Source organism: Patella vulgata, chromosome 8 (genome assembly GCF_932274485.2).
Source record: "Patella vulgata chromosome 8, xgPatVulg1.2, whole genome shotgun sequence".
NCBI classification, from domain to species: Eukaryota; Metazoa; Mollusca; class Gastropoda; family Patellidae; genus Patella; species Patella vulgata.
In genome coordinates this window covers 12,647,842-12,719,930 of record NC_065886.2, presented here as the reverse complement: position 1 = coordinate 12,719,930, position 72,089 = coordinate 12,647,842, and the positions used below count along the sequence as shown (strand labels likewise).

Sequence of the window (72,089 nt, the reverse complement as noted above, 5' to 3'; positions counted from 1 at the left end):
CGATTTCCTCCTACTGCTAAAGACCCCTACACGCAAGCGAATTATTTAAATAAAATTGAACCATGTGTTAGTCCCGAAATGATCTGGTATGTGTCGAGTGGACGTTAAACCCCATTTCTCTGTCTCTCTCTAAAACAGTGGTTTTCAACCTTTTTTTGCCAATGGCACACCTTGGAACACATGAATAAATATCGGCACACCTGGCTAAATATATATGAAAAATATTTGAATTTTGCAAAATAAAAACATGATAAGTCAGACGACATACAACTGTAGACACAGACAAGTCATAGACACATGGGAATCACGTGGCTTAGTGGGTAAGACGCTAGCTCGCTAGCCTGGAGGTCGGGTGTTCGATCCCTGCATTGGCCGAGAAAGTTCATTCAGATTTTCCGGTGTGGTTCTCCCTTTTCAGTGATGCAAGACGGATGGGCTGACAAGGAAAGCTGTCTAGTCGTTCGGATGGGACGAAAAACCGAGGTCCCGTGTACACATTGGCGTACACGTAAAAGATCCCTTGGCAGTTGGAATTCGATATAAGAGTGTGCCGCTGTCCGGGCAAAATTTCCCTCATAGCACACTGTATGGCGTATGCCCGTCTTCATTGGACCAGAACAGTAGGACGTTAAACTCCATTTCATTTCATAGACACATAGAAAGCAGTGCGAACAAAATGTCAAACGAACGGACTTGCGAACCTCAACGAATTCCCCATGTGAGCGCCGAAGTAGCGAGTCCATTGGGGACCTCGCCAAGAAAATTTTGAAAAATAGACTGTCGGAAATGCTCTACAACATGCAAGTTTATGACTGAGTGGGGATGTGGGATTTATTCACCGTAGAAGGTATTGATTACCGAAACGTATCACAAATACTTTTTTTTTATTTTCTAAAACTATTTGGGGGGGGGGGGGGGCAAACAGAGGGCAGACCAGATAGATAGAAAGACTCAAAACTAAATAAAGAAAAACACAGCTATGCACACCAGTGAATCCGCAATTGGGATCACGTGGTTTTCTTATTATTAGTGTGGCGTTCAAAATTTCGCGGCACACTTAGGAAGTTCTCGCGGCACACCGGTGTGCCGCTGCACACTGGTTGAGAATCACTGCTCTAAAACAACACGTTGACATCATTCCACCGTTATATATCACGATGATCCTGGTCACCAATGAAAATAGAGAAGACAACAGTGTATGTTGTTATGTAATTATGAATCAATAGATTAAGTAGATATGCATGTAGTGAAGTAAACCCAGTGTTGATTCGTTCATTAATCGAGTGTTGATTCATTCATCAATAAACATTGTTTCCATTCAAAATTTTACTGCGCGTGAATAAACCTCTATGTTCGCTTTTATGCATACGTAATATCGCTCGAGAACTAAACACTTCTTCACAAGTAGCGTGTTTCAAATGGCTTTTATGGTGGCCGTTTGTTTTTTAGATTTTTGTTTTGATATTGTGTACAGATGATATTTGTGTACCTAGTTCCCAAGGCAGTTTTATCTAAAATACAATCAACATTATAATTGATGGTTTGGAAGTTTTTATGATATGATTGAGGGCGATATTAGAATCTGTTTATTCTTACACAATATCAGATTCAAGAGATTCATACGGTTCATCTGAATTGTGGATAGATTCAAAAGCCTGGCCCCGAGTTCACAAAACATTCTCAGGCTTAAAGTAGCTAAGTCTCTAACTCAATATCATCCAAAATCTTCGACATTGAGAGAGAGAGAGAGAGAGAAATGGGGTTTAACGTCCACTCGACACAAACTAGGCCATTTCGGACTTACATATGGTTTAATTTTATTTCAATAATTCGCTTGCGCGTAGGGGTCTTTTAGCAGTGGGGGGAAACCGGAGGACCCGGAGAAAACCCACGAGGTTGAACAGGCGACCCTACTCCTTGTCACGTACAACCGGGGATTCGAAACCACGCCAGTTGACTCAATGACAGGCTTTATGATACAGCGCGCACGTGCTAACCATTCGGCCATCCACCCCCCCCCCCTTCGACATTGAAAACACGATTTATTTGTCGGTTTAAATCAAAATAAGAGACTCGAAAAACGAGGCTAGGCATATTCCACAACTTATGTCAAACGGTGACGCTATATTCTTATCTGGAGAGCATGCCCAATAAATACTATCGGCCTAGACTGGAATAACCAGACGCTAGAGATTGAAATTCGATTGAGAATACTGGCGTATGTCACCGAACCTAACTGATTAGAAATTACAGTAAAAACAGAAACGATTGAATGTAAATCAATTTATATACATTACATTATTATATGCGTTGCGACCCATTTGTCTCAATTTCTAGGTCCCAAATATTAGCGACTTAGCTCCTTTAAGTTAAGAATTTACTCAAAATTGTTCGCCTTATTTTAACTAAACTATAGCTCTTTATAAAACTTTTGTTGTTTTATTGTATCAAATACATCAATAAGAAACTATGTGCAAAGTTTTGTGTTTGTGCAGCAAAGATATTTCTCATAAACAGTGACTGAAAGTTGAGTAAATTCTTAACTTAAGTCTGAGAATGCTTTGTAAACTTGGGGCCTGGCGTCGCTAGCGCACGAGTGATCATAAATACAATAGAGTACAAGAAGCCCATTCTCCCTGAACAGTTGGAATTCGGGAGAGTTCATTAGGATACGGAATTTAGGCTAAATGTCTACAGTTAGTTCCGCTTGAGAATCGTCAAAAGTATGGCTAGATCTATTTCTTTAGGCCAACTCAAGATTTCGTCAAGGTCGCTGAGACGTAAATAAAGTTAGGACACTGGATTGATGGCGAGATTTTGGTTACGGGTAGGGTAAGAATTAGGGCTAGGTCCAGGGTTAGGGTCTGGGTTGGGATTAGCGCTAGCCCTGTTTACATTTCGGCACCTTTGACCAAACTTGAAGTTGGTCTTATCATATAGATCAAACCCACAAAGTATAGTTAGATCTAATTAGTAAGGTCACCTCGAGATTTCGTCACGGTCACGAGATGTAAACCGATCTAGCGCTAATCCTGACTCTAACCCTAGACCTATCCGTAACCCTTACCCTAACCCTACCCCACAATCCTGGCCAACAATCACGTGCCCTAGCTCTTGTTTACATCTCGTTACCTTGACGAAATCTGGAGGTTGCCTTAATATGTAGATCTGACCCACAAAGTATAGCTGACCGACATTAATTCGACGATTTTTTTCGAAAACACTTTATTTAGTCTTTATGTGTATGAAAGATGTGTTCAAAGTAAACCATTCTCTGTGCGCAGAATGGTTCATTAACCCGCTTGGTGCATCGTGAGATAAGCGACAATTTGCCAAAATTTCGAATTACAAGTGTCACTGGTTCTTTCACTTCCATACTAATGTGTACACCGAATCTAGGTTGTTCATGATACTCCTCGCCTGGTCCTCCATCCTCCTCCACCCACCGGGGTGTGTGTGTGTGTGGGGGGGGGGGAGGACCTTCTCGGCGAACACGCATAACCCGGGATCTTCTGGATAGCGAGCCAGCACCCATTGATCAACGTACTATTACCATGTATACATTAAGTTTTTTTCTAACATAATTTTATATTACGTTTCTGGGTTATAAACGGATTTTTACGAGGTTTCTTTGATTTTTAGGATGATTACGTCCATTATAATATATGCGATGACAATCTGTCTTACTTGAAAACTATTGGTCTTCACGAGAGAGAGAGAGAGAGAAAGAGAGAGAGAGAGACTAGGCCTCTTCGTGACTAACATTTGCTACGATTTAATTTCAATAATTCGTAAGGGTCTTTAGCAGTGGGAGGAAACTAGATGACACGGAGAAAATCCACGAGGTTATGGAGGCGATCCTACTCTTTGTCGCGTCCATGTGTAGGATCGAAACATCGCCAGTTGATTCAATGGCAGATCATATGATCTTAACCCAGTGTTGAGATGTAAGCAGTGTGGGGGTCAACACAGTAAAACAAATGAAATGGGTTTAAAGTCCTACTGTATGGCACAGACTGGGCTAAGGAAGGCGAACATACGCCATACAGAGTGATATGAGAGAAAGTTTGCCTGGACAAGACAGTGGCATTATGCCCTAATCTTATTTCGAATTCCAACTGTCAAGGGTCATTTTACTGCTCTCCGGTCACTTTCCAGGCCCTCCGTCCAGTACCACTGACAAAGGAGGAACCACGTCGGGGAATCCCGGGGGAATCCCGAGAGACTTTCTCGGCCAATACCAAGAACGAACACGGGTCCTTCCGGTTGTTAAACCACGTTTTACTCATTGAGACAAACATGAAACCAAAATTAGTAATCATGTCCAAACAAACATTTAATCGCAATGAGCCATTCTCAGTATTAAAATAACACATCAAATTAACTAATTCACCTTGACCTCTCGTCTTCATTATCCCGATTCGTGCAGAAAAGCAAAAAATTAAGACCCCATTTTATTTGACCTAATCAAAGAGACTTAGCTGCTTATTGAAACTACTATTCATAAAAAATGTAAGCTCAGGTAAATTTGTTGATTCTGTACAGATTACTTAACAACTCCCCAGAGACTCGCTAACTAATGACTTAAGACGTTAATACCACTAATGAGCATTCTTTATGTTAATCAACACTCGCATTATTTATATGACCATTATAACCGATCACTGACCGATCCTTCGTCATCGATAGATCCGCGCTAAGCTCGGGATATTGTTCTGAGTTGACAATCAGTTAGAAAAACTCCGCGTGAAGAAACGTAATCGGATTTTGAGATCTTTTGTCCAATAACAATCACTTTAACATTAGCCATTGGTTTTACACTTGTTTAGATTTGTTGCTTAGAAACAAAATGGCGCTCACTCTGCGACACTAGCAGACGATTTCCGATAAATGACTAGACGTGAGAAATACTTTCGGTTTGAAACATGCAGGATCGTGACTTGGGATAACATTTTTGGTGAACTTTTGATTTGTTTTTTTTTTCGGAAAGGAGAATTTTCCTAACATCAGTGTTTGACTAAAAAGATGAAATATTTTGGAATCGTGTGTATATTATTGTCTGCTATAGGCCTCACGGTAAGACTGTGTTTATTTGTTTGATTTGCATACTTTAAAAGTAGTGTTTCTGTCAGTAATAATTAAATTTGTTACATGCATTGAAAGGGTAACGAAAATGATATTAGAAAAAAAACGTGTCCCCCTCCCCCCCCCATCCCAGGACCTTTTATTTAAAGATGGAGACATGGTTCAGAAAGTCCCGAGGCTGATATGTTTACACAAGTAAGCATGTTTTATTAATTTCAAGAGAGAGACATTGCACGTGAAGGCTATAGAAACGACTGGAGAAATCGAAATTATTTGACTCGAGTAGATGAAAAGTTGTAAAACGAAATTGCTAATTCATTTATTCAATACAACCCAACACCGAAATGGATATTATTTCTTTAATTTATTTTTGTGAAAGTTATGCTTATTTTATAAAAATAATGTTATTAGGGAGTATTTATTTTATGTTGAATATTACGAACTCTGCTTTCTTGTATAAATACTCGATATTATCAATGGCCTTCATATTTTAATCCTCGCTGTCTATTACATCTTAAATTACAATAGGACGATCTACGTCGTGTATTTTGTCATTTGATAACCTTCAGTGGGCCCTCTTTTGTTGTTAGTCGTTACGGTGATTAACAAGAATTTGTATTTGTAGTATGAGTTTAAAGTCTTAGTACCGTAAGTTTACGTCATGTTTGCGATTTAGCCAGGTACGCGACGTAAGAGTTATGAATTCTCATCATTGCAAATATTATGCCGAGTTGAATTTTAGATTGTAGGACAATTTTAACTTTTCATTATATTTTCATCAGATTAAACTTCTGACACCATCTCCAAATGGAATAGTAACTTGCATTCAATACTTCCCAAATGTTGATCCGTCTGTTTAGGTGGCATGTATGTATTTTCGAATGTCGAATATTCAATATCATGAACAAATATATATTTTGGCCAGCGCTAATCATCTTATTCGGATCGACTCGACTCCACCAACCGACACCAAACGGGGCATACATGTTCCTTGGACAATTGCGCGTTTACTGACGGACTTCGATTGTTGAAGGCTGCGAAGACGTCATGGTCAGTTCCTGGTCCATAGTTTTGCAACGTAGCACATTAAATAAAATAAACAATTAATGACATCAAGGTTGAACTTTATAACTACTAGAGAAATGAAATGACACGGGGTTTAATATCCCACTGTTCTGCTCCGACTGTGATAATAAAGACGGACATACACCAGACAGTTTTCTATGAGGGCAATTTTGCCCGGACAGCGGTACTATGGCCTACACATGCACCGAATTCCAACGCCAATGTGTACACGGTACCTCGGATTTTCGGCACGCTGGAAAATTCCGATAAAATTTCTCGCCCAACGAAGGGATCGAACATGGACGGAACTCAAGGTTATCGAGCCAATGTCCTACCCGCTGAGCCACTATGGCTCCAAAAGAGAATCATGGTTAAAACGTCGCTCCTAATAAAACCAGTAATTGCATTTCATTGTTATGTTTAATGAAAGGCTATATCGCTATTCGGTGTAAGCACTTCGAGGATCTGAAATAAAGACAGTTCACGATCAATAGGCCATATCTGGGAAACACATACATCCAATCCACCCTCTCTCTCTATCCCTCTCTCTCTCATGCGATATATCGTTTCACATGTGCTTTTTATTTTAAATATTCCTATTTACACCTTTATATTATACCTGTATATCTCCGTTACACCTGAATAACTAGTTGATATACAAGACAATATATCTATATAGTGTATGTATTGTCATGAACTAAGTGTGGTATATTGAACAATAGACCATACCTGTTGTTGTATATAGTAGGAGTATATTAATATCATACCTTTAGTTTATAATTAACTTATATTAACTATAGAGTAACATACCACGATATACACACACACGTATTATTATCGCTGTGAAACGAATACGCATATTTTAAAAGTCTAACCTTTTTTTCATAAACATGATTTTTTTATTTTACAAAGATTTTTAAAACCTATACATTTTGAATTTCGAAATGAAAATATTTTTTGACAGTTTAAAGATAATTTTTTCATTAATACTAAATTAATGTAACGACGTCTATTTTAGTAGGGCGGGATCTCACCTGGTAAGGTATTGCATTTAGCCGTTCAGTTGGTAAAATACGTTTTATTTCAAACCGGTCCTGTAAATATTTCATACCCCCTAGACTGCGATAGGTGGAAACCAACTGTGACACCCAACTAGTAAGTAGGGGCCTAGTACATGGGATGGGGCTAATGGAGACGGACATACGCCATGCAATGTCCACTGAGGGATATGTTGCTCAGGTAGCGGCGTTTCCGCTCACTATTCACCGAATTCCAACTGCCAAGGGTTCCTTTATGTGCACGCCAATTTTTAGATGAGACTTATTTTTTGGTGCTGTTGGTTGATCTGACAACTTTTTTCATTCATCCCTCCTTCGCGTGCAGGCTCTCCATTTTCCTTTTTAGTCTTAGGTTTGTATGTGGGTTAGGGTTAGGGTTAGGGTTAGTACTCATTCTCACACACCACCAGGATCACACCATTGTTTATTCAAAGAGATTTTCCATCATCATCTTTGTGAAAAAGGTACCGCCTAAAAAAGTAGTCAGATCAGCCAACAATGCCACCCCCACCCGGACCATCCGTTTAGTAAGCGGCCTAGCTAGTATTCGTACCTTCAAGTCACTCGTGTATATCATATTGGACTGTTCACTTAATATAAATTCTGTCACTGATCAGTAAATACCAATCAGATTATCCAAACAATAGAAATATCTCCCAGTATATTTTCATTATAAATATAATTCTGTTTTTATTAACAAAAATAATATCAGAGACTCACTACTGTTGACCAATGGACGTGGTTTATTTTTAACTTTCTTTCATAAGTCGATGGCCATTATTAACAGATACCATTTTGATACGGAACTATCGCGCGAGAATTAAATGCCAGCTGTATTTTGATCACGGATGCTATCAACAACCATTTCGCCCAGTAATTCAGGACAGAATTTGGCTATTCTCAAAATTGGTCCAAATTATATTAAAAAGCATTCATCAAAATATAACATGAACAAATGCCATGTTTATGGATTTAAGAAGTTCTACTTTTGTGACACAATAACGTACAAAATATTTCCAAAATGGTGGCCTCCGCGAAACCCTTACGCGTGTATTATTGAAATGAAAAAAAAATGTAGATAATATGCGAATTATTGAAATAAAATTGAACCATGTGTTAGTCCCGAAATGACCTAGTTTGTGTCGAGTGGACGTTAAACCCCATCTCTCTCTCTCTCTCTCTCTCTCTCTCTCTCTCTCTCTCTCAATAAAGTCGTGGGTATCGGTGTACAACAATCAACCGTCTAGTCTGATCTATTCGATTCAATTTGATCTGTTTATTAGAATTAAAATGATTAATCTCTCTGATGTATTGAAAAACTGTAATTATAAAATATTACACAATAATACCATCTAACTCATTGTTCTCGTCAGTTTATCATACATCATACCTATAATAACTCTTGGTGTAGCTGAAATAATCTACTTAAGCTTTTCTTTGTCCTACAAATCGATAACAAAACCAATCGGTTCGATCTATTACCGATCATTTCAAACCTATTATATATTGTATTGATTTAGTAGTAAAGTAATTAGTGATAAGTTTGATCTTGTTCTGTCTCGAGGATTGTTATTGTTAATAATTATGTAAGAATTTGCTATAATGCAGCTCACTTATTGATCAAATAGATCGTTCACAGTAAAAGTGGTGTTATTATTTTACCAAATCAATCGAATGTCGTTTTTGTTGGGAGTAAAAACCTACTATATATTATGTTGGCCAGGAAAGTTCCTCGGGATTTTCGTCCTGGTTCTGTCAGTGATGCAGGACGGAGGGCCTGGCAAGGGGCAATGTACAGTCGTTCGAATGAGATAGAAAACCAAGGTTCCGTGTACACCACATTGGCGTTCACGTAAAAGAAAATTGACAATTGGAATTTGAAACAAGATTAGGATGTAGTGCCGCTGTAAGGGCATATTTTCCCTCATAGCATAATGAATTTCCGGTGAAAACTGAGAGAACATGTCCACCTAGATCACGGATCACCCGATAATTAAACCAAAAGCACACGGATTAATAATAAGTGCATGCTTGTTTCTGAATGCCAGTTGGAGAGACAGTACATGATAAAACGATATAATTGTTTGAACGTTTAAGATGTTTACACTCCGCAGTCACCATCAATATATCACCATATTGACTCAATAATCATATCAATAAGAAAAATATTATATATTGTTCTAGCCTCCGACTCAATATAATATTATAGACTATCTATTATTTAACATGTTTGTCTTGTTACGCTGACTCCAGCTTTAAACGGTTCGCTAATCAATACGGTGTATTAAGCGACGTTTACACCATACGTCCAATAGTCGGATGCAACGGACGCATTTGACCAATTCATTCTACAAATTGTCGGAAGACTGCTCGTTGTATGAATAGAGTCAGTTCTGTTCTCATCCGATGGACTAATGCAACAACTAATATTCTTCTTCTCGGTGTTTAACGTCCGCTTCCACCGAAGTTGATATCGCAGACAAGTCTTATTTTTATATCTTAGCGCACGCGCAGGGTCTTTCCTGTGGGAGGAAACCGGAGTACCCGAGTAAACCCACGAAGTTAAGAAGGCGCCCTTATCTCCAAGCCACAACCAGGGATCGAAACCACAACCGCAAGCCAGAGGTGACCGGCCAGCTAGAGGTCTAAGCGCGGCACTCTAGACCTCTAAGCCCCCACTCCCCCCTCAACAGCTAATCCGACATATTCCATTTAAATAGTCGGGTGGCCAAGCAAAACTGGATTAGTAATATCGTGTAAACGCCTCTTTACTAATATTGAAACGCTCAACTAAATTTCATAGGTAATTAAAATAATTAAAAACTTATATATGCCCATTGAAAACGATAACCCAGAAAAAAGGAAAAGAACAAAAAAAAAACGCCTATAAAATAACGAAAATTTTGAAAAAAGAAAGAAACGCCTATTAAAACGAAAGCACAAAAACGTTTGAAAATGTATCAGAAAAAAGAATCGCATGTTATAAATGAACTAATGAACTAAAAAACCTCGCCAGTTCGAAATAGAATGTTTTTTTGTCTCTTCAAGACATATTTGGTAATGTCTATTTTTATCGTTTCGTGCGCGAAGCGGGGTAGTATATACTTGACTGTTCTTCAATTTTCAACCGTTAATGGGTCTAAATGTGTACGCCTGTGTAATGACAAGACATGGGAAATTCATCATTATCATTATCATCTTAACATACCATTTATATCGCTGGATTACATGACACTAATGTACCTGCTCTACACATCCGCTGGATGTTCAATATTATTATATAATAACTGTAAATTAATGATATGTGATAACCTAGGTAACATGCAAGGATAAATACTGTTATTTAACAATAGCTTGTCATAGTACACAGCTTTTAGTGATGTAATCATAATATGTGATAGACTCGATTATTACCCAATTACCTTTCTATATAACATCCGTACAGCCTATATTAAGATACCGGATAATCAATATAGGCCTACACGTAGTGATATTACGTCAGAAATACGTTTTATATAATAAATTAATAATGAGGGGCTGAACAGTAGGACGTTAAACCCCACTTCTTTTTCATTATATAATAATGTCCCATGATTAAGGATTAACAGTTTCATTTTATACATACTTAGATTTACCTACTGATGGTACACCACAATGGAACGATAATATCTTATTTATATTATACACTAAATATTTGAATAGCGTTTCTATAGTAGGTCGACTTAAAATCTTTCCGGTGACAGTGTGGCAAATTGATAGACGAATTTGCCTGTTTCTAAATCCCTTTTAGTCTTGCATACACGTTGAGGTACAAGTAAAAGAACCCTTAACTGATGGATTTCGAAAAGTTCCATCATATCACATAAGGCGTATGTCCGTCTTCATCCTATTTCATTCCAGCACGGATCGTAAGTTTAAATGTGCATCCCCCTCCCCTACACACGTCGGGAGAAAATGTTTGAAATATTGGCTATAGAGTATAGCTTGGTGTACAAATTTAGAATGTGGCAATCTAACCAATTCATAAAATTCAAGACTAAAAAGGGCCTTCAAACTACACGAGAATAGGGGACCCCCGAACCTACCATCTTCACAGGCTTCTTCTTAGTCCATCCCTGAAAATGAGATAAACTTATAGCACTCTTCCAGCTACGTTCATTATAGGCCGATGTACCTGACATCTAGGATACAATTTGATGGAAACAAACACGCTCGGAATCACTCCAGACTGGCAGTAGGTTTCCGACAATTAGATATACTTTTAAATGTAAATGCAAAAAAAAAAAGAAAAAAAATTGTTTATGGAATTCGTGTAGAACATTACGTACTTTGAAAATCGATGTCCTTCCGCGCAGTAATCCCCCTCTTGTTAAGTGGTGAATATTTCATAACCTGTATTGTTTGTTTATTCTAGTTGAATTAAAATTGCCATTTAGACTAGAATGGAAGCTTAATACAAGCCTATACATGTAATCAATAACTTATCAGAGCATCTCCTAATTCTAGCCAAATACATCGATAAAAGAGAATATTTAATAGACAGCTGGTGAATTGTTAACATATCTCACGTAATTCAGTTTTTTTTATTAATTAGTGTGTTTTAAACAGTGAGAATATGTCTAGATATATTCATACACAAATTGTTAACTCACGCTGTAGGAATTCCCCAAATTAGAGACTGTTCTAAATGACGAGAACTTATTTATTAAAGATAAAACACCACCAAAATTGTAAACTCATGCTGTATCAATTGCAAGCAATAAACAACAAAAGGGTGTATCTAAGAATTTCTAAAGATTAAGAAATAGAACCTTTTGCATTTCAAAATTTCCACAAATCAAGATACAACATTTGGACACATGATACCCAGAACAATTCTAATTGGCGTAGAGATACACAGCTTAGACAGAAATGTGCATATTAATTGGGAGAGTTTAAAAATGCAAAAAAGTTTATTTGACTAATTTCCCGAGACAAACCCTTTTGACACTTCACCGACGAAACGCATCGTAAGCGGCCATTGTGAATTGTGCCTGGACACTAGCATTTCCGAATTCCAACCGTTATGGGCTGGTTTATGCACCATTCACCATATCTAACTTCTGTTTCTTTAAACTATCATCAGTAATTGGGATGGGTTCTGTTCAGAAGGTAATCATCCGTCTATGTGTGTGGAATCAAGCTAATAAATTAATGACTAATTTACCGAGATCCGTGAAATGACGAGAATATATTATTTAACAGTTTGATTGTTGATCGTTCCATGTTTACACAAATCAAACGCATGCAACAATGAATTAGATTAAAACCTGTTTTTTTATTGCAATTTGTTTATTTTTACTTACAGAATAGTCAAGATTTAGTGCTACAATGTCCGACGGGTGAGTCTTTAAAACCATATTAAAATAAAGTTCATATTTTACGTAAAAGAACCATTTCATATTTCTTTTCCAACCTCGTGGGTTTTCTCCGGGTCCTCCTGTTTCCTCCCACTGCTAAAGACCCCTACGCGCACGCGAATTATTGAAATAAAATTGAACCATATGTTAGTCCCGAAATGACCTAGTTTGTGTCAAGTGGACGTTAAACCACATCTAAAATTCCAACTGTCAATGGTTCTTCTACGCGAATGCCAGTGTGTAACCAGATCTCGGTTTTTCGAACCATCCGAAAGACTATATTATTTTATAACTTTAATTTATCGATAGACGTACAGAAGAATAATATAACTTATTATTTTGTATGTAAGACCACAGGCGTCTGTAATATGTTGGAAAATCATACAAAACTAACATTAAGCTTTGGCTATATAAGTATAATGTCTAAAGTCTATTACGTTTATGTACGTAAGCGAGATTATCAAATAACCTGCCTGAAACCGGTTCATTGGCAAATAACTCGCTTGTAGCCTGTTTTTTTAGATCCACCAACCGGACCTAAATCCAGTGTCTAAATACATTCTAAATTCCCAAGTATATTAACCGGACATCCCCTTACATACCTATATCTTCCAAAAAACTTCACATGACTTCAAAAAGATTAGAACAAACGTTTCATTAAAGAATTCAGCACATTAAAGAATTATCTATTTTTATGGACTTAAATATAACATAGAAACTGACCCTTTAAATCACCACTACCCCATGACTCCTATGAGCTTCATGTCAGTTGGTACACTGAATGTGGTCATTGATTTAAATACTGCATCGTGGTTAAGTGACAAACTCAATAGGATATTAAACCGAAGTTGTAGATTGTATCGCGTTGTATTTTATTATTCGTTTTATTTACCTAATAGATTTAATATGTCTGTTCTTAGTATGAGATATTTTTATTGTGTAGTATTAATGTAGGAAGGAACTGTCTACAATATGTATTAAGCTATGTGTGTTTCCCGGTAATAACTATCGACCTGTATTATTTAGAATGGCATTTAGTAATTGAACTGGATATACACATTAAATTAGCCCGATAAAGAGCAGACAATTGTAATCAGAATTATCACCTGTATATTATTGTTTAATTACAGGTTGGAGTAAAATATTAGCTAATTGTTACTTACCTGTATCTAAATTAAAAACCACGTGGTCTTTAGCTACAACATACTGTAACAGGTAAGATATTTATCAGTAGTCAATTTAATACAAAAAAAGTTATTCCCTATTTAACTTCCAAAATATTTTATATAAGTGGTATCTGATCTTCTAGACACCCAATTCACAATCATGACATTAATTGTTAGATGATCTTCCAAAATACGTAGGACCTGATATACCGTGTTCTAGAATTGGTATCTCCAGTTCCGGAAGTGATATCTCCAGTTCTAGGGGTGATGTGTGATCTAGAATTGGCATCACTTGTTCTAGAAGTGACGTCATTTGTTCTAGAAGTGGCATCACTACTTCTAGATGTGATATCACCTATTACATGGGTCTTGGCACTAGGTATTATATCGGGTATTCTAGAGGTAGTAACAGGTGTTCAGGAAGTGGTATAAGTTGTTATATACGATGTGTTGGGGGCGGTAATAGTGTTTCTAAAATTGTTTCTAGAAGTTTTCAAAATTGGTATTTGGTGTTCTAGAAGTGATATCAGGTGTTCTAGAAACATGTATACATCATGTCGTTGTTAACCTATATCATATAATATATTTCAGATATGGAGGAAAACTAGCCGAACCCTCGGGATATGATTTAACAAGCCTTGTTAGCTCCCTCATTGTTAATAAAACAGAATCCTACTGGATTGGTATGTTGCTTTGTTTTATTTGATATGAAAATGAGTTCAACGTGCTTCGTTTCTGCAACGACATGGCTAATGAAGACGGGTATGAGCCATACAGTGCTGTTTGGGGGACATTTTGTCCAGGCGGCGGCATTGCGGCGTACTCTTATATCGAATTCCAACTGTCAGAGGTTCATTTACGTGAACACCAATGTGTAGACGTTGATTCTTGTCACTGACAAGGGGGAACCAAGCCGGAAAATTTTGATGAACTTTCTTGTCCCACACCGGGGTCGAACACGGGAGCTCAATGTTATCGAGTCAACGTCTTAATCACCGAGCCACCGCGGTTCCCCATTAAAATATAAATCTGGTCACGATTTTGATTATATACAGTGTTAATTTGATTGGATTGGAAGATTTTTTAAAATTTCTTTAGGATTTAGTCAAACCGGGATACCAGACTCGAGTCCCGAGCAAGGTTTTTGGAGCGATGGAAGTCAAACGTTTGTGGATGTTGGTTGGTGGGATAACTTTCAACCGGATCGTCGAGGTGGAGATTGCACCGCATTAAGACCCACAAATACAGATTGGAGATGGTATATGACACACTGTTTAGAGTTACGTCCCTTTATTTGCCAAGCAGCACCCTGTCCGTCAGGTAATATATTATGTAATAAACATGACGCGTTTATTCCTTACTCAGTCGTTCGGATGGTATATGAATTTATCAATAACTGCTTCTCGTCTTTAATCAATGGTTCATCGGCTAGGCCAACTCAGCCAAACCTAGAAACGGTGTAGATAAATTGTACGGCATTGGACGTTTTGTCGGTAACTATAGAGCCGATTTAGAAATTAGGAAAAGAATAGGTTGAATCAATATCCACAAAAAACAAGTTAAGATGCATGGTCACTTTAAACCTCACGATATAATGACATAGATCAAATTCGCATCTTTTTTATCAATGGCGGAATACAGATACTTCAAATCACATTAAATCAAATGTTATATTTTTTTTTAAAAAACAGTTATCATAATAAACGCTAAACATATTCTATATTCCAGATACGTTTCGTTGTTCAAATGGCAAGTGTATTGGCACCCAATTTGTTTGTAATGGTGCGGATGACTGTTCAGATGGACTGGACGAACGGGAGTGCGGTAATTATATTATTTCTCATAACCTTGATAATCAAATCTACTAAGGACAGAGATTGTTCAACGTGTGTAGATAATTAATTCTGTTAATGAAGCGTTCATGAAAACTGGATGGACGTATCAATGTTCATGCAATTCAAACACATTGGTATTTAGTTTGTGACATTTCTTATCGCGTTTCTGTCACATTTACTTGGTCGTCAGTGACTCGCGGTGAAAATGATCGTTTGCGCCATTAACCCGTCGGTCATGTCAGGTATTTTAATTGTCACTTTTTATTGTATAAAAGGGGGTAAATTTGTTAAATATTCTGAACATGCTAAACTATGGCCACGTTTTGAAAGCACTGCTTGTTCAGTCTTTGCAAACAAATATGAACGATCTGGCGGAATTGGAATTAAGACCATCGATAATTAATAACAAATTTGTCGCTGACAATGGGATTGTCTCCCCTGACTATACAACGCTGAACATCGAACTATCTTCCTTGTCAACTCGACAATAGGCATCGAATTATCCCCCCTATTGACGCGACGCTCGTCATCGAATTATCTCCCCTGTCTACACGACGCTGACCATAGAATTAACCCCCCTGTATATCCGAGCTGGCTGTAGAATTAACTCCCCTGTATAGAGGACGATATGTATACAACATCTTACTTTGCTTCTATAGTTTTAGTTTGTGTAAACCAGCACATATAGCTAAATTAAATATTATACTTACAGGAAACGGATGTAACACAGCTTTAACCGGAAGTCAAGGGGAGATAATCCATCCTAACAATCAGTCTGTATATTTACCACGTACTACCTGTCAGTGGCATATAGAAGGTGACTTTGGAACACACCTACAATTACAGGTGAGTTCAATAATAGAGCACTTTCTTATTTCAAAAAATATAAATTACGCTTTGATATCCTAGGGTCTGGTCACCTCAATTATTGCTTGTATTACACACCGGGGTTAGTGTTAGCGTGAGGGGCAGCTATTGGGAAGATTCAGTGGGCTGATTCTGAAATCCTACAGAATAAGAATCTGACACTCATACTAAGGATATGACACCCCCAATTTTGTTTTCTATTAACATTTTGCGTAGTAATTTTATATATAATTAAACACACTATTTTAATTTACTTTAGATTACCAAGCTAGATTTAGAAGATGGTATAGATTATTTAGAGGTTTGGGTTGGTGGTATGACAATCTCGACTAGTAGACTACACTCCCGTTTATCCGGACGGAATCTAAACAATCTTCAGCCAATCATAAGCAGTAATAATATTGCCATCGTTCGATTGGTCACTGATTCATCCACCCAGTTTTCTGGTTTCACGTTGCTATGGCGATCAGGTATAATCAAGTTTTCTTCAGTTTACATTTCTAAATGACTCCTTTTCTGTTGACTGCATAAAACAGAACAATTTTAATAGTCAAATTTGTTTCCACTGCTAGTTTAAGACTTTTGTCGAAAATATAACAATGATTTATTTGAATAAAGACAATCAAATCAGATATGGGAGTTTTACCGGATCATGCAGATCACATGACGTTATTTCCGGACTTTAATACAATGCATATATGGAATTTAAACTAAAGTTGGTGAATTTTTCCTTCAGATTTTCGATGTTCGGTGGCACCTCTTTCTGGGTTTAAGCCCGATGATCAAGCGACAACTATCCCGTCTGCAAGTTTTAATATGGCTTCGTGTCAGACTGAATGCAGCAACCTTGTAAACTGTGTGGCCTCCATCTTTGACTCCTTTCGATGCACTCTTTTGTCTCAGTTACCCAGTCTTATTCCTGCTACTGGTTCTACTATTTACTTCAAAACGTGTCCTCAGGAAATCGGTTATCCAAGTAAGATTAGAATTTTTTGTTTATCTGGAAACGGCAACATTTTAAAACCAGACCACGAAAAAAATCTTTAAACTACTTGTATATGATTTTATTTATTTATCATGGAGGTTGGGTGGTCGAATGGTTTAACGCGCGTATTAAGGGATGTCATGGAGTCAAGTGGCGTGGTTTCGATTCCCCGCCTGTACGTGACCAAGAGTAGGGTGGATATCCAACCTCGTGGGTTTTCTCCGGTTCTTCCTACTGCTAAAAGACCCCTACGCACAAGTGAATGAATGAAATAAAATTGAACCATATGTTAGTCCCGAAATAACCTAGATTGTGTAGAGTGGATGTTAAACCCCATTTCTTTTCGCCCTCTCTTATCTATTTATCAACTGTAAAACTTATTGTTTAATGGTTTAGTTCAGCATTTGCCACCTTGCAACTGTAAATACTAAACTATTAAAATATTTGATCACTTTTTAATTTTTTTAAAAAAAAATGTCTTCCAGTTTTATCCAGTCTTCCACTAGGGCAATCTCCACTACAAGCGGTTGGAACATCCAAACAGCTGAAATCTCCTTTGTATCCTGTTTATTCCGTAGATGACCTTGTGACCTCCTGGGTAATCACGTCTACCGGTTCTAAAGTGATAACATTAGAGGTAAATGTTTTAAGACATGCTCATTACTACAGAATTTAATTAGAGACCAATTGGGTGCTCTTGTGTTTTAGATGATAAGATTTGTCATTGATTCAAGTGACGTGGTCTCGATCCCAGGCTTGTTCAATAAAGCCATTCCACATGTTTATCCCGAAATTACATGGCTAGGATTCAGTGGTCATCAAACCCCATTTTCTAAAATTCCAGGGTTCCTATAAAATCAAACCATATTAACCTCATGTTAAGAAACATTATATGTTTTTTTTTATCTAATGATGTATTTTAGGTTGTAGATTTAGATATATCTGTATCAGGGGAGATAACTATACATGACGGTGACAGTCCTGCGTCACCCACTTTATTAAAACTACGTCATGATAGTCGAGACAAACAGATTATATCAACCAGCAACAACCTGTATATCTACTATAATACTGGTACAACAGATACAATTAACAGAAGAGGCTTTCTCTTTACTTATAGAGAAGGTAGGTAAAAAACATAAAATCAACCTACCGGTATATGATCATATCTAATCTCCGAAACCTTGTTATCCGTTCAGAATTTACAGAGACGTCAATGCTTTGAATTAGAAATTTCGATGCCGATAACAACTTTTCAAGGAAATGGGGTTTAACGTCCTACTGTTCTGCTCCTACTTGGCTAATGAAGACAGGCATACACCATACAGTGTGCTACGAGGGGAATTTTTCCCGGGCAGCGGTACTATGGCCTACTCTTATATCAAATTCCAACTGCCAAGGGATCTTTTACGTACAAGCCTATGTGTACACAGAACTCGGATTTTTCGTCCCACGGCTATACGCTTACTTTTCCAGGGAGTGTGAATTTGATATTTTAGAAATAAATATTATGTAATTTATGACCTACCTTACTATTACAAATATCGAAATATATGAACTAATATCCATGTATCAATTTTTGTTATTCCATTTCAGGTTGTGATTTTACGATCAGATCGAATCAAGGGGAGGTCATTTCACCTGGTTATGCACGTGGTCTATATCCCAATATCTTGCAATGTTCCTGGACAATTTACTCACTTACAGGAAATTCACTCACTCTCAACTTTGACCCCGTTTTTCGTTTGGAACAGGACAAAGATATCGTAAAGGTATGGGGTGAATAATAATATAATATATTTTATGCTGTAACACCTGTTGACAAAATATGAGATAAAGTAACCATTAAATCAATGCGCGTATATTATTAGTAAGTTATCCATATTGTGTGATAATTTGTACCTGACAATGTCTGTGACTGGTAAGGGGGATTGGATGGCCGAATGGTTAGGGTGTGCGCGCTGTATCATAAAGTCTGTCATTGAGTCAACTGGCGTGGTTTCGATTACCCGGTTTTACGTGACAAGGAGTAGGGTCGCCTGTCCAACCTCGCAGGTTTTCTCCGGGTCCTCCGGTTTTCTTCCCACTGCTAAAGACCCCTACGCGCTAGCGAATTATGGAAATAAAATTGAATCATATGTTAGTCCCGAAATGACATGGACTCTGTTTTATTTGATTGCATTAGATATCACGTCTTCTTTTAAAGAAACAACGGATAAATACCCCCCCCCCCCCCGAAAACACAGCACTAGGAAAATTCAATTATTTCCATTAACTGGAGCTCTCGATCCAGCTGTTTTACATTGCTTATCTCCTGAAAAGTAAATGTTTATTCGACGGCTTTTGATTCTGTTTTAAATGACGTCATAACACATGGAGAGTTTGAAATACACTTTAATAATAGGTATACAAAAGTAACGGACCGTCTGACGCTGCCCACACTGGAAATGGTTTTAGTGGCATCACAGCTCCAGGAACTATTGTTTCTCCTAGTGGAAGATTGTATATACAGTTTACTACTAGTGCTTTAGGACAAGATAAAGGATTTAAAGCTAGTTTCTCTGCAGGTGAGTTTTATATTATTATTAACCTTGGTTAAGAACAATATTTGAAAGATTTATGTTTTGCAATCGAAGATGTTTCTTCCGGGATGCGTGCGCATTATATCATAAGGTCTGTCATTGAGTCAACTGGCGTGGTTTCGATTCCCAGATTGTACGTGACAAGGAGTAGGGTCACCTGTCCAAACTCGTGGGTTTTCTCGGGGTCCTCCGGTTTCCTCCCATTTCTAAAGAACCCTACGAGCAAGGGAATTATTATAATAAACTTAAACCATATGTTAGTCCCTAGTTTGTGTCGAGTGGACGTTATCATAATGTAATTGTAATGTTTACAATTGTTTACGTTTTATATAATTTCAGGATGTAATGGTTTAAGTGATCCTACTATCAAAGTTGAACCGTATTATTCTACATACAGCTATAACGAGGTCATCACAGTTACCTGTATAACTAATCAAGTCTTCTATAACAAAATATACACTGGACAATCGAGCATTTCGTTACTTTGTACAAATGGTGGTTCTTGGAATAAAGAAATACCAACCTGTTCTCGTAAGTAACCAATCTGGGATCGGTAACCCTGTTTACATCACGTGACCTTGACGAAATCTGCAGGTGGCCTTAATATTTAGATCTGAGGCCATAGTCAGTGACATACTCACCTAGCAACCGTGGCAGCTCTCATGATTTGGAATTTATACCATATTATATCATGTTATTATATATATATTAAATTCTGTTTCTGTTCATGGGGAACCACGATGGCTAAGTGGGTTAGACACTGGCTTGCTAGCCTGGAAGTTCATCGGGAATTTTCCAACGTTTTTTTCCTCTTATCAGTGGTGCATGACGAAGGGCCAGCTGTCTTTTCGTTCGGATGGGACGAAAAACCGAGGTCCCTTGTATACATTGGCGTGCACGTAAAACAACCCTTGGCAAATGGAATTCGATATAAGAGTAGGTCATAGTGCCGCTGTCCGGGCAAAATGTCCCTCATAGCACACCGTATGCCCGTCTTAATTAGCCCAGCCGTAGCAAAACAGTAGGACGTTAAACCCCCATTTTTTGCCTGTTCCTGGTTTGTTATGTCCGTTATCCTGTATTGTTTAGCCAATTACACAAATGATTTTATTATTTTACCCACAGGCGTGCCGTGTGGAGCTGTTCCTTCTGTTACCAATGGATACCTGATATCTAGCACTGGACCATATTCTGGTTCCACAGCAACGTATGCTTGTAACTATGGTTACAATATGACCCGGGATGCCACCATTACTTGTAAGAGTTCCGGTTTGTGGGATAATGGTCCATCTTGTTATGGTAAATATACATGTTTATTATTTTTATGGGTGAACAACAAGATTTCATGCATTAAAGATACATTATGGGAGATTCGATAACGAGTTGGCAGTTCTTACTATAATAGTTAAAAACTAGATAATGTAAAGGCAATTTGCTGAAAATTTCATTTAAATTGACCCACTAGTCTCGATCATCATTACTAAAGTCAGTACGATAAACAGCATAGTCTCGATTATCCATTTAATCGTTAAATCGTGAAGGAAAGTTATTCAGTAAATCGGCTCATAATCCACTAAAGATCACAGGCTAGCGATGCCATCTATAGTTGATTATGGTCTGGATTGGTTAATTAATGTCTAATAGTAATTTAGATAACATTTCAGGCCTAACGGACTACCTGCAATAGACAGATTTAGCTCTTGCATTATGTTTAAGTAATTAAAATAAATTAAGAGAGCGGAGTTGTAATGTAATACACTGTGGCACTGTCAGATATATTTCATTAATTCGGCTGTAGACACATACGCCATGCTGATGTTCTTACCTTCCACATGGCCTCATATATTAGATTCGTATCATGTACATTGTACTGTCATAGTTAATACACTGCCCCGATGGTAATAGTCGATACGACTGCCTCGATATATAACTTGTCACATACGAAAGTTACGCTACCTGGAAGATGTAAAACCGATGAGAATACTATTTTGTTTAAATAAAGGTCATCCATAACAGTGATCTATTCTCAAAGTACATAGTTCTGTGACATTCTCCTTGCTCTCTGTTACTATATTTATAGTAATCCATTGAGCTGTTCACTGTTATAGGTTACATAATGTGATAATTTAGCTACGTCATGTTAAACTAAATTTGGTATTAATAATGGTAATATTATACATGAAGGTATTTGATATTTTAGCTAGATCGTGTTCAGCTAAGTTTGGTATTAATAATGGTAATATTATACATGACGTTATTTGATATTTAGCTACGTCATGTTCAGCTAAGTTTGGTATTAATAATGGTAATATTATACATGACGTTATTTGATATTTAGCTACGTCATGTTCAGCTAAGTTTGGTATTAATAATGGTAATATGGTGGTATTATATGGTAATGGTTATAATCAAGGATCAGTATTACAGTATAGTTGTATTGACGGCTATGAAATAGTAGGAAGTAATATTCTTACCTGTAATAATGGACAATGGTCAAACTCTGTACCTACCTGTTCACGTAAGTTAGCTTTATACATATCAATCCAACCTCGTGGGTTGTCTCCGGGTACTCCGGTTTCCTCACACTGCTAAAGACCCCTACGCCCAACCCAATTATTGAAATAAAATTGTTAGTCCCGAAATGACCTAGTTTGGATCGAGTGGACGTTACCCCCCCCCTCTCTCTCTCTCTCCATATTAATCTCAAATTATTGTTTTGAAAAATAGTTCTTATACTTGATCAATTAAATACCACATAGAACGCCCCTGAAGAGCTGCAACCCTACATAAGATCTGCCCTAGGTCTCGTAAATCGCTTTCCTCGCACAAGACCATTATCGACAACCACCATTCTTTCGAAAAGACTGGAAACACATTGGTTTATTATTATGCATTTTACAAATGACTTAACATTTACATAATTTCCTGTAAAGTCAGTAATATTTTCAAAATCTTCTTTAATCGATGACGATGGCTTACCTGTTTTATTCATAAGTTTTCTGGAATAGATGTCAAAAGATGACGGATTCATAAATGTTTATTACCAGATGACTCCACAGTAAGGATCTGCCCTAATATGATGATGTTATTATTCAATTAGGATATAGTGTCACACTTTGAATCGTACTCGTATTATACAACGTTTCATTTTTGAGTGGTCTATATCACTACAGACCCGGGACTGTACAGTGCAGTGGACGCTAACGGCAAGCCCCTGAATCCATTCACTTGATCTGATATGTACGTTTGTTTGTGATTTCTGCGTATTGTGTCTTCTACGTAAATTTGTCTTGTGTAATTGCTGGTGTGTGGTGCAGTCCCCCTTCACTTACTATGAAAGACCAATCCTGGTTTATATGACGTGATATTGATAGATAAAGTGCTTTGCTCTTTTTAAAGTATATTATTTGATTCAAGAAAATATTATTGACAGGGGCATTCTACAGTTCTGATTTAAAACCTATTGGTTTAGATGACAAAATAAATGTGACATATACAAATAATATTTTCCCTTATTAGGTGTAAGATGTGGATATACTAATTTAGAAAATGGGGTTATCTCTCCTTCTGGTCAACATTATAAAGATGACAGGTTAACGTTAGTATGTAACCAAGGTTACCAGATATCAGGCAGCACGCCGGCGTTTCTTTGTGGAGAAAGCCCACCAACCTGTATCAGTAAGTGTATGAATTTATTTATTTCATCGTTTTTTAGTAGCTGCGGGAGTCACCCAGTGACTATCATCATCGGTGGCTATTTTATTGACTGGACATCGCAAAAACGGCGTGTTCTGGTACTATTTATATAAAAAAAATAATATCTATACTTGAGCCAGTGTCGAATCACGACATAGACAACAGAGGCAAAGGGACATGGCGATGTGATGACATTTCTGGATGAGCATTGTATTGAAAGTAGTTCTCAGCCCTATTCGTATTTACAATATTCGATGGATTGGTATACACTATTTAACTTTGATGTGTTTATATATATATATATATTGATAATATTTACAGATATAGATGAATGTCGATCAGGAACAGCTAACTGTGTATCATCAACTTGTACTGATACTATTGGTAGTTTTACTTGTACCTGTAATCCTGGTTATACTCTCTCGTCATTCAGTCGTACTTCATGTAATGGTAAGTTCTTATTATGAAAATATACCAATCATTTAGGGAGCCGTGGTGGCTCAGTGCAAAAGACACCGACTCGCTAACCAGGACGTCTCGTGTTCGCTCCCGTTGTTGACCTAAAAATTTCCTCGAGTTTTTCTGGCGTGGTTCCCTCCTCCTTGTCAGTGGTGCAGGGCAGAGGGCCTGACAAGGACAGTGTCTAGCCTTTCGGATGGGACGAAAACCGATGTCCAGTGTACAAAAGCTGGAATTCGAATTCATTTGCCCAATCGGGGCAGAAAAGTAGGACTTTAAACCCCATTTCATTTATATCCACTCTTCATTTCAGATATTTATTAGAGGACTATCTGTTGTGTATTTCGCATTTTACTAGCTATAGAATTATATATAATTGTCATTTTAGATATCAATGAATGTTCAGTGAATAATGGTGGATGTGACCAAATCTGCTCTAATACCCAGGGTTCTTATACATGTAGTTGCTATAGTAACTACGTTCTGTTTACTACCAATGGACAAAATGGCGTCAATATTCCTTCTGGAGAAACGGGACTGGAATCTTGGAATGTTTATCATTATGGTCATACATGTCTAGGTAAGTACATCCAGTTTAAAATGTCTGGGAATTTGATATTTATATACAATAAAAACTCACTGTTAAGACAAGGCCCCAAGTTCACAAAGAATTCTCAGGCTAACGTTCAATCATTGTTTATAATAAATATTTTCGATCCAGAAACACATAGCTTTGTACCTACTTCTATTTGACTAACATGTCATATCATGTTGAATTATACTAATACATATTCTTAGAAACATCTCCAATAATGCAATTATCATGTATCGGTTATGTACATTGTCTAGTCGTTCGGATAAGACGACAAACAGTGGTCTTGTGTGTACCCGTCCTCACTGGCCTGTTGTTGCAGAAGGGTAGGGTGTGAAACACCATTTTATATATTCATGATTATATTTCAGCCATACAATGTCCTTCACTTCCACAGTATATTGTTAATGGCCGTTCTGTCGCCAATAAAACCAGATTTAATGTCGGTGATACCGTTACATACGTTTGTAATGTTGGATACGTCACACAAGGGGCGGCAATTCTAACTTGTGGTAGTACCGGAAGCTGGAACGGACAACCACCAACTTGTTCAGGTATGTAATTATAATTTTAAAACCAGAAGTTTTTAAAATCTAGTTTTTCCATTCTTGTTTCCTGAAGAATTATTTTGAATTTCTTTATGGAGGAGACGGAAGATAGTTAAAACTCATCTACCAAAAATTTAACACGAATTTCTAAGTCAGAGGCGGAAACTGCGTACAAATCTGTAATGGCTCAGCACTAAGCTACTTTGTGCCCTAATTACAATTGAGATAATAGTTGTGAGATGAAGCATAGTTTGATAATTAATAAACGTACTCAAAATATTGAGATTGTTAATTTTTTTTTATATTAAACGTATTTTTCAGCGGTAACCTGTTCACCACCTGGGATACCACCTACATCTAATGGTCTGACCATTTCACCACAATCATCTATAAACTATAACGACTATTTTACTTTGACCTGTACTCTACCCAATAATCAGATACGTACTGAACGGCGAGCCTGTGTTTACAACCAGGCCACTCGAGACTACGAAGTTCTTTCGGGAAGTCTTGAATGTCCAGGTAACGTTATTGTATAATTGCTTTAATCAAAACCTTTGCTCATAATGGAATGCTTTGTAAAATGGCCGATCAAATGCAATGAATATATTCGAAAAATCTTCAGTCCCATCATTGTACAGTATGGGGTTCTGATTATTCACCCCTTGAATATTTTTATTATCAACCCCTGAAGATGTTTAGGTTCACCTCTTGATGGCTTTTATTTTCACCTCCAGATTATGGAAGGCTAAACAGCTCTTTCTTCAATGTTCTTAATTCTCTGTTCTTAATCATAGTCCTTACAAATTACAAATCTGATATGACAAATGTCTGATTTGTATAACGAATATTGATGTTAAGATACAAATGTTAATTTTAGTGTACAAATGTCGAATTACAACAATAAATGAATAAGTAAGAACTAAGAATTGAGAATACTGAATAAAGAGCTGTTAGTTCTTCCACGCTTGTTTGCGTTTGATTTCACCTTAGGAATATTTATGTTTTCACCTTAGGAATATTTATATTTTCACATTTTAAAAATATTTTATATATTCAGTGATAGACTGTGGTGTACCAACCCGCTTTTCTGGAACTTTACCATATTACTACACTTGTACCACTTACGGTTGTTCGTTCATCTTCAACTGTCGTACTCCGTGGTTTCAGCTAGCAGGAAGTAGTTCTGCTAATTCCGGTACGACAGTGAGATGTGGAGTCGACGGACATTGGGATTACGGAAATCTGAGATGCCCAGGTAAAAAAATATTTTTTAGATGCTTTTGTGTAAGATTACAGTGATTTAAACTGTAATCATTATCCTCCCGCTTAATAATCCACTAGTGTTTTGCGAATTCAATCCGCCGATCTTCTTAGCACAAACTGGGCTTATGAAGACGGGCTTATGCCATACAGTTTGCTATGAGGGCAAATTTGCAAGGACAGCAACGCTACTATCTAGTTTTATTTCGAATTATAACTGTCAGTGGTTCTATTACTTATACCAATATGTACACGAGACCTCGGCATTCCGTGCCATCCGAATAACTATACATTTTCTCGTGCGTGACGCTCTGCCTTGCTGAAATGACAAATGGGAACCCTGCTGGAAAATCCAGATCAACTTTCTCGGTCAACACACAGGAATTCCAGGTTAGCGAGCCAACGTCTTACTCACTGACCCACCGCGAACCCAATCGTCTTGGTTTATGTGGTTCACATAATAACATGACCTCGCGCAATATCTGTGTTCGGCTAAAATCAAAGACAGAAGTGGTGTGTCCGGAAATTAGTTGAGTATTTGAAACGACGATGGAATCGGTCCATAGCCAACTGGGGCTATAAGATGTATATTTTAAAGGGCCAATCCCGATAATATTTTGGAGAATAAAACTGCTTAATTTTGTATTAAAATCCCTTAAAATCCTCTACATTAGGGCCGAGCAACTAACTCAATATGTGTGATACGTTTTCAAACAACTTAAACCCGTCAGTCTTCATCTGGAAATGGAGACCGGTGTCCCAAGCTGTATTATGCAGTGTCTGGATAAAACCACGCTTTTATTTTATAAGAATAATGTGTAGGTGAAATTTATCTTTCGTTATCAAGTATAGCACATGGGTCATTCACTGTATAAACCTCAAAAGGAACGGGAATCGATTATCAGGTCACCCATCGAAAAAATTGACCCAAAATCTTAAAAGGGTTACGTGCCCAGATAAGCACTTTTGGTGATCACGTCCAAACGACTCAATATTTTGTGCTAAAATTTTGAGACGGGGTAAATACACCATTTCTGTATATTTTGGCGTTTAAATTTCATACGTACCTGGACTTTTATTTTTGAGACTCTGTTAAAATCGGGATAGTCCTTTTAAGTTTTAAGTTGATGCAAATCTGGATTTTAAAACATACTATTTAACTAAAGTTGTGTGTGTGGTTTTTTTTTTACAAAAAAGGACCAACATGTTCCGACCCAGGTACTCCACCTGGTGGTCTGCAAGTGTCTTCATCCTATGAAGAATACAGTCTTGTTAGTTATACATGTAGTCGTTATGGTTACGGTCCTTCCCAAACAAATTCATTGATGTGCTATTGGGACTCGACAAGAAATGCTCTACAGTGGAATTCAACCATGCCCCGGTGTATCGGTAAGTTTCAAATTTGTGTTAGGTCATACCGATTTAATGACCAGTTCTCCGGTGTCGTGATTTAAATGAAAGATGTTTAATTTAAAAATTTAAAAATTAAAAAAAAAAAATGAAACTAGAAATTTTGAAAAGCGCAATCAAGTTCTTTACCTTTTAATATAGTCTTTTCCCCGAAGAAATGCGATCCAAATCAGGTGTTCCGAAAAACAGATAATCAATTTTGTGTGGTCTTAAAAAAATATTTTCAATAATGATCTTAAAGAGTAATCAATAAATATCCATTTTGCGAAATCCCAAATTTCTAGTTGGTTGAAGCGGAATCGCCAGCCCATTTGTCAAATAGATTATGTTAGTCCACTGCCTTGGGCAGATTCTCCATTTTACCAACTCAAATTTCAGATCTTCATCTTGCTTTTATTATTTCAGATAAATTAGTTCCAACATTTACCGATTGTCCTGTTAATGACGTCATTGTCAGTAAAATGTCAACGGCAGGAATTCCTACACCTCGTGCTACTGACAACAGTAATATGATTGCTAGTTTGGAGATAACGCCACCTACATTCTCTGTTGATCATGTTGTCAAGGCCGACCAGTATGTGACATATAGAGCTACGGATCACGCTGGTAACCAAGCAACCTGCTCTTTTGACATCAGAATCAAGGGTAAGTTTATTTTATGGTAAGATTCAGCTAAGCTAAAATAAAGGAATGGGGTTTAAAATCCCGTCAACAAAAAACCTCAGTTTTTACCCCGTCTGATCGGCTAGCGAGATTCAGCGAAAATAAAGAAATGGAGTTTAAAGTCTCGTCAACACAGTACCTCGAATTTCGTCCCATCCAATCAACTAGGCAACATCTTACTTGTCCGTCCCACAGGCATATCAGTGGGAACAGTCCCGAACTCGCCATGTGAAGTTCGTTAAAGTCAAAATCGAGAGATTAGATTTATTATTTCAATTACCGATTGGACCAGATACATACATGTAAAAGCAAATGTACGCTTCGAAATATGTAGCAGAGGTCGGTTTGTGTACTAATTCTAGTTTCGTTTTTGACTCAATTATATCTAAATCATGCATGACCTAAACATGATCGAGCCATTTTAAATAATGTAGAGGTTCTTTCAAGTGTTATCTATAGAGAGTAAGCGTACGTTGTCAGATGCTACACAACACCCTCACACCCACCCCTGATTGAGTAAGGCTGCAGACCAACAAGATGGAAATACGTGTTATTCGGTGTTCCAGCTGCAGACCAATTTCATTGAAATAAGCGTAATTCGATGTTCAAGCTACAGACCAATTTTATTGAAATAAATGTAATTCTGTGTTGACGCTACAAACCAATTTGCTTGAAATAAATTTAATTCGTGTTCCAGCTGTAGATCAATTTGATTGAAATACATGTAATTCGTTGTTCAAACTGCAGACAAATTTGATTGAAATACATGTTATTCGGTGTTCAAATTGCAGACAAATCTGATTGAAATACATGTTATTCGGTGTTCAAACTGCCAACCCAGGTAGTACTTTATAAGTACGTTACGAAGTAGCATCTTTCACCAACCTGTGGACATCAAAACAGTTGCGGTCTTTTAAAATCTCCTATTTTGCTAACATTTTCTTCATTTCGTTTTTTCAGATGACCGGGCACCTGTTATTAGTTGTCAAACGTCCTTTACTTTTACTTTAAATAACGAGAATGACGCCAGACAGTATGACGTCAATTCTTTAGTAATCGCTTCCAGTGATGATTCTGGTTTTGTAACGGTCAAAGGGTCAGTGGATATAATACGAATAGATCGTTACAGTATTGGTAAGACGTACACCAATACCATAACGGCTACGGACAACAGCGGCAACACGGATCAGTGTGTTGTTCAAATATCAGTTTCCGGTAAGTTTAATAATATTCGTATTGCACCATTTACGGCCGAAGTAGTTTCTCAGTACCCCAGGTCATTTCTAAAGCTTCATTATTTTCCTTTGGTCCCTAGGTCACTGCTAAGGCCTCATTATTTCCCTTTGGTCCCCCCGAGCTCTTTAAATCCTTGAAAGCACCCCAACAGAACAGCTTTTTTATGGGAGGATTGTCTGTTTTGTTTAATGTCAGATTAAGAAATACTAAATAATACAAATATTTTTAAATATTTCAGCACCAAAATGTCAGCCATGGACACTACAAATGAGGAATGGTCAAGTTTCGTGTAACTTTCAAACAAACGGAGGTTACATATGCACCGCGAGATGTAATACCAATTACGTCTTCTATGAAAATATTGACCAATCATCAGTCGAGGTTACCTGTAGCCAAGGAGGCGATTGGAGCAGAGTACTTCCGGTTTGTGTCGGTCAGTATGTTTGAAGTTACTTATATCGTGTATCTTGTCTGCGATGTCTCCCTAGGTGGAGACGTACGTTAAGCCCGACAAGAAGAAGATTATGTTCCATCCAAAATTTGACTACTTCTTGCTTTAATATTAAAAGTCAAATTTCCTTTTTTGTAGCAATCCATTCAGCATCATATGAGTTATCGTTCAGGTTGAGTTATCAGGGGACAGGAACTATCCTCTCCAGTTGTAATAGTGCTTATAAAACACAACTGGATAGTAGAATGGCGTCACTGATCTCTAGTTTGACGAACCAGTGCACGTCCTTGAATCCACCAATCACAGTTCAACAAAACGACCCAATTGTCATTGAGAACTATTCTTCTGGGGTAAGTCTAAACCTTTTCTATTTTTTGCAAATCGTCTGGATATTACTAAGGTGAAACCGGACGTTATATACAACTACTTCAAACAAATTTATACAATAACCCCCAAAATATTTCAATATTTCTTAAGCTGTGCGCTTTAATATTTTTTTGTATTTCCATCAACTGAAATACAATTGAACCATATGTTAGTTCCGAAGTTACCTAGTTTGTGTCGAGTGGACGTTAAACCCCATCTCTCTCTCTCTCTCTCTCTCTCTCTCTCTCTCTCTCTCTCTCTCTCTCCCTCAATCCTGTGATTAACAACTTGTAAGATTACACATCTTTTTTTTTTAGCTAGCCCGAATCGTAAAGAAGGCATTTTTGTTGACAGACATTATTTTATTTTAAATACCTTTTATCAATTTTCAGGTTTATGCTACAATCAGCTTACGATTAGAACCACGAGATCGTTCTTCCAATGTATATACGACATGCGCAACCCGGATTAAGAATGCGTTTACCGCGCAGAGTTCTGTGGTAGATTCCATTAAACAGTTGTCCAGCAGTGGCAGTTGTCCAGCCTCATATTCTGCTACGTATCAATCGAATCCTACTAATGGATTTGGCTGTTCTCTTAATGAAGAAGTTAGCCTACTGAATCAAGCTTCCACAGTCTGTGGTAAGTTATAAAGGAGTTTTAAATAGACGATATAAACTTTTGCCAGGACTCAAAGAGACGCTTTATCTCCATTCTGATCGCCAAAATCAATGAATGATATACAAGACAAATGTAATAGAAATAATGCTACTGGTCTTGACGGTGGTCGTCTTCTCAATGGCGATAATGTCTGTCATAAGGGGGATATTCCCGATAGCGTTTTGGAAACACTAAAAATGAATAAATTGTGTTGTGTTAGAAATATTCTCATTTTATTTATCTAGAATGAATAAAAAATTAGTATACTTTTAATTATCATAAATTGGACTTCAGTCCAAATTCTCAATTCAGAGTGGATCAATTTGACTGAAATTGTCAGAAAATTTCCTTTACATTAACTAGTTTTTAACTATTATAGCGAGAACTGCCATCTCGTTATCTGATCTCCAATAATGTATCTTTAGGAGAAATATTTGTTTTATTTTAAGAGAAATTTTTGTTTTATTTTATGTATAGTTGATTATGTTTGGTCTTGAACTATGTATTTATGTATTTATAGTTGAATGTCCCCATGGTTATTATAGTTCAGATGGTAGATTATGTTTAAAATGTACAGCTGGATATTATCGTGACGGGTCCTCTCAATCCTGTCAACAGTGTCCACCTAATTCACGTAATCTCACACAAGGTGCTGCATCAATACACGATTGTTATGGTAAGTTGGGACTTCTTAAAAATAGTCATTGGTGGATCAGCTAAATAGTCCCCTTATCCTGTATATCAATACATGTATGTAATATTGTTTACTTTTTCTCGTTACGACCACCGTGTGCTTGACGCAGTATAGCCCGGCAATATAGCTCCATTTCATTGAGTTATTATACCGAGGAGAGAATTGTATGTACATGGTATTTTTTGTCTCTGTAGAGATAATCTTTTGACACAGTTGAAATGTTTCGGTGTTACCGGTAGTTACGCCATTTAAAGGTTAAAATTCACGAGCGAAACCCTCCATCACTGCCATACAATTTGTATTGCTACAGTTTCAATGTTGCAGTGACATCGGAAAAGTTCAGCAGTGAAACCCTCCATTACTGCATCACAATTCTTAGTTGAGTTATTATTATTTACAGATGATTGTCCAGTAGGTATGATCTCCAGTACAGGTAAATCCCCATGTTCTACCTGCCCTATTAATACCTATAGTAGAACAGACCATCGTACCTGTGAACCATGTCCTTCAGGTACACAAACACCTGGTGTTGGTGCATACTCCGTTAATCAGTGTCGAGGTAAGTAAACAGGTGACTTATATACCATTACGATATGTACATCCCTATATGACAATACTTCAGATCATGGTGGTCTAGCGCATACTGGGCAGATGAGTTAATGTAACATCATAAGATCAAATAGCATGGTTTCGAAAAATGAAATAAAATGGGGTTGAACTTCTGCACCGACTGGGCTAATGAAGACGGGAATACATCATACATTTCCTATCAATTACTAAAATTACTTAAATAAGTAAAATTGTTGTATGAAGACTAACTTCATGACATCGGGGGAAACCGACGTCCGGTATACACGTTGGTACGCACGTAAAAGATCTCCGTGCAGTTTCATGTCGGAGAAAACACCGCCGTCCTGGCAAAATTCTCCCTTACCAAACTGCATAGCACCTGCACGTGTTCACTATCCCGGTTGATATAAACGTAAGACATTAAATCCCTACTTCATTTATTTGTTATGTATATATATTGAAGTTTTAAGTACGTTTATATGTTATTTTATTCAGGTATCTGCCGGCCTGGAACCTATTCCATAACAGGTTTTGAATCCTGTACGTCTTGTCCTAAAGGATTTTATCAACCTAACTCCCGATCTGTAACCTGTCTGGAGTGTGCTCTAGATCAGACCACCACGTCTACGGGTTCTACGTCACAATCACAGTGTCAAAGCACATGTAAGTATTGATATAGCGCTGTTTTTTTTTATATATCCTCGAGATACATCATGACGTCGAATTAAACGATGTCGAGATAACGAATTTCGACTGTATTTTTCTTCACAAACTGTCAGACATCAAGTCTTGTATTTATTTATAATTAGCAAGACAATATTGTGTTAACGGGCTAATGAATAAATGATTACAGATACATTATGTATGAACCAAATCTACCGATTACAGATCTTTATTTTGGCGTCAACTGTTACATAAACCATTATTTTGCAAATTTATTCACATGACAGGCTACAAATCAACTCTCTAGAACATCGGATGGCCGATATTTAAATGGATTTGAACATCCGCGAGATTTAAAAATGTAACTATGAAATGGATAACCGAAATTCAATCTCGGATGTCCAGTACCATTTTTTCGATAATAAACGATCTATGCTATTATGTTGGAATTCGAATTTTTGTTATTTCTATTTTTAGCAACTATAGAATGCTACAGTGGTAGATGTCGTAATGGTGGTACATGTTATATAGAACAACATCAATATTATTGTAGATGTGCTGCTGGTAAGTTTATCATATCTATATTATTCTGTTAACAAAAACTCGTTTGCAGGGCCGTAACTAGCTCAGAGCAACGAGGGGGGGGGGGGGAGGTGGGAGGGCGTCAAGAATTCTTTGGGGTGCTGTAAAATTCTCGGACAATGTATATCCCCCCCCCCCGGGTCCCCTCCTAGTTTGTTTGGCAATTTATTTGTTTGGACCAGGAACTCCTAAACGGCTATATCGTGTTCTAGGTTGGCCTATTCATATACTATCCACATGAAAATTGGCATGTCTGTACCTCGGACGACTGCGCATCGATTGATTGACTTTGACTTTAACGTTCAAGACGAATGTGATGACGTCATACTCAGTTTCAGGTCCATAGCACGGTGGTACTTGTTGCCATCGGCTTATTTTCTTCCACTGTAGATGTCTAACGCTGTAAACATACCACACATTGAAAGTCACTAGGTTTCTCGGCAATCCTTTCCAAATTGTGTGCTTTTGTATTGCTTCGATCAAGGTATTCATGAAGCTGTACCAATTTTGACAAGTTCTTTTGTATTGTATAAAGGATTTTTATTACTATATATTATATTGTAGGTTTTACTGGTAAAGAGTGTGCAGATAGAATATTAGCATGTGATTCCAATCCATGTTATAATAATGGAATTTGTGCTAATAATAACAATGGTGGTTATACGTGTTATTGCAGCTCAGGTTAGTATTTTAAATAAAAAGGGGACAGCGTGACTCATTTTGTATGGCACTGGTTCACTAACCAGGAGAGATACACTGGGTTTAACTTCCACTCAACACAATTTTATGTCAAAAATCGCTTCGGTATTGGGATCTTTAGCAGTGAGATTAAACTGGGGGAAATACACGAGGTTAGGTAATCTACTATTAACAAGGAGGTCCAAGTGCCTGTCGAGCAAGCTCAAATTATTGAAACCAACCAACCATTTTAACGTAATGTTTACATTTTACGTAAAAGTAGCGTCGGGATGTTAACAGGGTCTAGATTTTCTATCCTGGGTTTTCCCTTCTCCGAATGAAACGGTTTTGTGAGATAATTTATGCCCCTTTCTGTTTTTGTTTTAAAAAAAGGGATATGGTTGATACTTGAACAATTGCGCATCGATTGATTGATGCTTGAGATTAAGAATGATCAGCGCGCATGTTTCATCTTAAGACTATAAGAATTCTATGTTTAATTTGTTTCCAGGACGGTTTTCAGGAGTCCAGTGTGAGCAGGATTCGAATGATTGTCAGTTTAATCAATGTATGAATAACGGTTCATGTCATGATAAAATTGGTGCCTACTCTTGTCTCTGTCCATCTTTCTCTGGTTTTAGTGGAAGCAGGTAAGGTTTCATTTCATTTTAATAAGCTGGGCCTTTATTTTCCTAAACTGGGCTTTTATTAATTAAAAGGAGCCCCTTTTCAGCAAGAAGTAAAGCTAATGTGGGCTGTTTAGTGGTTAATCACTAAAATCAGAACAAAGATTTCATTTCTGGGCCAATGGACGGGCTACACCCTTAACATATTATATTTGCGTTACGTTAGATACTTCCGGCCTACAAATTAGTCTTTAGGAGATGCAGAACTACGGATGTCCGGAATCTCCATTTATTTAAGTGTCTAGTCAACACAATTCGTTGGCCATTTTGAGGCCAACTCGTTGTTATGCTTTCGTAAACAATGCGAGAGCGCAAATCTTAATTTGATAAATTCCGGTAAGATAACTCCTAAACGACTATTATACTAATAACGTAACATGGCATTTTTTCCCCTAATTATTAAATGTGTACATTATGTTTTAGTTGTCAGAATATACGTGATGTTTGTCAGGAAGAGCCGTGTACACGTGGTCGGTGTGTAGTTAGTGGTAATATCAGAAGAAAGTGTATCTGCGATTCGGGTTATACGGGAGATAAATGTGACCAAAATATTAGTAAGTATAAGGCCACAATACACCATTAATTGCTAATCTTTTCCAAGATGGAACATGTGGCAAATTCTTGCCCAAAAGCATGTATGGAAGTTCACCATGGATATCTTCAGATACACAAACTGAAAGTAGCAGACTAGTAAACATGCAACTGTCGGCCCTACATTTCAAAGTAACCAATCCCTTGGCTGTCTTATCCTTGCGCCTTAAAATCATGAATATTCACCAGACCTGGCAGAAAATGTATATTCAAACCCTTATTTCTGATTTTACACCAATATTTAGATGTTCTAAAACACTTTGGTTTTTTTTAAATTAGATGAATGTTTGTCGTCGCCATGTAGAAATAGCGGAACATGTATAGATCAAGTGGCTGGATATACGTGTCAATGTGCTTCTGGATATAGTGGATCAAACTGTGAGATTACCAGTGATAAATGTTCTACGTTTGTATGTAATTCTGGTACATGTGTGCATAATTATCAAGATGGCGTCACTTCCTGTTTATGTCCTACTGATTACACAAATAGTAAGTATTTTCTTCCAATATTTCATAAAATACTAATACAGTGAAGTCTCATATAATATAATTTAATGAATTTACATCTTGGATTTGAATATAGTTATTGTGAAGGCCCCAGAAATAATTATGTGTTATGAATATAGGACTTGACTACCCAACGATCGACCCTGGTTTACGGGATTCCTTTGGTCGTAGTAGGCTAACTTCAAATATATATACAGTATATCAATTCAACTTTTATTTAAATACATGCAGATAATTTAGAATCGATTAATTTAACATTCACCAATGAAATATATTTTCACTTAAGGTTCTTCAGCGAGCGGGTGACCCTTAAACTGATAAGCCCTTCAAGCCGATGAATTATTCCAATCCTATATCCAATCTAATTTTATCGAACGTAGATCGTAAAGTATTGTAAAACTGTATTCTTTTAAAATATTTTCAGTCAATAACCAGTGTCAACCTACTAATTATTGTACGAGTTCAACCTGTAAAAACAACGGTATATGTAGGTCTGGGGGATCGGGCTATATATGTGATTGTCCAGTTGGATATGAAGGTTATCAATGTCAACATAATAAAGATGACTGTTCTGGTCAACCGTGTAAAAATAACGCCATCTGTATAGACCAGGTCAACAATTTTACATGTCAGTGTGACTCCTCGAAACCCGATACAGGTGGTAAGATATATTAATTTATCCTTCTATACCAGTCGCATTGACGCAATTACTATATGCGTCAACCTTGCGTTAACGAAGATGGGGATAAAATGTTGGACATGTTTTAAAACAAAGTCGTTGCATTTCGGAAATCGATGCAGTACCTGAATGGCAGAGATGTGATTTTTCAACCAACCAATCACAGTCTATTTATCAGCAATTATTTCATTTTATTAATCTGTTCATAGTAAGATATTTTTCTAATTGCTATATTATTTTCTTCCATTAATCTCTGTTAGTTAATGCTTGTTTTCAGGACGATTCTGTGATGATTTAAAGGACAATTGTTCACCGTATCCATGTAATTCGTCCAACACGAGATCTTGTCGTGATCTGATTGGTGATTATACCTGTGATTGTTATTCTGGTTATACCGGGAAAAACTGCCAGGTAAGTCAATGTGCTGATATAAATTATTATACATTATGTACTTCTTCTTGATTTCCAACAAATGAAATTAATATAAGTTTATTGATCTTGTTCCTCATCCATCTTATTCCATCTCTCCGCTCGAGTGGTTTACCGCGTGCGCTATACATCATTAGGTCTGTCAGTTGGTAACGTTGCATGGCATCATCCTCCAGTTTGTACGTTTCCACTGTCGACTGCTAAAGTCGCCAACGCTCAAGAGAATCATTGAATAAGATTGCACTATATGTTATTCAAGAAATTACCTGTTGATCTTTCATTCATCCATCCATTGTATCTGTCATCCATTCATTGTATGCCATCCATCCATTCATCCATCCATTGTATGTCATTCATCCATATTATTCATCCATCCATCCAATGTTTATTGCAGGATTATGTGAACTATTGTGCGAGTTATCCATGTCAGCATGGTGGTACATGCAGTAACCGAGCTGGGGGTTACACGTGTCAGTGTAGCAGTGGATATTCCGGTAACCAATGTCAACAAACCACTGATTATTGTTCGTCTTCCCCATGCTATAATGATGGCCAATGCATCAATACTGACGTCGGCTACGTCTGCAAGTATGTTAACTCGTATATTTTCTGTTTGATTTCGAAACTAGATAAAAATAATTCAAATATTGATCTGAAGAAACCCCCTCAAGAATTTCATACAGGCTAGATTCTTTCATTAAAATAAAATTCTTTAATTCAACATACAGTGAACTTAGTCTGTTTATAAAGATACTCTAGTGACTTCACCAATTGTAATGTTATATCCGTGTAACGTTACATCAAACACCAGTGTGGGGGTTGGTTTGAATTATACCCCTTGATTTTTGACACATCTTAAAATTAATGGTTTAACCATCGCCATGTACTTTAAAAGGAAGAAGTCTTACTTATCGGTATAAATTGGACACGGTAAGGATTTGTTATTTGTTTTGCCCTTCAAATAAATTTAATATCAAATGTGTTTCTTGTGTTTCAAGTTGTAAGTCTGGATATAAAGGTAACAGGTGTCAGGTATTATATGATGCTTGTGCTGTAGCCAATCCTTGCATTGGTATTGGTAGTCGCTGTTCTCATGACGGTACCAGATTCTCTTGTCAGTGTGGTGGTGGTGAGTACATTATCCATAGTTTATTTACTATTTTAATTCTACATGGGGGAGAGCCTGCAATATTTTCAACGAATTATTCCGCTTTGTTACGAAAGCTTATGACATAACATTATTGAATTACGATGTGTTCTTTGTAAATATTTATTAGTTGGTTAGCTCGTAACGATTTAGCTGCCCATGTTTAGTGCCCGGAACCTATGGTTTTAGTGGCATATTTTCTGTTAGATTGTGTATCTATTTGTAATGAATATACTGTATGGTACCTCTATATATGTGTTTTAGGCTGGTATCCATCATGCACTAGCTATGAATAGTATTGTGTTTATTTTCTAGGTTATAGTGGAACATATTGTGAATATAAAACTAATGCCTGTACAGTCTCTACTTGTTTAAATGGTGGAACGTGTCTAGAGGTCATAGGTCAACCTGTATGTCAGTGTCCAACAGGTAAAATGATACTTTTAAATTATACAAATCATACTAATTTTAAGATCTCTTTTAGAATCCGACCTGATATCAGAGTGCCATAAGTGTGTCTTAAAAAGGATATTCCCTGCTATTAAGTGGACACGCCGAATTGTGACCGTTTACAACAATGGGCACGGTGATTTAATTCCAACAAAGGATGTACATGTAATTCTGATTTTGAGTTCTGTGTATTTTTTTTATTTTACAGATTAGTTCTTTAGTAATATCAATTAACATTCACAATATTATTTCAGAATACACCGATGGGTGTGTTCTAGTAATAGCAGTGGTTAATGTATTTCAGACTTCAATGATATCGACATTATTTATGAACTTGTTTTCTGTGTATCTCGTGTGTTATATTCTGTCTGATCAGGTCTATATTTTCGAGTAATATCAATGTGTTATATATTTTAGGTTTTACTGATTCTGCGTGTTCAACTAATATCAATGATTGTCGTAATACATCATGTAGTGCTGGATCAGTGTGTGTTGATGGGGTTAATTCATTTACGTGTAAATGTGAAACTGGAAAATTTGGTCAAGATTGTCAAAAAGGTTAGAAATTACACGGTCTCTTATTTATTTACATCGTTTATTCTGCAATTAAATGGCATATTAGACATCTTTGAACTGTGATACTCGAAATCAAATGATACTATCGACAACGCATGCTCCATCTGAATAAGAGGCTACATCCTCCACGCATCAAGACTGAAAATTACCCGTGGTGTTTAATTGTCACGTTTATACTCGGATATGTAATTTGTCACTTAGAAACGTTCCTGTGGACATTAATACTACATGTACATCATACATTTGTCATGTCTGGATAATTTATTACAAAATCATTCAATTTAAAATATTTATTTTAGACGTCACGTATGCTTTTATATTGGTTATATTATATTTCTTGTAGATGTGACGTATGATTTCGATCTGCTTGTATCACCGAATGGAGGTTATTTATCATCGGATTATTTTATTCAACCGCAGAAACTTTCATCAACCAATCGTTTGAGTTTATCTTTCTGGGTCCGTTATACCGAGTTGTCTTCTCCTGGTACTATAGCAACTTTGTATGGAACAAAGTAAGTGATACAAATTATACAAACCAAACAAATTTCAAGGATTCTTTTCATTTATTGTTATTTTCCCCAATAGGAAACATGGCAGTCCCAATGATATCAATGCTGGCAACTCAATAAGAATTTTTATTTAATTGTATGTTTATATATAGCTTTATATATTGTTCAAACGCTTATATTGTTTTAAGCTACTAAAATGTCCTTAAATAGAGTATTTATAAACCGTTTTCATTAATGTGCTAACATTGAGACACCTTGGAAACGTTAGCTGATTATGACATACATTAGCGTAATAAACTGTTTATGAAATGCATTGACTATTAATTCGATGCTTCAATTTACAATATTAGTTTTTGTTTCGATTTTTTTAGCAACATTTTTTTTTATCAGTTTTGCAGATAATATTGACCAATCAAAAGAACTATTACGATTAAACAATGATAATTTGGTAGCCTCGTTTGGAAATCAACAAACTATGACGTATAATGAAGGAAAGTTGGTTGATGGTAAATGGCATCACGTGATGTTAACGTGGGATGGTAGCGTACCATTATTAATGCTATATATAGATTCCATGAGTGTGAATTCGGCTAATTATGGATACAACACACAATTACCGCCTTAGTAAGTAAAGTATGATTTATTGAATTTCAAATCAGTTACGTCAGATCTTGCAACATTTTCATCGTACGAACCTTAGTCTTTCTAGATCTAATGACATTTAATTCAGCAAATAGTTTTATCCTACACTGCAAAATGGCGCCACAATCCACAACGTGCCTATGGCTACAATGTTTCAGCCTGGTTTATCAGTCCAGTATAATTAATTTTCAAGACTCGTGCACTATTTAGAATGACTGCAGTTGGTTTAAAAATGTATTTATTATTTCAGTATGTGGTTGGTGTTGGGAGGAACTTGGAACTCGGCAACAAAATCAATTGATCAATCGAGCTCTATGACAGGAAGAATCAGTCGTATGTTTGTCACGGCATCAACTTTCTCTACCGCTGAACGCATATCTTTAGATTCAACCTTGACCTACGTACCTAGCAACGCTATACAGGAGTTTACTTCCGGTATCTTGGATGGCGTCAATGCCCTAGTTGACTATAACAGTGAATTAAACGTTGGCGGTTGCTATGTGAACGACACTTGTACACCTTTAACTGCAGGTACGTGTGACGTATTAAAATTAATTACGTAATTACAAAATTAACAGCATACTATTCGTTTTCAGACATAGACCTTGAGTCCGAAAGCAAGTTGTTAATAATTTTGGCCCAATATTTATAGTGTTAATTAACACCCGAAATAGTTGTTCATTATCATGCCTAGAAATTAGTTATAAAACATTTTCTGCAACTTACCAGTAATTATATCTCAATGTTTCGATTGAAAATGAACAGGGTATATTTTGGTTGGTCTATAAACGTTAATTATAACTGAATATTTTTTTAAAATTATATTTTTCAGCCAGTACCTCCACACCGAATGCGATCATATGTCCTACTGATCTGATGATTGTATCACAGAGAAATGATCTACCATCATGGCCAAAGCCAATTTACAACAACACAGAAAATATCAGAACTAATCGTTTACCAGGGGGTAATATCTCTTAAACAATAATACTCAATGTGGTGCCCTCATCAGCCATGAAACCGTCTTCATTATCCCAGTCGGGGCGGGACGTTAGTTTAGCCCTATTCCATTTCATTTCATCAGCCATGAACGTGACAAGGTATAGGGTAGCATATACAACCTCGTGGGTTTTATCCGGGTCCTCCAGTTTCCTCCCACTTCAAAAGACCCCTAAGCGCAAGCGAATATTGAAATAAAAACATGAAACCATATGTTAGTCCCGAAATGACCTAGTTTTGTGTCGAGTGAACGTGAAGCCCCATTTCTCTCTCTATTAGCCATGAACAGATCTTTACTATATTTACATAAGCTTGCAATCAGCTCAATTGCGTCTCTTGAGTGCGGCTGAGCAGTACTAGCTTAGACGTTTTATTGATACTATAATATTGCATTTCTGTTTTTATTCAAAACTTCCAATTCCCCGAACAGGCAAAATTCCCAATTAGAATCCATCTCACAGGAATTGTGATTGATTGCGATTTTACAGGGTCACTTGAAACGAATCTATTAGTCTGTCAGCCACACGGGGTTTTATTATTTTAATTTTGAATTTGAATACAATATACCTGTAAATGTCTATGCCATGGTCGCAATTAGAAGGCGATCTAAAACGTTAATTAAACAAAGGATGAAAGAAGAAAGAGTTTATACTATATAGAGATAAAAACTAAAATCTCCAATATGCGGTTGAGACAGAATAACAACATTAGCTGTATAGTTGTATTGATATAGTTAAACATATTTACAAATGTAATTGATCCTACTTTATATGTTAAATATTTAATGCTTAAATACACAGGCGTCGTTCAAATAAATACTGATCTTTTATGACACATCAGATATAGCCTGTAGCAATATTCAGAATATACCGACTATTCGTTTCTTTATGGCAAGTTGTTCTTGTGCTAATAGGTTGGCATGGCCAGTTTAACGAAGTGGTTGTAATCTAAAGAATATATAATATATCCCTTTTTGTTTTAACCCCCCCCCCCCCGCCAAACTAAACACCTGCACATTTAGCAAAGGTTGCACATTTACATCATTTCTTTCAAGTTTCCTGCAGTTCGATTCCAGTTTTCATTTGTTAGGGATTGCGCTGACTGGGTTGACACGGGAAAGGCGCCTAGACGTTTGGAAGGCACGAAAACCTTCTTAAAAGATCCCTCGGTAGTTTAAAATCGAAGAATAGCCCGCTGACCCACCACATTTGCCTTAACCATAGAAAAAGATTTACAAAGTGGTCCTGAAATTGACTGAAGTATCCAATTTGAAGGATTTAAAAAGTGGGTCTGAAATTGACTGAAGCATTCAAATTAAAGTACATGTATATCTGCTTAATATATGATCAAGATTCATAATTTCCTATTATTATATCGTCCTATTTATTTGGATCTTTCATTTCTAAAGCATGTTATATAAACTATACTGTATTGTATTATTTCAGCTAATCCAATGGACTGGGGAACCTATTCTATAGCTTTTGCCGGTCTAGATAATCAAAGCAATGCCGATGTTTGTAGTTTTAATCTTTACAATAGACGTAAGATTTGTATTTATAATTATATCATATTTATAGTTGAGATATGTTTCGTGACCGCGGTTCCTTGAATTTAGCTATAACATAAGACCCTGGGGGTTGACTATGCTAAAGATATTATGTATTTCGCGGATACAGTGTAGTGTCGAGTGTCGACACGTTAGAGGAAAACCGCCCACTGTAGGTAGTGGGTGTTGAAATCCCTAAAACTACCTGGCCATTGAACGACCAGTAATTGTGTCACCGTCAGGTAAATTTTCCGTGTTGCTACACTTATTTGTATGCATGGACCTTTTATATTACTTAGCCTTTTGGATTGATGGCACTATATATTTCATTAACTGATAACTATGGACAGATGGGCAGAGTGGGCAGAGCCACTTTTACAAGTAGCTTAGTAATATGAGAGTTATATTTCTAAAATCGATAAGCTAGAGTTTGTTCACTTTGCTAAGCTTTAATGTCAAATAATTAGTATAAAAATATATTATTAAAATAATTGTGTATGTACATTTGCCGAATGCCATGGCCACCATATTATATCCGTAACTTCTAAGATCATCGCGGCATATAATCTCATTATCGATTATTTTTCTGTTTTAGGTGCGGACTGTGCTGTACCAAAGAAACCGTTGCTAGGAACTATAAACTGTGTTTCTGTAACCGACGGTATCCGTTGTCAAGTAACCTGTGACCAATCTAATTATCGGTTAGCTGAACCGGTTCCAGTTTATTACAGTTGTGGTACCTATAATTCCTATGGAAACAATGTTCTGACTTATAGATACCCATCATGCACCAGTAAGTGGAAGTGTTTTTCTTAATTTAAAAAAAAAATAATCAGGCAAAATTTATGTTACCCGCTACTGTAGGGTGTTTAGTGATACAATTAAAGTTGTAGTACTCGTGGGATAATAGGGTCAGGTCTATATATTAAGGCTACTTGTAGAATTCGTCATGGTCACAAGATGTAACCAGGTTTAGGTCAAGCTAGGACTAGGATTAAGGTTAGGTTTAAGAATTTGGGGAAATGGCTGTCTGTGGGAATGTGTAGTACTCGTGGGATAATAGTGTCAGGTCTATATATTAAGGCTATGTAGAATTCGTCATGATCACAAGATGTAACCAGGTTTAGGTCAAGCTAGGACTAGGGTTAAGGTTAGGTTTAAGTATTTGGGGAAATGGCTGTCTGTGGGAATAATAATAATAGGGTGTTTAGTGATACAATTAAAGTTGTAGTACTCGTGGGATAATAGGGTCAGGTCTATATATTAAGGCTACTTGTAGAATTCGTCATGGTCAAGCTAGGACTAGGGTTAAGGTTAGGTTTAAGAATTTGGGGAAATGGCTGTCTGTTCGAATAATAATCCTAACTATCAAGTTGTATAATATTAAAATAACGAAATTATAATAGAATGCAGGCAGTTATAAAATTGTTATTGTTTTTTTCTTTAGCTTGTGCAACACCAAAAAATGACATCACCATCTCAGTGACCTTTGACCTGCAACTAACGTGTGATTCTATTGGTCAGTCTAGTATAGAATCTAATGTAAGAGGAAGTTTAATTGGTTTAAACAGTAGATATAATGGGAGTATATGTTACAGTAGTGATTGTAGTGCTATCAGTATAATATCTACATGTTTATTTAGCAGTACAACATATATAACTTTACAATTTAAACAAATACAGTAAGTAGAACTTATATTTATTAAACTATCTTGTGAATTGATGCTCTGAGGTGGGAAGGAGGGGTCAGTGTTAACCCTTTTTATATTTCTTTCGTCGAGTTGTAGGGTCGGTAATGAAAAATTCATCTACCTGTGGAACGATTGGGAGTGGCATATGGTGTCGATATTGAATTCTAATCCGTGGTTTTAATTTTGAAAATTATTGAAAATATTGGGTTAAGGGTTCAGTTCCTTTAAAGCCAGTTTAGGGAGAGGGGTTATGTCTGTTCCACAATCCCTATTCAGATACAAATCTGGATAAAGGATATTGCTCATAAAAAAGCAAGTGTTTTTAAGTTTAAATCTTTAATATATTGTTTTAGGTCTACTATAACAGTTGGTGTACAAGAATTACCCACAGTTGATGTTTTATCAACAGCTATCATTGATGATGCAGCCATTACTATTACCGTAAGTTTTTCTCTTTTTACTTACGGAAGTTCATCCGACGTGGTTTTCCCTTGTCAGTGGTGCAGGACGGAGGGCCTGACAAGAACAGCTGTCTAGACGTTCGGGTGGGACGAAAAACCGAGGTCCCGTGTACACGTAAAAATCCCTTGGCAGTTGGAATTCGATATAAGAATAGGCGACAGTGCCGCTGCCCGGGCAAAATTTCCTTCATAGCACACTGTAGGCCGTTAAACCCTATTTTATTATGACAACTTACCCTGCTTTCAATTTCCAAGAAAATTACTTCCGTTAGGCTTTAAGGCTAGGGTTTATGTTGGAACGAAGAAATAGGAATGGGCAAAGAGCTTTACGATTAGATATCCCAAGGTCTAAGCTTCTCTTCAGACATTACAGTTATTACATTCTAGATAGTGTATAAGTATAAATTAGAGTGTTTCGGTATTTAATTTTTGAGGAAATCCTAAGACCATCTTCCATTAATTAATATTAGAGTAAAATATGAAGATAGTTTACAAATTGATTTGACTTTTCAGTATGGTAGTATGGTTAGATCAACCTATGATATCACATCTACGTCAGTATGTGACGTAGGAAGACAGCTTCTAGATGGCTGCTGTGGTAAGTCTATTTAGTTATTTGCTATATTTGTGGAATCAGTTTTGGACAGTATATGTTTCTGAAAAGAAATCTGGACATAATACACTTTAATTTAAAAAAATAGCATGAGGCATTTGTGATTAACCTCTGGAGATCCCATTGAAAGATAGTACGGAGCATGTCTGTATGTAATCCAATCGCCTTTTAATTCCGTTGGTAGATTTTTGTTCTGGCTCACTGTTATCTTAAACCCAAAATGAAATTGGGTTTAACGTCCTACTGTTTTGCTTTTATGATGGGCTAATGAAGACGGGCATACTCCATACAGTGTGCTATGAGGGAAACTTTGCCCGGGCAGCGGCGCTATGGCCTACTCTTATATCGAATTCCAACTGCCAAGGGATCTTTTACGTGCACGTCAATGTATACACGGGGCCTCGGCTTTTATCTTATACCCGGTAAACATGGCCTTCAGTTAATCCATAGAGAAAGGTGTTGTATATGAAGCAGACATAAAATAAAACAAAGTACGAACAATCCAAACCATAAGACAAAATTCGAAGTCCTAAAAAAACGGTATAGGCAAAATAGTGTAATAAGGCAAAATAGTGTAATCAGCATATGGACTGTTCACCGTGTACAAAATACACGACAAACAGTGGTAACAGGTGTCCGGAAGAGTAAGCTTACTCTGCCTGGCGCCACACCCGCCATAGCTGCATCCAAACTATTAGGCGAAATGTCGGTAAAATAGCGTGATTGGCCAATGGACTATCGGTATGCAAAATGCACGTGATGAACAGTGTTAACGATGTAGTAGACAGACATTATCAGGGAGATCGTATACGCATCAATTAAATATATCTAGAATAATAGCCGAGAGAGACATGTTATATTTACCAATCAAGTCAATATGACGCCCATAAAACTTTTTAAAGGTTTTAATAAGTTTAGTTCGCAAGTATCCTTGTAGTTGAAGCTTAGATGACAAATGCCTCGATCTACTTAAAAAATCAGAATAAAATGAACAAGCTCTCGCGTAACGAATTAGTTGAGACACAAACACTCCATAAGCTGGTGATATTGGAATGTTACTACTTTGTGAATGCTGATTTTAATTTGTCAGGGCATTTTTAAAACTGAATAACATTTTAATTTTCAGTTGAATGTGGATTTGGAACGTATTATGACATGAGTAAATTAGAGTGTATGAAATGTCCACAAGGTACCTATCTAGATGCTATAGGTAGTCGATCATCAGGGTCTGGTTCCACCCCATGTATAGGTTGTCCAGGTGGTATGACCACACCTTTAGTCGGTGCCCAAACAGTAGATGAATGTAAAGGTAAACTATCTATATATTATTTTATCTTGTTTTCTGTTAATTCCAACCGACAACGTGCTTAACCAAGAGAATACTTTCAACAAATGTTGACTATCTTCTTTGATTGACATTTAGTAATTGAACATATTAACACAAGGTAAAAGTTTATGGATACATAATCACTGATAAAGATGATAGTATGCTCGTCGAAACGTCGCTTAGTATTAAACTCAGTAATTATGTATCCATAAACTTTTACCATGTGTTAAATATTTACTAATTTGATCATTCCGGTCGTCGGGGAGGACAAATGACTATAGTGGGGTTATTGGGAGAGCTTTTTACAGCAGGGTGTCATTATAACCACATTCAAAGCACTGTGGGTTCATACGGGGTAATATGTATTGCTGGCACCATATAATCTGGGTTGGGGAATTCTCGGTCAACAAGTTAAAATAAGGAAACCAGCGTCGCTATATTATACTTCTTGTGACGAGACTAGATGATAAATATACTAATTATACAAATTCTATATCGACATCATTTGGAAATCTCTATAAATTAACCTTTTTAATATAAATATAATTCTTGAACTGTTTCTAACTATATTTTATATAGATATAATTCTTGAACTATTTCTAACTATATTATTATATATATAATCTATATCTATAAATATATTAAAAACACAACGTGGAGTTGGGGAAATATATCAGACTGGGTTTTACTATGTTTTGTAATATTATTAAAACAAAATTTTAATTTAGTTCGTTTCATTTTATTATTTCAATGAAGTAGTGCAATAACTAGAAGACATTTAACGAAACGAAATACTAATTTAATTGTAATTTGATTGTATTATTATATTATATACTTTACTAAAAGTCACTCAAATATATTTCAAATATGTATATATGCATGTTTTTCTATTTCTTAAGATGCGAATGAAACTATTTCTATAGATAATTCTACATCTGTTTTTGGTAAGGTGGTGGTAAGAAGGTCATCATCTGATCTTCAGCTTCACGTTTCATAAAATATGTGTACTATAAGATACTATACGTGATCATACAATTAATCGGAATGGGGCGGGGTCGAATGTCTAAGGCATGCGCTTTAGAACATGAGTTCTGTCATTGAGTCAAGTGGTGTGGTTTACATTCCCAGCTTGTACATAGGGTTGCCTGTCACACCTCGTGGGTTTTCTTCGGGGCCTCCAGTTTCCTTCCACTGCAAGATGTACGTTCAAGCAATGTATTGAAATAAAATTAAAACATGTTAGTTCCAAAATGACCATATAATACAATTATAGAAGACGGTACAATCAATTGAGCCACATAAATTACCTGTTATCAAGCTGATGACTGAGACCAAGAGAGATCTAAATTTGCTAACTAATAGGGATATATGTGCACTGGCTCTGTAGTCGGTGGTGCCGACTTCTTCCGCATTTTGACCAAGAAAGTTTCTCTGGATTTCATTGTCTGTGGTACAGGATGGTCGACATGGCGAGGAAAACCGCCAAATCTTTCAGATGAGATGAAAAATCGAGGTCCTGTGTATATAATAGGCAGCATGTTTAAATATCTCCCGATGGTTTGCAGTATGCAGTAGCGGTACTGTCGGGGCTAAATTTCCTCTAAAGCAAAATGCATGGCGTATAGTCTTCTTAATTAGCCCGACCGGTGTTAAAAGTTAGACGTTTCATATCAAATAGGAGCGCTGCTTATAATGCAATACATTATTTTGTATGATCACAAAGTCATTTGGTACATTTTATGAAACGTTAAAATATTTTAGAAATACATTTCAGACTGTAAATTGTTATTTAGTGTTCAGAAGTTTTGAATTTTAGCTTAGATATACCTAGTAAATTTATCATATTAAATTATGATACACCCTTGTTGTTCGGTTCCTGTTCCATGAATAATTTAGTATACTTTCCTTAACATGCTTTATTACATTATTTGCCATCTTCATTAGCCCAGACAGTAGGCCGTTAAACCGCATTTTATTACATTCTTTAATAGTGTCAAGTCGTTGTTGAATTTTATGATAAACCCTAGTTCTAGATGTTAGATTTTTTCTATTAGTATATTATACTTTCTTATATCTATAACCATATTCCTTTAGTACATCCGACTATCCGTATTCATATATACTGTACCAATAGAATTTTACCAGTAGACGTTAACCTTTAAAATCAACCAATATGATATTTGCCCGTAGACTATAATCTTGCAAGACCTCTGAAATAATAAAACAAGCCAAGTTTGAAACTTGCTGAAGGAAAGCTGAAGGTAATACATTCCCAGGCCTCAATAGATGAAAAAGCTCACTCACTTCTGAAGCAATGGCTACCAGTAGAATCTGCTCATTGACAACTACATCAAATAACAGAATAATGAAAACAATGGATATATGATGTGACAACTAGTCTAATATTTGTAACACTTGCTTTCGAGAATATAAATGGACTTCAACCTGATGATCGACAGTAATACCTTTGGAATGAAACAGTACTATCTAAAAAGGCACCATTACGCCTTTAGTCACAAAATGAGGGCGATGAAATGTTCTTCTCGCTCTTCCATTTTCTTCCCACGCTAGACTGGCATTTCATTTAAGACTGACATTTCAGGCAAATTAATCCGGACCAAATGCTTTGAACAACTTAACTCATGGTAGACAATAGCCTAGTTATAAATGCGCCACAACCGGAAGGAACATGTAGGCAGTGTCATTTAAACCATAATTCGTCACTGATACCAGCAAAGCCAGATGAAACAGTTACACCGATCAGTGGTACAATGCCGAGCTTTCTAAAACTAACACAAATGTGGAGAGATGTCGTGAATTAGTTCATCAAGATCAGTTTGTAAGACGGCTATAAACAAGGTAGAGATGGACTACCATCTGTATGTTGTTAAAACAAATATATGTTGTATTGGGCGTCCTCGCTGAAGGAATTCCTACCAGGCGTCGCTAGTAAAATCTCGGTTCCACTTGGCCTTATCGATGGTAATAAAACCCTATTTCGAAGTATCTGGATTAAATTCCATATTAACGACAAAAAAATAACGTTTGTCAACACACCAGTTCGTAATGAATGTACAGGAAAACAATGCTGTAAGGTAAACAATGAGGTCACGTGGGACCGTCTCCTCTGTGGTGTCACCTATAAACTATGCCCCTTTATCTCTAGCGAGGACGCCCATTGCTAAATTCCCAGTTTTAATTATGTTTAAACCGGTAGAAAGGTATTAGTTTGATGTGTTAGCAGTTTTATGGTAGAACCCCCTTTAAGACACCTCTACTCGAAATATCAAACCATATTGATAATATAAACACAACAAAATTTATCTTTATTTGGCATTAAAACGTTCACATAAAAATTACTTAGTTAATGTCATTTAATATAAGATAATTCCAAATAAACTGGAAACGAATGAAAATTCTGTTAACGAGTTATCTGTAGCGGGCTATCAGTTATTTTTAGAGGTATCATTTCATTTTAAATCGGAATAAGATATCAATTATTTGTATCCTTAAAAGATGATATTAACAGAAACATCTTGAAAATAAACAGCAATATTTTAGTAAAGCGCTGAGATTCCTTACTGTAATGCTGTTTTGTATTTTTCCAGATTCCTGTATTCCTGGAAGGTTTTATAATTTGACTATTGGAAGATGTGAAGATTGTCCAGAAGGATTTTATCAAGAGTTGGCGGGAACATTTTACTGTCAGCCATGTCCTGTTACTATGACAACTGCATCATCTAAATCTACTTCATCATCTGATTGCATTTGTAAGTAACTATGCCGTAATGTGATATCCATAATTTTGCTTTTAGGGGAAAAACATAATTTCATTTTGGGTAATTCACCAAGCGTTTTGATTATACTTCACCGACTCGGAGTATATACTACCATGTAATCGGCGGATATTATTGTAGGGGAATTGGTGGGTTTCGAGCACGAGTCGCAAAAACTATTAACCAGAAGAACCCAGGTTCGGCCCCGTTGTTTACCGAGAGAGTGTCACGGGATTTCTCAGCGTGGATTCTCCTCTTGCCGGAGGTGCAGGACTTATAACCTGGCAAGCAAAACACCTATTTGAACGAAAAACCTTGGACCTGTTTAGGCTATACCATTGGCAACACGTCAAAAATACCCTGACAGTTGGATATTGTTGACGGGTAAGCGGACAGGCCGCTGCCCGAGCAAAATTACCCTCGTAGCACAGTAGCTTAATGGTTGGTGTAGAAAAGTCAGGTTAACCGTCAATACATTTAGTTTCCTCACAAACTACTCAATTTGTTTAAAATGGTGTGCATCTATTGCTTTTTCATGCGTGAAACATGTTAAATAATTAATAATCTCACATTCAACCATTCGCCTCATTTTATTCGAGATAGACTATCTTCGAGATAACGTATATTAATTCTTTTAATATTTATCATTTCAGTGGGTTCCTATATTACCTCTACTGTTCCTCCAGAAGTAATTAATACGAATGGTAAGTTCATATTATTAATTTTCAAGGACAGTCTGGCCATTAGGTGATCAATGAACTGTACGTTTTCTTCAATGTCAACCAGCATGGTTTAATGCTATTCGCTAGTATTATAAAAGCAATGAATAATATAATAGAACACATGTTTTCTCTAAGACGTGGCTTTCTTGTCATTGGATTGTATTGGTCACGGTGTATTAAGACGAATTTGTTTCCCAAAGGTACCGACATATCTGTCATAAACCATTGATAGAAAGCACCGCCAATGGTTTATGAGTGTATTTATGTTGGAGGTTATTATAGATATTGTCGTGAAAAACATGGCTATAAATCTATCGATATATAGTTAATGATTAATACATACATGTAGAAACGATTATGGTCATTCCATTGATAGATCTGTAAATAGATCTATGTATGGAAATCATTCATTGATTCGTACTACACATTAGAGTGGAAGATACGACCTGTTTTAGATCCGTTGTTGAGTGCAAGGCAAGCCCCATATTCACACTGGTAGTGAACGTAAGGTAGCTGGAAACGCACTGGATATTTAATCATTGAAAATATTTCCTCAGTAAACGGGGCTATTTGTTATTAACGGTGTAACGTTTAACGTCCACTCGACACGATTAGGTCATTTCGGGACTAATATTGGATTCAATCTTATTTGAATAATTCGCTTCCGTGTAGGGGTCTTCAGCAGCTGGAGGAAACCGGAGGAACTAGAGAAAACCCAACATGCTGCACAGACGACCCTACTCCTTGTGAACGGGGGACCCCTTGACAGACGTTGTGATTTCACACGCACGCGTTAAACCACTAGACCACCCAACCCACCAATTTATGAATCATGTTGCGTATGACGTTACAGCATGGCTTGAGTATAATATGTCGTAAAGGTGATAGAGGTTAAATTTAATCTAAATCTTGAATATTTCTACTTACACGAGATGACGAACAATAAACGCGCACCTGTAACTGTAAACTGTGCCCAATGAACCATGTCTTATATATATATCTTTTAGAATCTATACTATTTTATTGGATAAAGTAACAATACAAGAGACTATGCTTTTATTGTAACAGTGTTTTGAAAGTATTGACTACTGCCTAGTTACCTGTGCGTTATAATATGTCGTGTATCTATCTCTAGTAAATCAATCGATATCTGAGTTTAAAAACGATTATCGAGTTCAGTTAGAACATTTGGTTGAAAATGAACGTCGCGTATTTTCACACTGGTTCATATCGTTTACACGACAGTTAAGTTGACATTTCGTGTCGGAAAATAATGTTATGAGTTTCAAATTTGGAGTACAAGTGTATCAAATATGGCAGGTAATAAATGTAATAGTGTTCAGACCTAGTTGTATTTATTCTGTTTTTATTTCTTTATATGAATCTGTAGATAAACCACGACAATTGTTCACTACGCGTGTCCGTACATAGAAGCAGATTCTTCATTGATTTTCTCTGGAATAAGAATCTGATTTGGTGTATATGTTTCATAGACTACGTGATTTAAAATCTATGCAGTTTTTGTCGCCAGGTCCATTCTACACTGTAAAAAATATCCATTTTTGATGTGGCCGAATTCCGTAGTTTAACACCTTTTTTCTGTTAATCGAAGGATTTTTTGGTAAAATTGTGTTAAAAGCATGAATTATTTCTTCAAATTACGTGTTTTATATATTTCTGTGGAATATTCAGTATTTAACAGGAACTTTCCGTGAAATTTAGGGATAAAATGTTTTATTCCCTTCTATAATGGACTTAATCCTGTTATTTTACGGAATAAACGGTGGAATGACAAGGAAGTTCCGTGAAATTTAGGGATAAAATGTTTTATTCCGTTCTGTAATGGACTTAATTCTGTTATTTTATGGGATAAGCGGTACAACGATAAGTAATCATATACATATATAATCATTTATAATAATGATCATGTTATAGTATTCATTTCAATGGATTAACCATAATATGAAGAATCATATTTTGTAACTTTTGGTATATTAATTGAAATGTATATCTAATTTCCATTATTTATAAGATCTATAAAGTGTATTGTTATTCATCATACGGAAATCAGATTGTAAGTATTTTCATAAATATGTAAAAATATGTTTTAATGCCTCGTGTGGTAAGGTTGTAATATCTGGTAATCAAGCAGGCTTAAATCCAGATAGTACAACCCATTGGTCAGTTTAAGTCAGGTTGTCTCTATAGCAGAGTCTACCACTGAAAGCCTCCAACGAGTGGCGGGTTGTGATACCTTGCTCTCGATTCATAAATTAGCGAAAAGAGGTTATGTTTAAAGATTATCTGCGATATCACTTCGGTGGAATCGGACGTTAGATAAAGCTATTTGACGCACGGGTATAAAGTCAATGGTTAATTCAATGAAATTTTTATCATCTTCATGCTCAGGAAAGAAAATTTACCAGGATTTTTTTTTCTGAATTTGAAAATGGAATTTATGTTAATTGAAGGAATTTCTGTAAATTACAGGAAAAACAAATACGGATAAAATTTTCCTGGTAATTTTTGTTTCCGGAATTTTTTACGTTTTTTCACGGAAATTTTTGTTACAGTGTAGAGTTTCCATCATGTATTAGTACAGCATCGAGTCAGAAAATGAGTTAATACCGAAGTGTTTTGAATTTGCGGAAACGGATATCTATACATAAATCATTGGTCGTAATGTTTAGGTCGATTGAAAGCCAAATTAATGAGTCTGTTCATTCTTTACGGATATTTATAAATTGGTGTTATTGTTTTAGGTCCATTATTTAAAGCTAAATCGATACGATTCTTCATTCGTAATACATCTTTCGTTTACGGGTTATTTAGTATATTTGCGACCATAATAATAAGATTATAACGGGTGGACGGTTAATTGTAATTACGCCAATTTTCTTTACTTCCGGTCTAAACGGCGAAAGGCCCCGCCTTCTCAATGTTTCCTTGATGGTTGATATAAGTTAACTTCCCGTATCAGCAATGGTCCGACAGACTGGACAGTCAAGTCTTCTGTTTGGAAGTTACTAGATGGTTATGTTTTTAAATTTTGAAGTGCCAGGTTTTGCGCTTGTTTGGTGCGAGTCATTTTGGATTAAATTTGGATTTTTCATTGTGTACAATAACGTCAGATAAACTTAAATATATCAATTACACTTTTTACAAATTCTAATGGGATAAAGCTGAAAGTTTAGGATTAAAACGTCCTTCTGTTTGGTGTATGGAACTTGGCGACTCCCCCAACAAACGATCCAATAAAGGATCTCATGTATTTATAGCCCTATATTACTAGATATTTTATTGTGCTGAAATATAGGAGAAAAAAACTAAATCCTTGACCGTTTTGTTCTTAAAGAAAGGTATTTGTGTAGAGTAAAGAATTGAGATTTTATGGGTATTACATTCAGTGTGTTGGTAATAAAAGAATTGTTACCTGATTTTTATAAAGGACGACTGTTGAATGATAGTATTATATTGTATTGGCGATGTCAATGACATTGTATTGTGTTTGACGATATTAATGACATTGTATTGTGTTTGACGATATAAGTGTACAAGGTGTGTGACTTCAATATCATTCAGACAAGACGTAGATCGTAAAAAAATGGGTAAGCTATGAAAATAGTTATTCGTAACGGAGAAACTAAACGTGGTATTTGAAATATTACCACTGTTTAAACTGATTAAACTGAACTATTGTATATGTTTAGTTACGCTTAAATCGGTATCGACAATGCGACAATCCCGATTTGTGAAATTCCGATGCGCCGGCAAAGAAACGGTGATACAACTAAAATGTGATTTTTCTTAAGAATCTTTCTAGGCTATGATAGACTTTTTCATTTCAATATGGGTATCCATCTGTAGGAATCTTCTAAGACCGTTGAGGACTGGGATCCAATTGTTTCAAAGACAAATAGGATAATTCCGCTATTAATTTGTCAAGTACCTGCTATATCCTATGTATTTGTTTTGTATTTCAGCGCCATCTGTAGGAGCGAGTACTAGTAGTGTATGGTCACCAGCTATTATAGCGTTGTTGGTGCTGGTTATTATAGTGGTTATCGTATTATTTATAGTCATAGTGTGTTGCTGTTGTAGAGGATGTTTACAGTCCATTTGTAAGTATTAATCTTAAGGCCCGGTCCCACTGCACTTACGGATGCAAAGAGGATGTAAACGGGGAAAATAACGTGCCCTCCGTTTGAAAACGCCAAGCATCCGTTGTGTATTCATTGCATACGTGTTTCATACGCTCTATCCATCGAGCATCCGTTCACTTTGATTTCGTCCGCGCAAAAAGTTTTGAGCTGCACAAAACTTTTATAACGGATGAAGTTTCTGCCGTGTACGATGTAAATGCGCGACATATACGAGCACCAAACGTTCCATGTCCGTTAGCATCCGTTAAACGTCCACTGTATCCTCTCTGCGTCCTCTGGGCATCCTCGCAACTCACATCCGCTCCAGCTGAAAACGGAAAGAGGGCGGAAAGATAAGGTACATGGAACGTCTATACATCGTTAGTAGCACGGAAATAGAAAGGATGTAAGCGTATGCATCTCGTATATAAAGTTTTCAAAACGGACAAAGCGTTTGTATCTGGGATGTATCTGGTATATTGAAGGATGTCTTGAGTTTGCCTAACCCCTTCGGAGCTGTCATCCACTTCCATCCGCTTTCATCCGCTAGGCTTCCGATGAACATCCATTTAACATCCCCGCTACATACTTCCCACGTTCGTTCTTTTCCGTTCTGTTTTCGCAAATTTTCGTCAATTTTGTCCATTTCTGGAGCGGATGAAAACGGATGGAGCCACCCCCGAAAGTTTGCTCGTCCGCTGTGTCCTTTTTGCATACGTTTTGTGTCCATCGGCCACTGGGACCGGGCCTTTAGTTTATACGTCCGTTGTTCTTCAGGCTCGCTTTTCATCTACCCACCACATACCTTCAGCCCCATTCCCATCAACATATTCCATGATCAAATAAAAACGACCTCAACACCATGACTTCTATTTATTATAGGGGGGTTGGATGGCCGAATGGTTAGCACGCGCGCGCTGTATCATACAGCGGGGTCAACTGGCGGGGTTTCGATTCCCCGGTTGTACGTGACAAGGAGTTGGGTCGCCTGTCCAACCTCGTGGGTTTTCTCCGGGTCCTCCGGTCCCCCCCCCCCCACGCGCAAGCGAATTATTGAAATAAAATTGAACCATGTGTTAGTCCCGAAATGACCTAGTTTGTGTCGAGTGGACGTTAAACATCATCTCTCTCTCTCTCTCTCTCTCTCTCTCTCTCTCTCCCCGGAGGGCGTCACCCCCCCCCCCCACACTCCTGGCTGACAACTAAGGATATATATCGATCACACTACGTAATAGTGAGCCACGGTGGCTGTGAGTTAAGCACAGTCTCCCTGTAACCAGGAGGTCCCTAGTTCAATTCTGGTGTGTTCGAGACGTATACACCAAGGTGAGGGGGATTATTAGACCGTAGTATGCTCGATAATAACTTACCCTATTCAACATTACCTATACAACATAATCTATTCAACATAATCTATTCAGCACATAGCCTATCTTTGTCATTTATTGGGGATCGGATGGACTGCATCATAAGGTATGTCACTGAGTCAACTGGCGGGGTTTCGATTGCCTGCTAAAGGCCCCTACGTGCAAGCGAGTTATTGAAATAAAATTGAACTATATGTTAGTCCCGAAATGACCTAGTTTGTGTCGAATGGACGTTTGTAAATAAATAAAAAAATAATAAATTATTATTTGTAAATATATATTATTTCCGGGAATAATGAATGAATTTTTTTTATTGTGGTCTTGTTTAAATAATTATTTTACTATTTCAGGTCCGTGTTTTGTATCCAAGGTTGGTCCTGATGAGAAAACTGAATGGCACCACGTTAATAGGTAGGTTGAGATATTGAGATAAACAATATAGCTGCAACAGGTCTCGTGCACGAGGATGGGTAGACTTACTAAACCATCAGATACGATTTCTAATACAACTTCCCATTTGAGGTGGTGTTCATATAACAAATTTGTTTGATATGAAGTGTTTATAGACAATAAACAGAAATGTAATGTAATGGGGTTTTATCTTCATCTCTTTCTGTACTGATTGAACTAATGAAGACGAACATATGCAATACAGTGTGCTGTGAGGGAAATTTTGCCCGGACAGTGGCGCCTCGGCTTACTCTTATTTTTGTCCTTCTGTCCTGCACCACTGATAAGAGGAAACCACGTCGAAAAATTCCGAGGAACTTTCTCGGCCAATAACGTGATCGAACCCTTAGCTTCCTGTTAGTGAGTCAACATCTTACTCACTGAGCCAATGCGGCTCCCGGTTTTTCTCGAACCATTGTATATTTATTGCCATTGCATATTTATTTATGTTTTTAATGGTATAATGCTATGTATATGCGATATCACAGGGTTACGTCAATTCTTATATTTCACAGAGTCATATGTATATTTAGGTCAAAGGTATATTTATAGTTTAAGTAAATATCCCCCAGGTTTGAATTCATGTACATGTATAATACGTGTGTAGGAATAATTTGAGAACTAACACGATAATATTTACTAGACAAGATCTAATATACTCAACAAAAAACAAAATTAAATATTTACCTATCAATAAATGGAGATCGATATTATAAACTATTGATTATTGATTAGAAATAGAGAATAGTAAGAGGTAGGGTGCACGCGTGTTAAGTGGAGTTAGATAATTTGGCATTCACCATGAACTCTTATTGATATATGGGGGTAAGAGAGTGGTTAACGCATGCGCGTTGAATCAGAAAGAGTTATTGAAATAAAATTGAGTCATGTGTTAGTCCCGAAATGACCTAGTTTGTGTCGATTGGACGTTAAACCCCGTTTCTCTCTTATACTAAATCAGTTTTCATAGTTTCGATCCCAGACTTGTACATCAGGAGTAGAGTCGTCTGTCTGCCTAACCTCGTGTGTTTTCTCCGAGTTCGTTTGTTTCTTCCTCTGTTAAGTACCCGAAACGCATGGGTATTATTGCAATAAAGATACACTTATATTCGCCCCGAAATAATACAACGTCTCCCTCTTCGCTTCATATCCGTCTTTTTTCACAAGTCGAAACGTAGGACGTTAAATCATATTAGATTTCTTTCAGACAATCTTTATGTATTACAGATATCAACTTGTGTATATTATAGATATCAAACTGTGTGTAATGCATATATCAAACTGTGTGTAATACAGATATCAATCTTTGTGAAATACAGATATCAATCTCTACGTATTACAGATATCAATCTCTGTGTATTACAGATATCACTATTTGTGTATTAAATATATCACTATTTGTGTATTAAATATATCACTATTTGTGTATTACAGATATCAATCTCTGTGTATTACAGATATCAATCTTTGTTTATTGCAGATATCAACAGTTCTATCTATATTATAAATATCAATCTTTGTATATTATAAATATCAATCTTTGTATATTACAGATATCAATAGTTCTACATAGATATCAATCTTTGTATATTATAGATATGGTGAGACGAATATCAAGTTTGTAAGTTATAAATTATCTGATGTTAGGAAGAAGAAATTAGAGAAACAAGCTCTAGTTAAATCCGATTCAGAAGAAGAAGTACCTCCTAGAAGTATTTCTATACAAGTTCCTGTGTTTGAGGAGAAATTAAATGGAATGTAAGTATCTCGTATACTGTTGTGTTGAATTTCTGTTACCCAAATAGGTTGTCTTCTTAATCGTTCGGATGGGACGAAAACCCAAGACCCCGGGAACACGTTGGCGTGCACGTTAAAGATTCTTTGACAGTTAGAATTCAATATAAGTACATGGGATAGTGCCGTTTCCATCATAATGCTCTGGATGGCGTATGCCCGTAGGACGTTAAACCCCATTTCATTTAGATTGTCTACGAATAACATATATAGCAGATAATCAAGCGTTGTGCAAAATCGCTGACAAAGTATCTTTGTGCAATGCTTTAACTGGGTATCCAGTCACAACAGTGCCTCGTAAATGAAGATCTAGAAATGTGTTTGGGACTGGATTGTGGGTTCTTCCGACGCGATCTTCGAGATGGATTTATTAAAATCTTTTTTTTTAAACTGGCCAATCGCTTTTCTGCTAGTTACTGTTTTGTTTTTGTTTTGAAAGACTCGTAGATTTATTTCCATTTAACTAGCTATTACACGTTGAGTGAGTCCTGTCATGGCGATGTGATCGTTCGGTTAAATCATTTCGTTTTTAAAATTACTATTCGCGTTGCTACTTTTTAATGGTTTTATGTGCCCTTCTTTATTAGCCCAGTCGGAGCAGAACTATAGGACGTTAAACCCCATTTCATTTTATTTCATTTAGTGGTTTTATATTTTAATAATCTTGTAGTTTTATTTGCATGTATTTACGTTGCATTTTATTATATATTGATTGAGTTATGACGTTTTGTTATAAATTACTTTTCGCGTTGCTGCGTTTTGATGTTTATCAATCTTCTTTTGCTTTGGTAAGCTTGTAGAATGATTTAAATTATTGAAGTATTTATCTATTGATATTAAGTCATGGTTGTTGCGTTTTGATGTTTTTCAATCTTCTTTTGCTTTGGTAAGCTTGTAGAATTATTTTTAATTTATTGAAGTATTTATTTATCTGTTGATTGTTAAATATTTTAAGGCCTGGAGTTATAAATGGGTAAGAATAACTACAACAGGGTGTATATAGCTTATTTAACACCTAGCTTTATAGATATTTAATGTCATTAAGATCAGCTTTATAGATATTTAATGTCATTAAGATCGGCTTTATTAACATTTCGTCTATATTTGACGTACCTTTATATGCTAGTGGGTTAGCTTTGCTGTGTGTGTGTGAAATAGCTTTATTTAACGTACGCTTCCACCTAAGTGATATCGCAGACAGATTAGCTTTGTTGACCATATGTTTGTTATAATTCCGAGAGGCTGCTTTTGTACATTTTGTTGCCAATATCTAATCTTTCATAGCTCAATCAACAATGAAATAATACTCAAATTGATTAATTGGCTTTTAATTAAAGATACGTTATGGGAGATAAGATAAAGAGCTGGCAGTTCTCACTATAATAGTTAAAACGTGAAACCCCATTTCATTGCTTTGGATCATACGGTCTGTCATTGAGTAAAGTGGTGAGGTTTCGATCCCCTGCTTGTTTGTGACAAGGAGTAGGGTCGCCTGTCTAACCACGTGGATTTTCTCCCGGTCCTCCTGTTTCCTGGGGAGGTTGAATGGCCAAATGGTTAGCACGTGCGCGCTGTATCATAAGGTCTGTCATTGAGTCAACTGGCGGGGTTTCGATTCCCCGGTTGTACGTGGCAAGGAGTAGGGTCGCCTGTCCAACCTCGTGGGTTTTCTCCAAGTCGTCTTCTCCGGTTTCCTCCCACTGCTAAAGACCCCTACGCGCAAGCGAATTAATAAAATAAAATTGAACCATGTGTTAGTCCCGAAATGACCTAGTTTGTGTGTGTGTCTCTCTCTTTTGTTTCCTGCTACATCGCAAGAGTGCTACGCGCAAGCGTATGTTGAAATAAAATTGAACCATATTGCTTTTACAGATTCAAAGGATTTCAAATCCCAAAAATGTCGGTTATTTAAAAGCATCATTATTGACATTACATTTTGTCACAAAAAATAGTCATAGTTATTTGTGAAATCCCCCCTCTCCCGTATAGTTGGCATCTTATGACAGACCATTACAGGCAACTAAAACCTTAGTTAAACGCAATTAGAATAAACGCCTTAGTTCATAAATAATGTATGATTGTCTTACATCTCTGCCTTTAGCTATAACGAAATACTATGCTTTATTAACTATAGAATTTGCGTGTTATAGTGTTAATAAGTTAGCCCTTTCGAAGACTAAATGTTTAAACTACATTCGGCGATATGAACGTTGTCTTTCATTCCCTTTTGTTTCACTTCGTATAATTAAACGTGTGTTCAATATTCGAAGTAAAGACTTTGTATTGGAATTGAGTTCACTGTTTTTAGAGCCAAAATACATACCAATCAAAGGATAATCCAGCTCTGCAGTATGCTTCCAGCTATATGTATTTGGTTTAGAAATTCACAGAAACATATCCGCCTCTTATTCATGCATGCTTTGTATTGTTTCAGCAAGTTTGCTTTTCAAATTGCATTCCGGTTTTTATTAATTTCTATATCTATCAATACAAAGCATTATATTTCGACTGTGTTAAATATGTCTGAACAATATTTTTATGTTTACAGTGTAAAGAAGAAGTCTATACATATATCAAGTATGGCACCACGAGCAACGACTCACAGATCACCAAAATTAAAAACATTAACAACACAAGCCGCAAGCATTCCTTCTTTTACAGTGGCTTCTGGTCAACATCCAAAACCACTTCCGCCTTTACCCGATAGGTTACGGAAAACACCGACGTCTACTCCGGAGAAAGTACGGAGACCGCCGAGTGCCTTTAATAAACCCCGAGTGCATCCGACATCTAACGATTATGAGGAGTTTTTAGTGAATAAACAGCGGGTGATACAGGATAGTAAAATATCTATAGATTCTGATGATGATGATTATAGATAAAACTAATTACCTTTTGAGATACTTAAACAATTACAAACAAAATGTGGCACTAGACCTAAACAAGGCGCCATTTTGAGACAGTCACGTGTTTTTATGTGTACAAAGATGGTGGATGTGAATAAGTGAAATTGTTAAAAAAAAAATACCTTTTTTATGTGATAACAAATGGAAGTAAACAAACACAATGACTTACTGTTTGTTCTTTATAAAAGGAATTGTTTATCGGGCAACCAAAGATCTAAACGTATTGTTGTTGAACTCCAAGTTAGCTAGCCATCTATTAAAGTTTAGCAACATTTCTTCATCAGAAAACTATATATGCAAAACAAACCTATTTCTTTCTATTGTGCTTCGGCCTGTTAGTGGTGTTGATCCATTAAGGAGTTTCAATTCTTTGATTGGCAATAAATTTAAAGTATTTCTGGCGAAATTGTGGAAACAGCAGCTTGCGCTTAGTTCTGCCTGTGTTGTCTCTCCTTATGCACATTATGCGAAATATGGTTGCTTCACTCCCACCCTCGTTTCTCCAACTTATTAGTATCCCTTTAAAGAGCTTTAAATAGGAATAAATTGGAAATAATACTATAAAGTTGAGGATAACAGCCGGTTGCGTTTAATTCGTACTGTGTTGTCTCCCCTTTATCGTATCTGTTGCTTTGAAATGTATGTATATATATGTCAAAGATTATTGTTATGTTTCTTGTTATTATTCATAAACTGTGATATTGTGATTTGTAACATTTTTAAAATATTCTTTTTATTGATTATGTATTTCACGGCCTTGGACTGATAAGCCTCCATTTATGGATCGACAATAAATGACCTTCTAAATTAGTGGCTGGTTGTCCGCGTAATTTCGGGTCAGCTTTCGTAACTAATTTTCTCTAGGATTTTAGTCCTTTTAACTCTATCTGATTTATTTTTGTTTTAATGTATAAAATTATGTTTTTGCTTTAACAGTCAAAATTATATATTTTATCCTACTTTCTGGGGGATCATTTTTCCACCCACCTGCTCCTTCTTTCGGTTCTATTTTTTAAAACTATTTCTAATGTTTTTAATGTATATAGATTTATTTTTAACAATGTGTAAATATATGAATTGTAAATGAATATTATTAATAACCCAATTAGCTACCTGTGATATTACCCGATATATTTTAATAACTTACCAGACTATTTTTATATAATATTGGACTATATTTAGATATATTATTATAAGAAATTATTTTATATGAATAAAGTACAAATGTACAATTTTATCGAATTTCAAATTACTTTATTGTAATGTCTGCCCTGGGGAGATCATTGTCGAATTCAAATCTTCCCAACCCGTCTGACAAAAATAGTACTTCGGTCAATTTATAAAAAAAGGGGTTGGGTATACTGAATGATATCCTTAAAGTTTACCAAAATTGAAGTACTGGAAAGTCCCAAATTTTGAGGGTAAAGTTCAAGTTTTTAAGCTGTTATCCTTTAAAAGGTACAATTTTCGATATGGCATGGTTTTCGTAGATGTCAGATGCTCTCTTGAACCATTTTTGGGGATATCATTACCCCAGACACACGCTGCCCAGAATACAAATTATTTATAAATGGGCATAACTCTGCACTGTTTATCATAAAATAGCAATATTGGTCTCTAAATTAATGTTATTGCCCTTTTCATTTGGAGATATACCCAGTTAGGTTAACTAGTCCCTTATACGAATTTTGGGGATAACCATACTCCGAAAACCTGAAACCAAGAACCCAAATTTACGAATGGGCTTAATACTGCACCGTGTCATCTTAATTAATATAGATAATATAGTATCTGATCTAAGGTTTTTGGGGTCAATATTTCATTTGAGGATAAGTGGTTCCTTATACCATTTTCGGGGAATTCCCTACGCCAAAACATTTTGACGCAAACCCAAATTTACGTATACTCGTAACTCTGCACTATACTTCATCACCTACTGGCATATTTGGTATGTGCATGTTTTGGTGTTCCTACCTCCAAAAACCTGATGTCCTGGGAGATGAGTAAAGCAAAACAAGTAAATAGATGTGCAACAAATTATTTACCAATTTGTTCTTCATAGAATGAAGCGTGATGCCATGTAAACTTCTGTTTTAGTTTGATCGTGCTATTTGATTGTTTATTGTGTCTTAAATATTAGATATCAGAAGACCAATGTGGAAGACTTTGGCTGATATTGGGTTAGAGACTTAGCTTAGCTATATTAAGCCTGTAGTTTCCTTCTTCTTGGCCTATACAAAAGTGGTATCAAATTTAGTAAGCTTGTATTAGAGGTGCGGGTGGGGTTGGGTGTGCGGCAAATTTTTTTGCGGAGGCAGATCGCCCTTGTTATGTAAACACGCTAGGGGTATATTTACAACAAATCCCTTTGTAAATGTGGAACTGATTTTCAGAGGACTTATTGCCCTTTCTATATAGACACCGCATATGTTCAATGAATGAGTTGCAAACGTATTGACAGCGCAGCGAACCCGACTTGGACGCACTGAGAGCGCACATAATGCTCCCAAGAACGTATTGTAAGCTACCTCGTGTCAATGATTTCACAATTTTCGGTGATATCACTGCGCTTTGCGAAAATTGGTGGACGGCCGACCGAGAATGTGACAGGGGTATTAGTGACCAGCAGTCACTCTAAAAAAAAGAAATTTGAAGGAATTTGTCGGCTAGTCACAGCTTATTACAGCGATATTATGCGCGTGTTATTGCCATTGTGACCAAAACCGCACCTCAAAGTTCATTACTACAGCCTATGGAATTTCACACGACCAGTGTATGTGGCGTTAAGTTATTTCACCGCTTTATGGATGTTTCGGATTCGGAAGTGTGCGGGCCAAGCTCCTTCAAGACTGGTATAAAGGTGTTGTACTATGAAGTGCTATGCGTCGCCGGTTAGATGTGCAAAGCCCAGACGCATACCCCCCCCCCCAACCACACAACGAACGTGTGACGCATACTGTCTTCTGTTTCATATTTTAATAGACTTATGATCGTTTAGTATTGTCTTTGGTTATTTTGTTAATTCTCTTCTTAGGATTTCTTTTCACGTTGTGTATTTTCTTCTTAATCAATCTCAACAGCCAAAATGTTTATCTACAGGCACAACAATGCCACACTTCGCTTCTACATTTTATATCAAGCACTGAATATACACGTTAGAAGCATAAATTACATTAAAGTCATTCTCTCAATCCCACTCCCATCCAAACTCGTCAGAGCGAGTATGCTGATAGAACTTGCTAGATCGTCCTCTCTAAGAATCTAGTGACTGTCTACCGATCGCCCCCAGGGCTCTGATGGTTTTCGGCGTTCAATTATCTAATTGGTCAAATATGACCTAATTAATGATAGTGATTGGTTACTAAGCCAAATAAAGCAATAGTAATTGTCCTATCACAAGTGATTTGGTGATATTTTGTTTTCATACAGAACCAGCTATGTTTTGGTTTTATAAATCTTTTTATGTGTCAAACCATCATTCATTCAATTTAAGTGCGTGGGATATGACTTCTCTATAATTTGAAACCAATAATTAGTCAAAGCCATAGTTAATATAATGATATTAATTTAAAGAGCAAAAATTCTACCAATCTTATTACAAAGAAAGTTTTATGGTAATGTTACAAGTGATGCAAGCTGCACTTTGAACGACATTTTTAAATGTGCTGCGGCGTGTCGAACATCTTTGAATAAAATAATATTTATAAATATCATACATTTCCGCAGAAGTAGTCATGTCCACCACGAACTTGTTTTAGAAATTAACAAAACTATTGTCGGAAGAAATAAAAATATTTAATTCACAAACCACAAAATAATTTTAAAAAACCCTGTAAAATGGAATAAGCAGGCGCAATCGACTTTCAGTCAATTTGTAATGTTCGTGTATTTTACCGAATAGAACTTACAACAAAATTTAGAATGTAAATCAATATAAATATGTGCAATTTAGATCATATTTAAGGACCCCCAAGAATATAGCTGTATGTCCTTTAACGTTTGGTATCTATACATACCAGCTGTATTTATCAAGTCAACTATGTCAGTCGTTTTGTATTTCTTATTCAAACAAAGCCCTTATCATAACTTTCCTGGTTTATAAATAATATCAATATGTCTGTCATGGATATGTAATCGTATTGTAATATTTGATAGCTACTGAGTGGTTATACAGGTTTATCATGTAGCAGGTAACGTGTTACATGATTTCTGTTTTCTGTCTGTTATTATTACATGCTAATAGGGTGGCGTAGAGAGTAAGGCACTGGCTTACTAAATAGAAATAAAGAGAGAGAAAGGGACTACTTGACCCAAACTAGGTCATTTCGGGACTAACATTATATGGTTCAATTTTATTTCAATAATTCCCATGCGCGTACGGGTCATTAGCAGTGGGAGGAAATCGGACGACCCGGTGACAACCCACCAGGTTGGACAGGTGACCGTACTCCTTGTCACGTACAGCCGGGGAATCGAAACCACGCCAGTTGACTTAATGACAGACCTTCTGATTTCCGTTTATCAATGGTGCAGGACGACGGCTGTACACGTTAGTGTGTACGTAAAAGATCCCTTAAGAGCCGGAATTCGGCGTAGATTAGGCGGAAACGTCACTGCCTGGGTAACCTTAGCCCCATAGCACACCACAAGGCATGTCTCTGCCTTCATTCGACCGGTCGATGCAGACAAACAGGACGTTTAACCATGTTTCGTTTCATTACATATATGCTGTATACATGTATGTAATTGATCTAAAAAAAAAACAGCACGTGTTGATTTCACACCAGCCTACTAAATCTTGAGTGCGTTTCATATTATAAATAATATCAAACTTCCTGGTAGAGATAAAAGTAAAATGTCGACCAGTAGATTGCTGTTTTACAATATTATTGTTATTTTACTGATTTTACAGTTTTATAGTATACAAGGTATCGTAGCAAGTATTTTTTTTTATTTCTTTTAGTATTATGTTTGTTACAATTAGTGGTGTATACAAACACTTATAAACCAGGACAAAAGTTTCTAGCGTAATTTAGTATGTAGAATACGATGACGAGTCGTAATCAGTCTGCCGTTGGGGAATTTTCGATATATTCCGGGTCAATGGTCAAAGCGGGCAAACGCACCCATCCGGGCAGTGAGAAGTTTACATCAGTGATACTAATTAATTAGAACAGACTATAGTCCTACACCCACAGTCTGGTAACCTCCTAATCCTTTATCAAAACAATCAAATGCGGGGAAAGTGAGGTTAAACCAATTATATGCTCGGACAGACTGCGTTCGCCCGCTTTGACCACTGACCCGGAATATGGTTTAACGTCACTTTCCCCCGACATTTGATTGTTTTGATAAAGGATTAGGAGGTTACTAGACTGTGGGTGTAGGACTATAGTGAGGTGAGGTGTCCCCATATAATTATCATAAGATCATTCTTGTTTTTGTGTCCATTTGTCGCCCCCTATCACCTGTGCTAAGAGCCTCCAGTCTATTACTAATTCCTAACCGTTGTGTGTTCTGATCATTGTTTACGGTATGCCCAGTTGAATTAGACGATAAGTGTATAAGAGAGGGGTTTAACGGGGACACTAACAAAAGAAAACTTGTATAGCTATATAACATATTTCCGTGTCCGGAGCAAATACCTTTTTCTTTGGTTAATGATATGTTCATCGACAATTTCGGGCTGGGCCCATCGTTATATGAAATCTCATATATCGGTGTTTTAGTAAGAATAGACTAGCAAATAGATAACCAGCATAAAGTAACGATGCGTAATTAGCATTTCTTTCTGGTTGCTTTACCCGCAGACCGGAATTGCAGTAAAGTTAATGCGTTTGCGACCGTATTGTTTTATTTTCTGGTGGATATCCCCTCTCCCTCCATATAACCCCAGAGGTGCAAGTGCGACCGTAGAATTTTTCCATTCTTCTGTGGGAGGTCCCCATATCTCCGACACCACTTCAACGATAGTTTTGTAGGGCTTTACCATTTGTGCCCCCCGCCCACACACACCCACCCCGCCCCGCCCAATGTTGATTTGAATGTTCCATTGTCTGACTTTCAATAAGTACACAGTTGACATGTGATATTCTTGAAATCTCAAAAGGTATAACCGCAGTTTTTATTAGCGATACGATGAATCCTATTGGTTTTCTGAATGCCAGACTGGTCAAAGTTATTGGAATGTGATTGTAATTTATATGCACCGTTGATATTCTTGAGACGAAGACGCCTGTTGACTTTTCTTTTTGGGATTTGTAATTGATATTGTCTAAGGTTATTTGAAAAGTGCGTTGTCTGACAATATGTCTTTCGATACAGATGGGCAGTAATAGCGTCTTTAACAATGGTTTGACACCGGCGTTACCGTGTATTCCAGAAATAAAGCTTGTACCCGCTTTCTTCTGTTAAATATCAAACGTACACCGTTCAATAATTTTATAGTTAACATTCTTCTTTTATTTATATTAGGTCAAACATACAGTTTATCAAGATCAGCATCATATGGTATTAGAGGAGGGGATTATGGATTTACATGTCAGATATCTGGTGGTAATTTTATACCCAATGATATTATCAAGTTTAGCAGAGACAATATCTCAATCTGTAGACAATTATTAACATGTACACCTGGATTATCATCTGATACCAGATATACATGTGGTTGTATTAATGGTAACAACAGAGAACTGTATCTAAATATAACTAATGTTCTATCAACCGATGCTGGAACCTGGACCTGTGGAGATACCTTTAATACTGGCACCAGTCCACCTGTAACTGTCCTTGTTTATTGTAAGTTTGTTAGTTTCAGAAAGTTCACATTATTATTTTCGGGCTGATTAACCGCCCCATGGACACAGTTGCTGGCAATAAAATAACTCAATAATTTCCTTTCTTATTGGTCTTTGATTGTTTACTTATTCAGTACATTTATATTCGAATATGATCATTATAATACTATATGTTTATAGAGGTTATTTAGGTTCACTGAATGGTGTTCAGTCGTTAACTACAAATGGGTGACAGCTCTAACTTTTTTAGACTAACTCGCTGACACCGTTCCTGCCACCATCGATTTCTGGAAGTCTGTTACTGTTGTACGTATCGTATAAAATGACATACTATTAATGATCAAACAGCAGGTCAGAGGTCTCCCGCCATCTGGTATAGCACAGATTATCCCAAATTTAAAAAATAAGGTTGACGTAACTGGGTTCTCGAATGAAACACTTACCCAGATATGGAAATGTCCCGCCCTAATAGCTGACTATCTAAACATGTTATATAAATAGACAGCCCGCTTTGATCTTTTTTTTTAGACATCATGAAAGGTTCGTGAAGCACATCATACGACGTTCCTAGAAGGACGTCCAACCGCCTAGGCTTAGAGGCCAGAATAGAGACAATATATAGTGTTTCAGTCGTTAGGTCTGTGTTCTAGGCTTGTTGAACAAAGACTGTAGATATTATAATAATTCATATTATGTAATATTATAGATGTTGCGGCTTTCCGTATTTCGTATATAAACAAGGACCTTATAACAACACAAGTTATTTAAAAAAGAACATGAAACATGAAACATGAAAATCTGATTGGATATAGTGTGTTTGTTTTGGGCCGTCACACAGGATAAGTGTGACCATAGTATCACATCTGGCGTTTTGGCCAGGACAGTGGCACAGCATTTGTATCAATGCATTCTACAGCCAATGGATAAGTAAATTATGATTCATGTGCCTATTTATTGGTTACTTGTGATGGTTAGTTTTTTATATTTTATGTTGACATTTTATTGCTTTAAATCTTCTTAGTGCAAAAACGGAAAATTTGACCTTTTGGCCTCCGGGGTCACAAAGAACAAAGGTGAAGTTAACATTTTTATTGAAATGTTGATAACTTTCGATCATTTTCAGCATGTTTCCATGATACAAGAATGGCTGCGCATTCATTTTCAGTGCAAATGACCTTATTTAATCTTTGACCCCGAAATCTCGAAAACGACCCCAACGGAGGACTGATTTGATTACCTCTCATCATCGTATTCTACGCAAATATTTTACTCTAGAAAAGTTGGGTCGGGTTTTGTGCCCATTTGATGGATCCCCCCCCCCCCGCACTGAGCCTCCGTTCTATTAATATTGTATTATCACTTCCACATATACAGCAGACATGTATAGAGTATAGGCTAATGCAAATTGTGAGTACCATTTACAATGCCAAATGTTAGTCCTGTTGGTAGGCTACAAATCCTTGTCTCAGAAAATGATACCAAATGAAATGAATTGTTACCAGAGATAAAATATATATATTTATATTACTAGTTCAGGAAATTTAAATTAATTTCAGATCCACCAATTATTACAATTCTAACATCAGATGCTAACAACAACATAACAGATGAAGATTCTAATGTAACCTTCAGCTGTTCTGTTGACAGTCTTCCATCTTCAGTAATATCCTGGTCTAGATCACAAGGGGAACAACTCTATTCTGGTAGTCAATATACCATACCTAAAGCTAGTTGTCAACATACAGATAACTATACCTGTACAGCTAGTAATAATATTGGTCCACCTGTATCTAAAACTATTCCACTCTATGTTAGATGTAAGTATAAGTTCTTTATACTATAGCCGAGTGATTCATATACTAACTGACTGTTTACTTTTAAAAAAGCAATTGGTATGGGCAGATTAGTCACGCATGTATTAATGAAGTTAGTTAGTAAGTCGCGTCAATATTATCAGATAATATTATATGATTGCTCGTTTTAATGACGGATAATAATAGATGTGTTATGCCTTTGGCATATGTTCAGCTGGCCAGTTTATATATATTTCTTTATCTAATGTTACTAATGAATATACAATTATATTTAATTACCTATAGTGAATTTAGTATAAATTGATTTTGGTTAAACACCATCGACAGCCAAGCTCTAGTAGCTTGGTGACAATGGAAGAGGACGTGACTTAAAACGCAATGATTACAGTCTGTGTGCTGTATTGCTGTCTATAATTATAGATGTAATGACTGATAATATTTGTTCTTGTTAATGAAACAAAGAAGTCAAATCCACCGTTATCATTAGAACCTTTGATTCTACCCGTTGCCGGAATATAAAAAATATCGAAAAGTAAGAAATTGGCCTAGATGACCACTTTGAGCAGCCTGTATTTTAAATTTATGCTCCAAACATTGTGCACATCAAGAACATCCGAACAACAAAAAAAAAACAACAAAAAAACCCACAACAACAAACAAACAGTGACCAACAGAAACATTACTAATAGTACATATACAACAGTTAATCTAGAAGTTGATATAATCTTATGTCTATATTTTAGGTTCTCCAAGAGAAAATACAATAACCAAGAGAAATATCACTAATAGAATAAATACAAAAATATATCTGGACGTTGATATAATCGCCTACCCTCGACCAACCTTCACCTGGCACCATGCACCTACAAGACAGATAATAAATACAGCTATA

General features: G+C 36.5%; 2 protein-coding genes and 3 long non-coding RNA genes across 5 annotated transcripts in view; all 5 read left to right on the top strand.

Annotated features, from left to right (window-relative positions):
- The first annotated feature begins 13,745 nt into the window (after positions 1 to 13,745).
- LOC130014106 (uncharacterized) lies at positions 13,746 to 17,433 on the top strand. Its single transcript, XR_008789085.1, has 7 exons — positions 13,746 to 13,822; positions 14,365 to 14,456; positions 14,872 to 15,093; positions 15,502 to 15,597; positions 16,321 to 16,454; positions 16,735 to 16,945; positions 17,212 to 17,433. It is a non-coding gene; the product is annotated as an uncharacterized LOC130014106 (long non-coding RNA).
- Positions 17,434 to 17,958: 525 nt separating this feature from the next.
- Positions 17,959 to 22,494, top strand: LOC130014105 (uncharacterized). The gene is made up of 7 exons (XR_008789084.1): positions 17,959 to 18,097; positions 18,384 to 18,585; positions 19,057 to 19,232; positions 19,865 to 20,027; positions 20,382 to 20,573; positions 21,168 to 21,341; positions 22,381 to 22,494. It is a non-coding gene; the product is annotated as an uncharacterized LOC130014105 (long non-coding RNA).
- Positions 22,495 to 22,531: 37 nt separating this feature from the next.
- LOC130014028 (sushi, von Willebrand factor type A, EGF and pentraxin domain-containing protein 1-like) lies at positions 22,532 to 29,390 on the top strand. The gene is made up of 10 exons (XM_056102820.1): positions 22,532 to 22,560; positions 23,569 to 23,720; positions 24,060 to 24,188; positions 24,586 to 24,777; positions 25,161 to 25,343; positions 25,659 to 25,859; positions 26,398 to 26,595; positions 27,798 to 27,989; positions 28,416 to 28,655; positions 29,371 to 29,390. The coding sequence occupies exons 1-10, from the start codon at positions 22,532 to 22,534 to the stop codon at positions 29,388 to 29,390; spliced, it is 1,536 nt and encodes a 511-aa protein (XP_055958795.1).
- A 257-nt stretch (positions 29,391 to 29,647) lies between these two features.
- LOC126829791 (uncharacterized) lies at positions 29,648 to 63,753 on the top strand. The gene is made up of 35 exons (XM_050559919.2): positions 29,648 to 29,888; positions 30,148 to 30,342; positions 30,499 to 30,710; positions 31,119 to 31,368; positions 31,907 to 32,062; positions 32,481 to 32,639; positions 33,146 to 33,313; positions 33,791 to 33,877; positions 34,460 to 34,576; positions 35,085 to 35,223; positions 35,683 to 35,813; positions 36,130 to 36,339; positions 36,782 to 37,018; positions 37,314 to 37,447; positions 37,860 to 38,053; positions 38,464 to 38,594; positions 38,928 to 39,041; positions 39,480 to 39,620; positions 39,982 to 40,153; positions 40,541 to 40,774; positions 41,043 to 41,323; positions 41,625 to 41,759; positions 43,237 to 43,332; positions 43,933 to 44,130; positions 44,785 to 45,019; positions 45,382 to 45,469; positions 46,003 to 46,087; positions 47,229 to 47,411; positions 51,038 to 51,199; positions 51,859 to 51,909; positions 55,911 to 56,048; positions 57,787 to 57,847; positions 59,483 to 59,644; positions 60,636 to 60,653; positions 62,229 to 63,753. The coding sequence occupies exons 2-35, from the start codon at positions 30,177 to 30,179 to the stop codon at positions 62,560 to 62,562; spliced, it is 5,379 nt and encodes a 1,792-aa protein (XP_050415876.2). The 5' UTR covers positions 29,648 to 29,888; positions 30,148 to 30,176; the 3' UTR covers positions 62,563 to 63,753.
- A 7,192-nt stretch (positions 63,754 to 70,945) lies between these two features.
- LOC130014120 (uncharacterized) overlaps positions 70,946 to 72,089 on the top strand; it is a 2,708-nt gene continuing 1,564 nt past the window's right edge. The window contains exons 1-2 of the long non-coding RNA XR_008789107.1: positions 70,946 to 71,200; positions 71,941 to 72,089. The exon at positions 71,941 to 72,089 is cut by the window's right edge and continues 136 nt beyond it. This is a non-coding gene — a long non-coding RNA (uncharacterized LOC130014120). The remainder of the gene's footprint in view (positions 71,201 to 71,940) is intronic.

Excerpts from the sequence above, each read along its gene's own strand:
- LOC130014028 (XM_056102820.1), top strand. The coding sequence starts at position 22,532 with ATGGTCAAACTCTGTACCTACCTGTTCAC. Across the intron at positions 24,778-25,160 it reads TTATGGTCATACATGTCTAG|CCATACAATGTCCTTCACTT; the intron begins GTAAGTACATCC and ends ATTATATTTCAG. Across the intron at positions 25,344-25,658 it reads ACAACCACCAACTTGTTCAG|CGGTAACCTGTTCACCACCT; the intron begins GTATGTAATTAT and ends CGTATTTTTCAG.
- LOC126829791 (XM_050559919.2), top strand. The coding sequence starts at position 30,177 with ATGAGGAATGGTCAAGTTTCGTGTAACTTTCAAACAAACGGAGGTTAC. Across the intron at positions 40,775-41,042 it reads AACACACAATTACCGCCTTA|TATGTGGTTGGTGTTGGGAG; the intron begins GTAAGTAAAGTA and ends TTATTATTTCAG. Across the intron at positions 57,848-59,482 it reads GAATGGCACCACGTTAATAG|ATATGGTGAGACGAATATCA; the intron begins GTAGGTTGAGAT and ends TGTATATTATAG.